This window comes from Muntiacus reevesi, chromosome X (assembly GCF_963930625.1).
Source record: "Muntiacus reevesi chromosome X, mMunRee1.1, whole genome shotgun sequence".
Taxonomy (NCBI): Eukaryota; Metazoa; Chordata; class Mammalia; order Artiodactyla; family Cervidae; genus Muntiacus; species Muntiacus reevesi.
In genome coordinates this window covers 63,644,940-63,715,875 of record NC_089271.1, presented here as the reverse complement: position 1 = coordinate 63,715,875, position 70,936 = coordinate 63,644,940, and the positions used below count along the sequence as shown (strand labels likewise).

Below are 70,936 nucleotides of genomic sequence, written 5' to 3'. Positions count from 1 at the left end.
CTTAGGGAGAAGTACGCCGACCACTCACCACTGAGTGCGGGATTCCTCTGCCCACTCTCCCATTGGTCATAAGACTTGTGGTGGAAGGGAGGCTGCAAATGCTTTCAGAACGTGCTAGGCGTCCAGCGCCTCCATCCTGACGTTTCATCCTCACCTCCCAGGAGACCAGCGCCCTCAGTACCCTCCTGCCTCCCGCTCCACCCATTTTGTACACAGTCGGGGCTCAGGGCTGTGACTCTAACCAGAAAGCAGAGGTGGGACAGGAGGAGGTGGGACGAGAGGCTTGACAGACGTATCCTCGCAGCTTCAACTTCACCCACCAACTCCAAACTGCCGGGATGGTCCTTGGGCTTGGCAGCAAGCCAGAGGAGGCTGTCGACCCCATTGGTTACACCTCGAGGGGACGGCCAAACAAGGCGCGTGCTGGTTGGCAGGAACCGGACCAATGAGGAGGCGGCAGCTCTGGCGCGCTGAAAGTCTCGCGTTATTTGCGGCCATCTCCTGCGTGTGGTGCTCCTGGTGTTTGATGGCGAGCTCCAGTCGACACCCGCCTCACCTGCCGTGACCAGCACCACCACCGCCACCGCGACCCGGTTGATAAATCGTCGCTGCCCCAGGTTCGGCGGCCACCCAGATCCCGACATGAGCTCCCCAGATGATGAGGTGTCTGTTTCGGGAGTGGGTTTCAGCTCAGAGTGTGGGGAGCAGACCAGCGGCCTTGAGGCCGGCTCCGCAGGCTCGCAGGGTCCCAGCCTTAGCCCCGAGGCTGGGGCACTGCGAAGCTGCGAGGGTGAGGGCGGGGATGGCTCCCCAGACCCTGAGGGCTTCGGGTCAGAGTGGGAGCTGCTGGAAGCGGGAGGGCCAGGGCTGTGGGGCTGCGAAGGCCGGCCTGGGTCCCCGGCCGCCGATCAGGGGGACGCCCTGCAGCTGGCTGACGAGTCAGTGGCGGCCATCCTGCAGCAGCTGGCCAACCTGAATTTGCTGGGCACCCGCGGTTACCTGTCCCAGGAGAGCTATGTGGTCGGCGAAGTGTCTGCCTTGTGGAATCTCGAGGCGCGTCCCCGCAGTCGAGGCAGTGCCACCCAGAGGTGTGGGGAAGCGGCACAGGCTGAGGCCGGCCCTCTCCACTTCGGTGGGAACCCTAAGAGAGGCACTAGAAGTAGGTTGAACGTGGCTGTGGATCGCCAGTGGCCCCCCTCAGAAAGCCAAGCTGAGCTGCTGTCCGAGCCCAAGTCCTCTGATGAGTTCAGTGAGATAGAGCGGATGAGGGTGAGCACTTATCCCAAAGACGGAGGCCAGGCCATGCTCAACAGCCCTGAGGATCCTGGGAACACACCCAGACGCTTGCATGTCCAAGGCAGGGAGAATCTCCTTAACGTGCCAGGCACTTGCCAGTCCTCGGCTCCACAAGGATTAATTTCGGTTGTGGAAAGGGAGGGCTGGCAGGGCGGTGCAGAGCAGGAGGACACCTCTCCCCCTAAGAAAATGCAGAGTGTGCTCTGGGGGAAGGGGGGCAGCCTGCCCAGCTACCCGGGAGTGGCAGTAGTATCAGTTACTGCAGCTACCGCTACAGGCAGCAGGCCGCGGCCCACTCCTAGGAGGAAGGGGGTCCAGGAGAAGAAATCCCTTGGGGGCATCTCCAAACCTGCTGTGGAGAGAACCTTCCCTTCCTGGGGGCAGGGAATCTCGGCCACTCCCCTGGAACTGGCCACCTTTCCCCCAATCTCTGGCATCCCACTACTCGGGAGGTCCAAGAAGTATGCCTTGGTCCCTTTGGGAGCTGAAGAGTCCAAGCACACCGGCGCTGAGAAGAAACCCGTGGCTAGGCGGGCCCGGGAGTCGGTGGCAGCAGTGGCAGTGTCAGGAGCAGACAACGACCCAAATAGAGACCCACTCCCAAAAGGCCAGGTGAGTAGACCAGACCCCTCCTCTCTCCCCACTCTTCCCCCTCCCACCCTCCCCAGGGCACAGGTCTTCACCCGGTGCTCCTTCTCTCCATCCCTCAGGGGTCGTCATTGGGTGACCCTCGGTCACTGGGTCATTAGGATGCCAGATTGGTGTCCTTTCACTAGGGACAAACGTTAAGGTAGCACTTTGGGTGTGCTGAGCTCGGTTCTCCACCTTTGTCCTATTTCCAGCCTCCTCCACGAGGCTGGGTCTGGAGTGGAAGGGAGAGCTGGTAGCTGAATTGATTTGAGGGGACCCCTTAAAAGCTTCACAGAGCTTCGGTGTTTAGTTGCATCACTTTCCTGAATCCTACTTCCTAACTCTTCCCCAAACCTTCTTTGCAGGGGCCTCAGGCTTTCTCAGTGCCACATGTTGTCCCCAGCTCAGTTCTGCCTACAGGCCTGGGGCTGACTGACAGAGAATGTGCTAAAGAGATCAGCCTTTCAATACTCTTTCCGATTCCCTGCCTCAGCTCTGTCTTGAATCACATGAGCTCTCACAAACACAGACATATAAATGCACTGGTACACACATGCACACGCACACAAATATCCTTACTCCAGATTCGTGAGAAATCTTGTTTGTAGCTTACCACTGACAGGCCATGGCCATCTTCTCCATCGCTGCATCATGGAGAACCTGGCAGGGCCAACGTCAACATCAGAGGCACACAGGATTCAAGAAACTCAGAGCCCGTGGCCATGAACAAGGGAGAAGTCAGGCCCAGAGGGCCTGGCCGATCACGTGAGTGTCCTGGGTTTTGATATGGGGGAGGAGGCCAGGGGTGAGGGCAGAAACCTCTGTATCTGACTCACTCTTTCTTCTGGGGGCTCAGCCTTGCTCTCAGGCCACTTCTCCCATGAGAAACAGGGTGTCACCAGGGCTGGATCTGGCCCCGTCACCTTCTGTGTAGAATTTGTTTGGCAGGGGTGATCAGTGGAAGTGCCCCAACAGCTACTCTGGGCGTAGATCTGCAGGCTAATAGCCTTTTCTGTGAAGTGCTTTTCACCCACATTGCTCTCCCAGGTGCTGGCTGTGGCTGCCGCTCTGGGAGGCTCGAATGCAGAGCCTCCATCATGGTGAAATGGCTGCCCTAAGGAATAGAGGGGCAGGCCCAGAGAGAAAGTTTGCGCTGCCTCCCAGGCAGAGCAGGGGAGACGTGATGCTAGCAGAGGGTGGTACTGCCTCACCTCACTTTAGAGCTGCTTGGCGGTTTCCACCTCACTGGGAACCTGGGAAGCTGGATTGTGTGTCCTTTCTCTCTCAGGTGACCAGGAACCAACTGACCATGGCCCAAGACCGAAAAGGCAGCAGCAGCCACGCAGAAGGCAGGGCTGTCCTCGGGTAATGTTTCTTCTGGCTCCTATGAATGCACACCTAAACACCATGTTGGGATCTGAGTCCAAGTGCAACTGACTTGTGTGCCCCCCCCCCCCGCCCCTATCCCGCACCCCAGGGAGGGAGCCCACCTCCATTCCACTGAGGAATGTCTTTCCCTTGCCAGTCTAGACACCTGGTTTGGGATGAGGACCTGGGGAAGAGGAGAGGAGGAGGAGAGGGGAGGCGGGTGTATACTAACCATTTCTGTTCCTCCTTTGTCTGCTGGCCTAGTGTCTGGTGCTACAGAGAGAAATAGACGACCTTAAGGAGCAACTTGGTATGAGGAACCAGGGACAGAGAGCAGCGGGTTCTTAGTGCAGAATTGGGGTGGGCCCTTGGGGTGAGGAGGGCTGCAGGTGCAGGGGGCCTTACAGGGATCAGCATTCCTGTGGGGAGGAGAACCTATCAAGCCTGTCCGTGGAGTGTGTGGTGCATGTCCAGCTGGGCGTGCGGACAAGTAGCAAAGTACTGTGTGGACTGCGTGCACACTCTGCCAGCCAGACGAGTCCTAGAGAGCTCCTGATAGGACTTGTAGAGATGCCTTGTTGATCTGGTGTAGCCCTTAAGGGTCTTGTTGGATTGTTTGTGAGACAATTTTTGAATTGTTTGGGCATGGCCCTGAGCTTGAGAGCTGCTGGCACATTATGTTTCCTTTTAGGAAATGGCTCCACATTAAATTCCGGTAGTGGGGAGTTATCAGGCCCAGAGCTCTTTGCATCGGGGCTGGGGGTAGCTGGGTTTCAGGTTGTAAGGCTAGGTGGTTCCCCACGGGGACAGTGGGACAGGCTTCTGTGTCTTTCTTTCTGGACCACCTGTTCATGCCTTTCCCTGTTGCAGCCTCCATGCGGTACCTGGCTGACAAGTTCCAGATCGTTTGACGTGAGTGTTACACACTGCATACCCCTTCCCACAACGTTGGCTGTTGAGCAGGGCTGTGGGCTGCCCTGGCTTGAGGCTCTTCCCTGACTCTGCTGTTTTACAGGTTGAGCCCAGTATCTTCCTGCAAGAGGAGCAGCTGTTACCTCCCGGGCCAGCGAGCTGCGGCTAAGCTTGTTGCCTCTCGTTCTGCCTCCACCAGGGCATCCTCTGCCCTTGTTTGCCCCCTCTCTGCCCCAGTTTCACAGCAGTTTTTGATTAAAGGACTTCTCATATTCTGTGCTCTACCCTCTCTCTGGGAGGTAGGGGTAGGCGGAGTGGGGCAAGGCCTGGTGGGGAGCCACTCATATCAGAGCCTGTTGCAGAGCAGTACTTCTGGCATCCTGCGGTGGGGATTCTGGGTCAGCCTCTGCTACCATCCAGGCCAGCAGGGCACCAGAGTGCCCCTGGTCTGGGTTCACTGAGGGCCTTGTATGGCCACACTGACCCATCCTCCCATTCCCTTAAAGGCTTCTTCTAGTTCTTTAAATTCGCTCCTCTGGGATTTGCCGGTTCCCATCCATCGTTGACATTCTGCCTCCCCATTGGAAGGAACTCATGACTCACAGAGCTCCATCCCATCGTGCTTGCCGCACTGGATTCATGTCCCAATTACCCTGACCACTCTATTTTCCACTGGAGTACCCTCGATCCCTTCCCTCAATTGACATTGGTGACCTTGCGTGCACCTGTATTTCAGCAGGTGAAAACAGGCACAGGTGCCCTCATCTCTCCCTTCCCAGGCTCTGCCCTCTCATTGGAGTCCCTACTGCCCGTACCATCCCCACCCCCACCCCACTCCCACCTTGCATGCTGGAACCTGCACACAGTCTTCGTCTCCGCTTTAGTCCTCACCCCTGAGACTCAGGCACCAATAGTTTCGCTTCTCCTTTGGATTCAATGAAGGACTTTGGCATGAAGCCTGGACCCAGTGACCTGGGGAGCAGGAGGGAAGGTACAGGAAACACAGGAGACAGGCTAGTCTCTGGACTGGAGGTCAGGAGACGCATCTGTTTGGTGCCAACCTGGGTCAGACTGCACCCTGGCAGCTAGAGATGGATGGTGGTCTTTTGTGTTTTCACATCCTTCCTGCCCTAGCCAGCTGACCACCCTCATCTCCAGCCTGAGCCTCTCTATACCCTTGAGTGGAAATGGGCCCATCATGCTCTATGACAAGTGTGGTTAGTAAGTCTCTGTTCTTGCCGGGTCCCTGTCAAATAATGCTCCTCCAGACCCATGACACAAATCTTTCAACAAATGATATTTCCCAGAGTATCCCAGCTCAGTACCCCGGACTAGTACTTTAGGGAACATGAAAATGAGTCTGAACACTGTGTTCAATTTCCCCCTCACTGGAATTTGGGGAGCACTTTGTTTCCCTCAACCAGCACTCCAGGACTGTGCCAGCCTGAGACTCAGAGAGACAGATCTGTGTTTGAGTGAACTGAGGGTAGGTTCTGCCTGACACCATTCCTGAAAGACCAGGGTTTTATTACACAAAAGGGAGTATGATGGAAGGTAGCACATTCAGAGTTGGTGCCTGGATATCTCTCTGTGTGAATAAATGTCAGCAAGGATAATGCCCTTGAGGCATAAGGATATGATTTGGGGAGAAAAGAAAGTAGAGACTGGTCCAGATTCTGTAAGGCATTGAGTGAGGAGAAGCCAGGGTCGGACCCGCAATATTCAAGGGGTGTTGAAATGTTCCCAAAATGTAGGACAGGGATGATGCAGGAGTCAGCACACCTCAGGACAGGGTGTTGGGACTCTCACAGAGTTGGAGTCGCTGGAGGAGGCCCTGGATCCTACCTTGCCATTCTATGATATCTGCCAACTGCCGAGGGTGTGGATGAATGAAAATGGGAAGGGTGGCTCTGGAGAGCACCAGGGATACTGCTGCTCATCTTAGAAATAGGAGACCGCCCAATATGATTTAACCGAGGCAGGCACAAGAAGGGTGCCATGAGGAAGCGAATTTAGGAGTGACTGCACCTGTACAATGGGGAACACTGCACCCATATTCTCACGTTGATTCCCTTCCAGGCCTCTTGGAATGAGGTGAGGTGGACAGTCTACATGCGGGTTGGAATAGTAGACACCTCAGGGTGAGAAAAGAACATGGGTAGGACTTACTCCTTCCACTCTCAGACTCCTCCCTGGAGCAGGTGGGTCTACCGCTTTCTCTGGACTATTGAGGGACACTGGCACAAACAAAGAATTTACAGTAGGTGAGCCCTGAAGAGAGCGCTAGCTGCAGTGGGCACAGTAATCATGCCCCAAAATGTCCAAGTCCTAATCCCTGCAGTTGGCTTATATGTTCCTTTGCATGATAGCAGTTGGTTAAGCTTGCAGATGCAATAAAGGCTGCTACTCAGCTGACTTAAGGTGGGGACACTCTCACCTCCAATGGGCAGGTCCGGCCAGGTACTCTGGGCCTGCCAGGGTTGCCAGGTGGACTGTCCCTGTGTGACCCAGGGAGCAGCGTTTGAGTCACTACAGTGTGCTTGTTGTACCTGTGCTTGTGCAATCAATGTTGACATCCTGGTAAGTACAGCTCAGATGCAGATGGAGGACTTTTACAAAGAAGATTCACTTTCTTTCAAAAGATTTACCATTTCTAATTCATAAAACAACCCTTCCAAACATAGAAATTGCATTGAATTAAATATGAGTTAAACAGACAACACATATACACATTATAGACAGGTTAAGCCTTCAGTCTGACGAATAGGTAGGTAACAATCAACCCATTTCACTATACTCAGGTGACATGTACATTGCACATCCAGGAGTCACCTGTATATCCTTTTCCCTCACAGAATCCTCGTGGGTAAGTCGACCTACTGCCTATTCCATTTACTCGACATTCTTGAGGGGGTCAAACTATATATAGAGAAGACAGATGGGGTGTTGCCTGCCTCTGGGGATTGACATAAGGGCTTAACTGACAAAAACCCAGAAGCAATTTTGCAGGTGATGAAAACGGTTTTGTTTCGATTGTGGTGGTGGTACCATAAGAGGATGTGCTTATAGTGGCCAGAGACCTTGTAAGTAATTCCATATTACTGAGATACTAATACCCTTTCTCAACAGCACAAGAGACAGCTTTATGCATGGTCATCACCTCATGGTCAATGCTAACATGAAATTGATTACAGTCTTTGTAGCTGAAGATGGAGAATCTGTATATAGTCAGAAAAAACAAGACCTGGAGTTAACTGTGGCTCAGATCATCAGATTCACATAGCAAAATTTAGGCTTAACCTAGAAATGTGGTGAAAACTTCTAGACCAGTCAGGTACGACCTAAGGCAAATCCACTATGATGATGCAGCAGAAGCGACAAATGGATTCAAGGGATTAGAACTTGTAAACAGTGTGTCTGAAGAAGATGAACTGAGGTCTGTAATACTGTACAGGAGGCTGTGAACAAAACCATCCAAATGAAAAAGAAAAGCAAGAAACCAAAGTGGTAGGAGGCCTTACAAATAGCTAAAGAAAGAAGAGAAGCAAAGATCAAGGGAGAAAGGGACAGGTATCAAACTAAATGCAGATTTCCAAAGAAAAGCATGGAGAGACAAGAAGGCCTTCTTCAATGAACAGTGTATAAAACTAGAAGAAAAAACAGAAGAGGAACTACTAGAGATCTCTTCAGGAAAATTGGAGATATTAAGGGAATATTTTCCCCAAAGATGTGCACAATAAAGGACAGAAGCAGAAGAGACCTAGTAGATGCTGAAAAGATCAAGAAGATACGGAAAGAATATACAGAAGAACTGTACAAGAAAGATCTTAATGTACTGGATTACTGTGATGGTGTGGTCACCACCCAGAGCAACCTATTCTGGAGAGTGAAGTCAAGTGGGCCTTAAAGGGCACTGCTCTTAACAAAGTTAGTGGATGCGACAGAATTCCAGTAGAACTTCTCAAAACCCTAAAGGATGATGCCATCAAAGTGTTGCATTCAATATGCCAGCAAACGTGGAAGACCTAGCAGTGGCCACAGGACTGGAAAAAGTCAATCCACATCCCAATTCCCAAAAAGAGTAGTACCAAAGAATGTGCTAACCATCAGACAATTGCACTCGTCTGCCATGCTAGTAAGGAAATGCTTAATATCTTGCATGCTAGGCTTCAGCATTATGCAAACCAAGAATATCTAGATGTCCAAGTTGGGTTTAGAAAAGGAAGAGAAACCAGAGATCAAGTTGCCAACATTCGCTGGATCATAGAGAAACCAAGGGAATTCCAGGAAAACATCTACCTCTGTTTCGTCAACTTGACCAAAGTCTTTGTCTGTGTGGATCATGATAAGCTGTGGAAAGCTCTTAGAGAGATGGGAATACCAGACCATCTTACCTGTCTCCTGAGAAACCTGTATGTGGGTCCAGAAGAAACACACACTGTATGGAACAACTGATTGGTTCAGAATTGAGAAATGAGTATGACAGGGCTGTCTGCTGTCACCCTGTTTGTTTAATCTATATGATGAGCACATCATGAGAAGTGCCGGGCTGGAAGATTTACAAGCTGGAATCAAGATAGGCAGGAGAAACCTCAACAACCTCAGATATGGGGATGATACCACTCTAATGGCAGAAAAGGAAGAGGAACTAAAGAGCCTCTTGATGAGGGTGAAGAAGGAGAGTGGAAAAAGCCAGCTTAAAACTAAATATTGAAAAGAAAAAGATCATGGCATCCCACCCTATTACATCATGACAATTAGAGGTGGGGGGGGAAGGTGGAAATGGTGACAGCTTTCCTCTTCTTGGGCTCTAAAATCACTGCGGATGGTGACTGCAGCCATGAAATCAGAAGATGTTTGCTTCTTGGCAGGAAAGCTATGACAAACCTAGACAGTGTGTTGACAATCAGACACATTACTCTGCTGACAAAGATCCATATAGTCAAGGCTATGGTCTTCCCAGTGGGCACATATGGTTGTGAGTGTTGGAGTGTAAAGAAGGTGGAGCACCAAAGAATCGATGCCTTCAAAGTGTGGTGCTGGAGAAGACTCCTGCAAGTCTCTTTGACAGCAAGGAATTCAAACCAGTCAATCTTAAGCGGAATCAACAATCCTCATCGGGAAGGAATGATGCTGAGCCGAAACTCCATTATTTTGGTCATTTGATATGTACAGCTGACTCATTGGAAAAGTCCCTGATGGTGGGAAGGACTGAGGGCAGAAGGAGAAGAGGGCATCAGAGCATGGGATGACTGGATGGCATCACCGATGCAATGGACATGAACTTAGGCAAACTTCGGGAGATGGTGAGGGACACGGAGGCCTGGCAAGCTGCAGCCCATGGGGTCGCCAAGAGTCAGACACGACTGTGCGGCTGAACATCAACAACAAACCCATATTCTTGAACAGTGATAAAAAGTAGAAATCATCTGCAGCAAAAAACAAAACTGTAGAAAAAAGCAAACATGTGGAGGCGAAGTCAGTGAAGAAATCAAAGAGTAAATCATAATATACCTATAGGGAAATGAAAGGGAAAACACAAACCCTATGGAAGGCAGCAAAAGCAGTTCTAAGAGGGAATTTTGTAGCAATACAATCTTACCTCAGGAAACAAGAAAAACCTCAAATAAACAACCTAACCTTACACCTAAAGCAATGAGAGAAAAAGGAACAAAGAAAATGGAAAGTTAGCAGAAGGGTAGAAATCAAAGATCAGAGCAGAGATATAAGCAATAGAGATTAAGAAAGCAACAGATGAGATCAATGAAACTACTTTGACCACCTGATGTGAAGAACTGACTCACTGCAAAAGAACATGATGCTGGGAAAGATTGCAGGTGAGAGGAGAAGGGGACAACAGAGGATGAGATGATTGGAGAACATCCCTGACTCGATGGACAGGAGCTTGAGTAAGCTCCAGGAGTTGGTGACGGACAGGGAAGCCTGGCGTGCTGCAGTCCATGGGGTTGCAAATAGTCAGACACAACTGAGTGACTGAACTGAAGTGAATAAAACTAAAAGCTGGTTCTTTGAAAGGATAAGCAAAATTGATAGACCTTTTGCCAGATCCATCAAGAATAAAAGGGAGGGGGGATGGGGGGCAAGTGGAGGGGACGGCCCAGACGCACGTCATCCACGGCCCCTCCGGACTGGAGGGACTCGTGAGAGCCGAAGCCCAGAAATCCGGGGGTGGATAAGACACCGCATCCCCTCCAATTCCCGTAAGCACCCCTTGCTCCATCCTGAGCCCAAATACCTCAGCTAGCCCGTGTACCCCTACTCTTCACACTCCAAACTCAGCCGGGACAGACCTCTGCCGCCGCCGCTTCCCACCCGGCTGGAAAAGCTCAGAGGTCCTGTCCCCCTTTCCTCTGAGAGACACTATTTGCTGACCACAAGAGGATTCAGTCACTCAGGAGAAAGCTTCCAGAGCTTTGGCCACAACTAGATTCCTAGACTACAAATGCTTAGGGAAAAGGCTGAAACCCACATTCCATGTGTAGCCAGGGAGTGGGGACAGATGGGGTACCTCAAGATGGAGGGAGCCCTTCCTCTGACTGGTGCCCTGCTCCTGCAAAGTCCCAGTCTCTCTCTTGAGAAGCTGTTGATTTTCCTTGCTGTCCTGGGATGGTCTGGGGAGAGTCACCTTGACAAAGTCAGAGGGGTACCCAGTGTCAACCCACTCTCACCACCAGAGGGCAGCAGCCAGCCAGACGTTTGCTCCTGCCCCTGTCTAGTCTGGCTCGCAGTAGTGGTCCAGATGTGTCCCAGCTGCATCTAGTTTCTCATTTAAACCCAGGGTGGAGGGGAGCAACTGGGAGTTGTAGGTTTGAAGCAGCATTGGTGAAGGCCCCAGGAAGCCAAATCCTGTCCCCAAAGTCACATAGCAAAATCTGGCAGAAATATCAACCTGACTCTTGGCGGACTGCCAGTCTCTAGAAGCACCACTGAGTGAGACAGTCCTAGATCACCTGTGGTACCCAGGGGTCCTAGCCCTTCAGCTGCAGTGGATGCCCAGCCCTGGGCATCTGCCTCTTCCCTTTTGAGGACAGAGGGCAGGCAAGGCTGTGACCAAGTGTTCATGAACCAGGCTTTGCCCAATAGAAACATGGTAGCCTTGGGCAAGTTATTTAATCTCTCGAGTCCTTTTCATCTGCTGGATCCATGGAATTGTGTTGAGCAAGGACAGAATATGAGTGAAGCTGATTTGTAAGCCATGATGTACCATACACAAGAAAGGGGCAATGAACATATAGAGAAAAAAAACACTGGTCTCAGACTCTGAGATCTGGTTTTGAGGTCTGTCTCTGCCATATATAGTGGGTGATGTTTGCACAAGTTGGTTACCCTTTCTAGGTCTTCAATAATATCTGTAACCTTTCCAGCATCATGAGGGATTGTTAAGAGGATGCCTAGCAAGGGCCTTGTGGTCCTTAGCTTATTTGATGGGCTGTTTTTACTGAGTGGTTCCTGGGGCTCAGGAGAGGGGATAGGATCAGGTGGATGTTAGTGGTGGAAACAAAGCCACCTGGCTGGGCACCCTCACATGGACCTTGTATGGTGGTCAGGAGCTCTGGACCGACAGCTGGAGGCCAACAATCTCTACAGGTGGTGCTCAGGATGATGTACTGACAGTGAGCGGGTGTTTTCCAGTTGCTGGCCTCCGATGCCTGCCTAGGGACAGCGGGATGGCTGCGCAGAGCTCGCCGCGCTTCCTCCTGACCTTCGACTTTGATGAGACTATCGTGGACGAAAACAGCTCCCAGAGAGCCTGCGTGCCACCTACCGCGAAGGCTTCTACAACGAGTACATGCAGCGCGTCTTCCAGTACCTGGGTGACCAGGGCGTGCGGCCGCGAGACCTGCGCGTGCTCTACGAGTCCATCCCGCTGTCGCCCGGCATGGGCAAAATGCTGCAGTTTGTGGCCAAGCAGGGTTCCTGCTTTGAGGTTATTCTCATCTCAGATGCCAACACCTTTGGCATGGAGAGCGCGCTGCGCGCCGCCGGCCACCAAGGCCTGTTCCGCCGCATCTTCAGCAACCCTTCAGGGCCCGACGCTCGGGGGCTGCTGGCGCTGCAGCCCTTCCACTCACACAGCTGCGCGCGCTGCCCGGCCAACACGTGCAAGCACAAGGTGCTCAGCGACTACCTGCGCAAGCGGGCCCACGACCGCGTGCACTTCGAGCACCTTTCCTACGTGGGCGACGGCGCCAACGACTTCTGTCCCATGGGGCTGCTGGCCGGTGGTGATGTGGCCTTCCCGCGCCGCGGCTACCCCATGCACCGCCTTATCCAGGAGGCACAGAAGGCTGAGCCCAGCTCCTTCCACGCCAGCGTGGTACCCTGGGAAAATGCCACCGAAGTGCGCCTCCATCTGCAACAGGTGCTGAAGACGTGCTGAGGACGCGGCCTGCAGGGGGCGCCCAGCGGGAATGGGGCCAGGGGGCTTGGGACAGGGAAAGACAAACCTAGTTTTATTAGTCCCTTTCCCTTTCGTTTTGGTGGGTCCCTCCAGGAATTTCGGGCATCCGGAGCTCGTCCATTTGGGGGCTGGAGGAGAGAGTTCGGAGCTGTCCCCGTCTATGCAGTTAACCCAGCTTGGCTGTCTCCCCCAGTTCCACTGCAAGCGAATTCTAGAGTTTGGCCCCACCAGGGTGGTGCGCAGACCCAAGCAGGCAGCAGTGTTTTCCAAAAATCTTGCCCCTTCCCAACTGGGGGGAAGAGGTTGCCTGGCAGGGTAGAGAAGGAACATCTCCCACTGTGTTGCATTAACTGTTGCCTTGGGCCGCATGATTTCCTTCCCCTAGACTTCTGTCAGGGGGACCCAGGTCCTGAAATTCCTCCCCCCGCCCCTTCAGTCCCAGACTCCCCGCGGAGAGGTGGTGCTCTACACCGACGCCAGTCTCAGGCCTAGGTCTTGCTTTACCTTCTGTGACCCTACACTACCCTCCTCCCTCCCCCCCACGCACGCTGTCAGCGTCCCCACAGGAAGAAATCCCAGAGGGAACAATCGCCTCCTGGTGGTGGAATGAGGTAGCACACTGTCCAGGGCTCGGGTCCCGCCAGCCAGGGACCTCAGAAAACGCGACCACGTCTCCTCCTCGCACCCCAGCCTCTTCTATGCAGCAAGAAACCAGGGACTGAACCAAAGTCGTCCCGCCGACTGGACCCTCTGAACCCCTCCCCTCCCGAATGGAACAGAAAGCCATGATGATTTAAAAGCAGAGCCAGTGAAACCCAAAAGAAAAAAAAAAAAAAAAAGAATAAAGGGAGAGGGTTAAATTCAATAAAATTAGACATGGAGAAGTAACTTGCAAGTGATATCACAGAAATACACAGGATTGTAAGAGAATACAGGAAGCAAATATTTGACAATGAAATGGACAACTTAGAAGTAATGGACCAATTATTCATTTCAGTTCAGTTCAGTCGCAGAGTCGTGTCTGACTCTTTGCAACCCCATGAATCACAGCACGCCAGGCCTCCCTGTCCATCACCAACTCCCAGAGTTGACTCAAACTCATGTCCATCGAGTCGGTGATGCCATCTCATTTTCTGTCGTCCCCTTCTCCTCCTGCCCCCAATCCCTCCCAGCATCAGGGTCTTTTCCAGTAAGTCAACTCTTCGCATGAGGTGACCAAAGTACTGGAGCCTCAGCTTCAGCATCAGTCCTTCCATGAACACCCAGGACTGATCTCCTTTAGGATGGCCTGGTTGGATCTCCTTGCAGTCGAAGGGACTCTCAAGAGTCTCCTCCAACACTACAGTTCAGAAGCATCAATTTTTCGGCGCTCAGCTTTCTTCACAGTCCAACTCTCACATCCATACATGACCACTGGAAAAACCATAGCCTTGACTAGATGGACCTTTCTTGGCAAAGTGATGTCTCTGCTTTTCAATATGCTATCGAGGTTGGTCATAACTTTCCTTCCAAGGAGTACGTGTCTTTAAATTTCATGGCTGCAGTCACCATCTGAAGTGATATTGGAGCCCCCCAAAATAGTCTGTCACTGTTTACACTGTTTCCCCATCTATCTCCCAAGAAGTGATGGGACCAGATGGCATGATCTTAGTTTTCTGAATGTTGAGCTTTAAGCCAACTTTCTCACTCTCCACTTTCACGTTCATCAAGAGGCTTTTTAGTTGCTCTTCACTTTCTGCAATAAGGGTGGTGTCATCTGCATATCTGAGGTTATTGATATTTCTCCCAGAAATCTTGATTCCAGCTTGTGCTTCTTCCAGCCCAGCATTTCACATGATGTATTCTGCCTATAAGTTAAATAAGCAGGGTGACAATATACAGCCTCGACGTACTCCTTTTTCTATTTAGAACCAGTCTGTTATTCCATGTCCAGTTCTAACTGTTGCTTCTTGATCTGCATATAGAGTGGTACAATTTTCCAAGTATGAACCAGAGAGAAATAGAAACTACAAAGAAACACATCATATGTACTGAAATTGAAACTCTGATTTAAAATTTTCCATAAAACAGAAGGCCAGGACCAGATGACTTCAGAGGCAAATTCCGTCAGGCATTTGGTGAAGAGTCAATACCTATCCTTCAGAAACTATTCCAAAAACTTGCAGAGGAGAGAACACTCCTCAAACTCATCCTATGAGGCCACCATCACCCTGATACCACAAGCAGACAAATATACCACCAAAAAAGAAAGTTACAGGGCAATATTAATGATGAACATAGGCACAAAATTCTCAACCAAACAGTAGCAAACCAAATCCAGCAAGACATTAAAAGGACCACATAGCATGATCAAGTGGGATTCATCCAAGTGATGCAAGAATTTTTCAATATCCACAAATCCATAGATCTCAATAGATGCAGAGAAAGCTTTAGAAAAAAGTCCAACATCCATTTGTGATAACTCTCCAGAAAGTGGGCATAGAGGGGCCCTATCTGAACATTAAAAAGGCCATATTTCACAAACCTACCGATAACATCATACTCAATAGTAAAAAGAAGAAAGCATTTCTTCTAAGATCAGGAAGAAGAGAAGGATGGCCACTCTCACCACTTTTATTCAATATAGTACGGAAGATCTAACCACAGCAATCAGAGAGAAAGAAATAAAAGAATCCAAGTTGGAAAGGAAATAAAGCTGTCACTGCTTGCAGTTTGCATGATACTGTGCATAGAAAATCTTAAAGATGCTGCCAGAAAACTATTAGAGCTCATCGATGAATTCAGTAAAGCTGCAGGATACAAAATGAATGCACAGAAATCTCTTGCATTTTTACATGCTAACAATGAAATTTCAGAAAGAGAAATTAAATAAACAATCCCCCTTACCATCCCATCAAAAAGAATAAAATGCCAAGGAATAAACCTAAGGAGACCAAAGAGCTGTACTCACAAATCTATAAGATGCATGCACCCCAATGTTGATTGCAGCACTATTTACAACTGCCAAGACACGGTAGCTACCTAAATATCCATCGACAGAGGAATGGATAAAGAATATGTGGTACACATATACAGCAGAATATTACTTAACCATAAAAAGAATGAAATAATGCCACTTGGGGCAACATGGATGGACGTAGTGATTGCCATACTGAGTGCAGAAAGTCAGAAAGAGAAAGACAAATGTCCCTTACATGTGGAACCTAAAAAATTGTACAAATGAACTTATTAACAAAATGGAAACAGACTTTGAAAACATGATTACCAAAAGGGAAAGGCAGAGGTAGGAAAGGGATAAAGATCCTAATCTATAACATCCTAATGAGAGATGTTCAAGATGATGTAAACAGACGGAAAGAAATATTATATGCTTGTGAGGGCAAGCATTTACAACTAGCCTCTGCTTTACACTTCCTAAGGAAGGAGGCAAGTGGGCTTGAGTCCAGGTATTTACAGTCAGTCTCCAGCTTGCACTCTGAAATAGAACGAATAAGAGTAACTGGGTAAATAGTCAGGCTTTGTCTCCTGAGGACAATTTAGGACAACAGCTCTGGCAGAGACAGAGGGGCTACTCTCTGTTTGAGTAAAACATCAAGAGGTCACATATGTCCCGTTCTCAGGGCAGGAGAGACACTGCACATGGGAAGAAAGGCTCCTTGGGGGTCAAAAACAAAGGGGCCCCAACCCATAATGTGTGATGCCACGTCTCCCCCATAGGTCTCCGGGCTGGCATGCATCTGGGAATAGAGATGCTCATGCATGTTGGGGAGGGTCCTAGGACAGGTCAGGTGTGAGAAAAGAAACAAGATAACTGGCCAAACCTAAACAAAGACCCAAAAGGACTGTCCTATAAAAATGACTTAACTGCCTCTTACTGCACTTCTCCTCAGTAGGACAGATACCCACACATTTTTCTCTTCAAGTGTGTATCATTGCCTTCTCTGTCTTAACTAAACAAACTGTTTCTCTATGTGCTCTCCTACTTGTTGTGCTGTGTCTCTAACAATAAACTCTGTACCTCTTTTTTTTTTTTTTAACAGATTTTGCCTCCTTGAGAAATGCATTTTTCAAAGGGGCAAACTTAAAGCCACAGCTCACTGCTGCCTCTCTGACATCACTTGGATTGGAAGAATCAATATTGGAAGATTGACTATACAACCCAATGCAACCTACTGATGCTATTGAATCCCTATCAAATTACCAATGGTATTTTTCACAGAACTAGATCAAAAATTCCCAAAGATTGTATGCAGACACAAAAGACCATGAATCGCCAGAGCAATCCTGAGCGAGAAAAATGGAGCTGGAGGAATCAGGCTCCTGGACTTCAGACAATACTACAAAGGTACAGTCATCAAAACAGTATGCTACTGGCACAAAAACAGAAATGCTGATCAAAGGGACAGGATAGAAAGCCCAGAAATAAACCCATGCACCTATGGTCAATTAATCTCTGACAAAGGAGGCAAGAACATACCAATGAGAAAAGACAGTCACTGCAGTAAGTGGTGCTGGGAAAACAGCTGCACAGAAAAGAATGAAATTAGAACATTCTCTAACATCATACACAAAAATAAATTAAAAATGGATTAAAACCTAAATCTAACACAAGACACTATGAAACTCTTAGAGGAAAACACATGCAGAACACACTTTGACATAAATTACAGCAATATGATTTTGCATCTACCTCCTAGAGTAATGAAAATAAAAACCAAAATAAACAAGTGGGGCCTAATTAAACTTAAAAGCTTTTGTACAGCAAAGGCGGTGGGGCGAGGGGCTGGGGGAGACTATAGACAAGATGAAAAGACAACCCTTAGGATGGGAGAACTCTTAGGACTTGCCCTGTTAACATCTTTCATAGATAACATACACCAGTGTCAACTGTAGTTATCATGTTGTACGTTACAGCCCTCGTACTTATTTGTCTAATAACTGGACGTGTGTCTGTTTGGCCCAATTTTGTCCAATTCCCCTCCCCCACACCTACCCTCTGGTAAGTGCAAAGCTTATCTCTTTTCCTCCGCATCCTTGTTTGTTTGCTTGCTTGTCTGTTTTGAAGCGTAATTGACCTACAACACTATGTTAGCTCCTGGTATACAACATCGTGATTTATTATTTCTATCCATTTCAAAATGTTCAACACTGTAATTCCGGTTATGATATGCCACCAAACAAGGATAGGGCATAGTTATTGACTCTGTTCCCTACACTATGCCTGTCTCTTTTTCTATCTGATTGCTTTAATCTGCTGACCTCTTAAGGTTAAATGCATATTAACCATCCCCCATTTTTACTCCTCTCCTTGAGTTTACTGTATCTGACATCATATTGTTCATCTTTTTCTTCTGTGTATCCCTTAACTAAGGGGCTTCCCTGGTGGCTCAGTGGCCAAGAATTCACCTGCCAATGCAGTAGACATGGGTTCAACCCCTGGGTCGGGGAGGTCCCCTGGAGAAAGAAATGGCAACCAAATCCAATATACTTGCCTGGAGAATCCCATGGACAGAGGAGCCTGGCGGGCTAGGTCCATGGGGTTTTCAAAGACTCGGACATGACTTAGCAACTAAACAATAGCAATGCTCCCTTAACTACTCACTGCGGATACAGATGATTTTACTACTTTTGTCTTTTAACCTTCCCATTAGCTTTGTAAGTGAGTGATGTGCTACCTTTACTGCATATTTGCCTTTATCAGTGAGCTTTCTCCTCTCATCATTTTCATGTTTCTAGTTGCGTCTTTTCTTTTTTGCTTGGAGAAGTCCTCTTGACATTTCCTGTAAAGCTGGTTTGGTGATGCTGGACTCTTGTAGCTTTCTCCTGTCTGTCAAACTCTGGCCTCTCCTTCAAATCTGAGTGACAGTCTTCCCAGTAGTGTCTTCTTGGTTGTAGGCTTTTCTCTTTACCGTTTCACATATATCATGCCACTCCCTTCTGGCCTGCAGTGTTTCTGCTGAAAAATCCCTTGTTTGTAACGTGTTGCTTTTCCCTTGCTGCTTTTAATACCCCTCTGTAGCTTTACTTTTTGCCATTGTGATTTCAATGTGTTTTGGTGTGGTTTTCTTTCTGTGTAGGGCTCTCTGTGTTCCAGTACCTGGATACCCACGTCTTTTGCCAGGTTAGCAAAGTGTTCGGCTAGTGTGTCTCCACATATGCTCGCTGCCCCTTTCTCTCTTTCTCCTCCTGCTGGGACCCCTAGAATTCAAATGTTTCTATGCTTGACCTGGTCCCAGAGGTCTCTGAAACTGTCCTCATCTCTGTTTATTCTTCCTTTTTATCTGTTCCGCTTCAGTGATTTCCACTATTCTGTCTTCCAGCTTCATGATCCGTTCCTCTGTGTCTTCTCACCTACCATTGAAGTATATTTTTATTTCACTTATTGTACTCTTCATCTCCGTTCGGTTCTCCTTTAGATTCTCTGTTCTTGGTTCTTTTCAAACTTTTTTTAATTGTAGGATAATTGCTTTAAAATATTATGTTGGCTTCTGACATACATCAACATGAATCAGGCATAGGTATACATATATCCCCTCCCCGTTGAACCTCCTTCCCAGCTCCCACTCCACCCCACCCCATCCATCTAGGTGGTCACAGAGCACCAGGTTTGAGTTCCCTGCATCATACAGCAAATTCCCAATGGCTACTGGTTTTTCATATGGTAATGTATGTGTTTCGATGCTACTCTCTCCATTTGTCCCACCCACTCCTTCCCCCACTGCATTCACAAGTCTGTTCTCTATGTCTGTGTCTCCACTGCAGCCCTGCCAATAGGTTCGTCAGTACCACCTTTCTAGATTCCATACATGTGTGTTAATATACGATAATTGTTTCTCTCTTTCTGAGTTACTTCACTCTGCATAATAGGCTCTAGGTTCATCCAACTCAATAGAACTGACCCAAATGTGTTTCTTTTTATGGCTGAGTGTAGTTCCACTGTATATATGTACCACAACTTCTTTATCTGTTCATCTGTAGATGGTCATCTGAGTTGCTTGCATTTCCTCGCTGTTATGAATAGTGCTGCAGTGAACACTGGCATACATGTGTCCTTTTCCATTATGGAATCATCAGGGTACGTGCCCACTAGTGGGATTGTCGGCCCTTAGGGTTGTTTATTCCTAGTTTTTTCAAGGACTCTCCATACTGTTCTCCAGTGGCTGTATCATTTACATACCCACCAACAGTGCAAGAGGGTTCGATTTTCTCCACATCATTTCTAGCGTGTATTGTTTGTAGATATCCTGATGACGGCCACTCTGACCGGTGTGAGGTGATACCTCGTCATAGTTTTGATTTACATTTTCTAATAATGAGTGCGGGGAGAAACAGCAATAACCTCAGGTACCCAGACGACACCACCCTTATGGCACACAGTGAAGAGGAACTAAAGAGCCTCTTGATGAAGGTGAAAGAGAAGAGTGAAATAACTGGTTTAAAACTCAACATTCGAGAAATGAAGATCATGGCATCTGGTCCCATCACTTCATGGCAAATAGATGAGGAAACAACGGAAACAGTGACAGACTTTATTTTCTTGGGCTCCAAACTCACTGTGAACGGTGACTGCAGCCAAAAAAGATACTTGCTCCTTGGAAGAAAAGCAAAAACAAACCTAGACAGCAGAGCATATTAAAAAGCAGAGACATTACTTTGCCTACAAAAGTCCTTGTAATCAAAGCTATGGTTTCTCCAGCAGTCATGTAGGGACGTGAGAGCTGGACAAGAAAAAAGGCTGAGTGCCGAAGAATTGATGCCTTTGAAGTATGGTGCTGGAGAAGACTCTTGAGAGTCCCTTAGACAGCAAGGAGATCAATCCAGTCAAGCCAAAGGGAAATCAACACTGCACATTCACTGGAAGGACTGATGCTGAAGCTGAAGCTCCAATACTCTGGCCAGCTGATGGGAACAGCCGACTCATTGGAAAAGACCCTGATGCTGGGAAAGATTGAAGGCAGGAGGAGAAGGGGATGACAGAGGATCAGGTGTTTGGATGGCATCACTGACTCAATGGACATGAGTCTGAGCACACTCTGGGAGACGGTGAAGGACAGGGAAGCCTGGCGTGCTGATGTCCATGGGTGGCAAAGAGTGGGACACGACTGAGCTACTAAACAACAATAAATTCTATTGCATATAATCCTGCAAGCCTAAAACATTCTTGTCTCCCCACTATGAATCAAAATCAAATGAATAACCATAGCCTCCTGCTGACGTAGCTAGCGCTCGCTCCTACATTGCTGGCTAGGGGGTCCTAGGTGTCCCAAAGTTCGCCTTGTCCTGCTGGTGAGTGTGGCTGTTTCTGGGGGCAGCTGGCTGACATGCCAGGTTGACTTGAGGCTGGTTTGTCCTGCCGTTGACTGGGTTTGGGGCCCAGGGTGTCCTGGGGCTAGTGCCAGCTCACTGGTGGGTGGAGCTCTGTTTCTGTTCCTGGCTCTCTAGCTGCAGGGCCCTGGGGGCCCCAGGGCTGGTCTCAGTTCACTGTTGGGTGGGGCCAGTTCCCCACATGGCTGCCTGTGGGATCCTAGATGTCCCAAAGGGGGCTTCCACACACTGCAGTGTGGGCCAGACTGCAGAGCTGCTGGCTGAGAGCTCCAAAGTGTCCCAGACCTGGTGTCGACTTGCTGGTACACTGTGCTGGGACTCAGTGGCTCTCGGGGCTGGGGTGGGCCTGCTGGTGGGTGACCTATTTCCTGTAGTGCAGGCTGCAGGGCTGGAGTTACTCCACTTGCTGTTGTCTGCCTGCTGGTGTGTGGAGCTGGTTCTTGGGTTCTCTGGCTTCAGGGCTCTGGAGGGGTCCAGGAGTTGGTGTTTTGGGCCATTGGTGGCTGGGGCTGGGTCCAGGGCATCCTAGGGCTGTTGCCTACCCACTGATGGGTATAACTGGTCCTGGGGCTAGTGATGACCTGCTGTGGGCAGGAACTAGGTCCCAGGGTCTCTGACTGCAGGACCCTGGAGTCCTGGCTTAATGCCTTCTTCCTGGTGTATAGGGCCAGTGTGGTATGTCAGGGCCTCTGATTGACAGGTCCAGCTCCAGGGACTCTTAAGACAGCAGGCTTGCTTGTGGGTGGGGCTGCACCTCTGCCTGGCTAGTAGCTTGTCCTGCCCCAGTATTATTGCCTACAGGCTGATGGGTAGGTCTGGGCACTGGTGCTAGTAAGTAGAGGGAGAATTCCAAAACGGCAGTGGCTAGTGCCAGTGTCCACGTGGTGGAAGGAGCTCCACAGAATGGCTGCTTCCAGGGTCGATGCCCCCAGGGTGAGTCCAGCTGCCTCTTGCCTCTCTGGGAGGCTCTCCAAGATCAGCAGCTGCCTCTGACCCAGGCTCCCTTCAAATTATTGCTTCAGCCCTGGGTCCTGGAGCATGTGAGATTTTGTATGCCCCCTTTAAGAGTGGAGTCTATTACCCACGGCTCTCTGGCTCTCCCAAAATTAAGCCCTGCTGGCTTCAAATCCAAAAGCTCTGGGAGATCCTCTTCATGTGAAAAAATACAATTTCATTAGGAAAAATATACAAAGTACTACTACACAGAATAATCATGAATCTCACAAATTTAACATAGATTGAAAACCCAAGAAGGAACATAGATATATTTAACACTTCCATTCATATAACTGTAAGTAGCTGTCAGCACTAACTCACAACATTATATATGTGTGTGTGTGTGTGTGTGTGTATAAATATATTTGTATGTATATATTGTAAAATCTTTGAGGAAAAGGGAAGAAAGGATGACACAAAAGGAAGAGTGTACCTATTCTCCTTGAAGAAGGAATGGGGCTAAGATAAGACAGGGCAACTCTAGGAGTGTTGGGGGTAGCCGACACTATCCCTTTCTGTGACTTGGGGATATACACTTCATAATCAATTATTAAACTCAACGCATATATTGTGACTTTTTCTCTATCTATCTTACGTTTCACTATAATTGGAGAAAAATATAATGCCTAAGGAAATAACATCCCAGTGTAAGATATTGTAACTATGTTCTAAGCAGAAGTACAACCAAAGTTACTTTCTTTGTTTATAACATCTCTAACTGAGCTTAGTAATCTTATGTCATCTACATTAATAGCTATAATTTTGAGAACTCATACCTTTTTAATAATAAAGTGATGCTTACATAATGATAATATCAATCTCACTTTTTAATAAATAGTCCATATTTGGGTAGTACATTATCATTCAGAATTTAATTGTGAACTTGTGCTGAAACTCACAGAAGTGATGTACTTGGATACAATTTCTCAGAGACTTCTCCCTTCCCCATCCACTTCCTCTCAGAGGGGGAGCACCAAGAACCTGAGAAAAAGAAATGAAGGCAAAAAACCCAGAGCGCTGTGTCTGCATTGTAATACACCGATTTGACCAGCCGAGGGCAGTATGGTTTAAGGCTGTTTGTGGGAAGGGCCAGATGCCATGCCTTTGGAGTCCCTCCTGTTCTTTGTGATTAGTCTATGAAGCCCTGAGACTGAAGAGCTTATTTGAGCCAACATGGTGGTGATGGTGCTGGTGCTGGTGGTTGGATGGGCGGCATCTCCCTTGCCCGTTTGGCACTTCTATCTTAACACCAGCCTTCACCCCTGCTCCCCGCAGCAGCAGCTCTTTTCTCCCCCTTTCTCCTCAGACAGAAACTGAGACCTTTGATGTGCTAGACTGGGTGAGCTCCCACCTTCCACTGGCACAGAAGCAGTAGGTGGGTGTGCACAACCCTTCAAGCCCTTCCTTAGTACTTTGTAGGGGGCAAAGCTGAAAGAATTTTCCTTAAGTGTTAGCCGCCACCCCGCAGTGAGTGCCCCTGCTTTTGTTTCCAGTCTTGTGACCCAGGTGAAGGCTCCACACTGGTTTGTGGCATTGATAGGGTCAACAGGAAGAATGTCATGTTCTTTTAAAATCTCATTGATTGATGAAGTGAAACAAGAGTCATTTTCTGGGGCCACCCCTCTGCCTAAAGATAACATAACTTTTCCCATTATAAATCCATCTTCTAACCTGGTTGTTCGGAATTCCAGCTATTATAATTCGCCTCCCTTTATAAGGATGGACCTGAAACAGAAATTGAGGGAACATTTCTCTTGGGACTTTACCGTAAATGACTGAGTATGTAAAGGGTCTTCTCGTGCTTATCAGGGATTTTTCATCTCTTTAAACTACATGTGCTTTATTGCTAATTCTTTGACGCCATCACAAGACTTTTTTAAAAAAAATTTTTTGTTTTGCCCATGATTCGAGGACCCAGATGCCTCAACTGATTTTTCCCGCATGGTTCCTGCCCCAGAATCACAGATGTACAGAATATTAGAGCTAGATAATCTCATGTAGAAATCTAACAGGTCTACTCCTCAGGGGTGTACAAATGAGGAATCTGAGAGTAGAGGGACAGCCCCATGTCAAGCCCAGCAGACAGTTCAACTATACCTCTTCAGTCCCCACTTTGCTGTTTGGTAGGACAGAAGCACCTCCATCGCCTCACACTCAGAACTCTTGTGTGTGTATGTTGAACTTGGTGCAGCTTCTCCCCAACCTCCTGACTGATTTGAAACAATGAAATCTGCCCCATTTGCTGTCAGTTGTAGCTAGAGCCTTGTTCACTCACTTGAGCACCCCAGGTGAAGCACTCCCCTTCACTGCATCCACAGAATCCCTAGTGTTTTGGGGTCACTGTGGATTGCTGACTTAACAGGCCTAACACAAGGCAGAGTAAGGTAGGGCAAGCACTTGATGAGGAATCAGGAGACCTACCTCTCTCCTAATCTGCTGAAAAGCCCTTCCCCTTTCTGAACCTCTTGTTTTCCCATCTGGGAAAAGAGGAAGGTGACCTAGAACAGTGCCTCTCAACCTGGGTTCCAAGAAGTTCCTGAAATTGTGTGCAAAGTTGTGGGAGGCATGTATACAGTTTTCTTAGGAGGGTGTGTAGAGCTTCCAATAGAATCTCAAAGGAGTCCTATTATGGGCTGAATTGTGTTGCCCCCAATTTCCTTTCTTAAAGCCCTAACCCTCAATGTGACTGAATTTGGAGATGGAGCCTTTAGAGAGGTAATTAGGGTTAATTGAGGGAGCTGGTAAAGAATCTGCCCGCAATACAGGTTTTAATTCCTGTGTTGGGAAGTACCCCTGGAGAAGGGATATGCTACAATTGTGGAAAACTGGTCAATCACTTGTAAAGGAATGAAACTAGAACACTTCCTAACATGACACACAAAAATAAATTCAAAATGGATTAAAGATCTAAATTTAAGACCAGAAACTATAAAACTCCTAGAGGAGAACATAGGCAAAACACACTCCAACATAAATCACAGCAAGATCCTCTATGACCCACCTCCCAGAATATTGGAAATAAAAGCAAAAATAAACAAATGGGACCTAGTTAAACTTAAAAGCTTTTGCACAACAAAGGAAACTATAAGCAAGGTGAAAAGAAAGTCTTCAGAATGGGAGAAAATAATAGCAAATGAAGAAACAGACAAAGGATTAATCTCAAAAATATACAAGCAACACCTGGATCTCAATTCCAGAAAAATCAATGACCCAATCAAAAAATGGACCAAAGATTTAAACAGACATTTCTCCAAAGAAGACATACAGATGGCTAAAAACACATGAAAAGATGCTCAACAGCACTCATTGTCAGAGAAATGCCAATCAAAACCACAGTGAGGTACCATTACACGCCAGTCAGGATGGCTGCTATCCCAAAGTGTACAAGCAATAAATGCTGGAGAGGGTGTGGAGAAGAGGGGACCTTCTTACACTGTTGGTGGAAATGCAAACTAGTACAGCCGCTATGGAGAACAGTGTGGAGATTTCTTTAAAAACTGGAAACAGAACTGCCATATGACCCAGCAATCCCACTTCTGGGCATAAACACTGAGGAAACCAGACCTGAAAGAGATACATGCACCCCAATGTTCACCGCAGCACTGTTTATAATAGCCAGGACATGGAAGCAACCTAGGTGCCCATCAGCAGACAAATGGATAAGGAAGCTGTGGTACATATACACTATGGAATATAACTCAGACATTAAAAAGAATTCATCTTAATCAGTTCTAATGAGATGGATGAAACTGGAGCCCATTATACAGAGTGAAGTAAGCCAGAAAGATAAAGACCAATACAGTTTACTAACGCATATATATGGAATTTAGAAAGATGGTAACGATAACCCTATATGCAAAACAGAAAAAGAGACACAGATGTACAGAACAGACTTTTAGACTCTGTGGGAGAAAGAGAGGGTGGGACGTTCTGAGAGAACAGCACTGAAACAAGTATACTATCAAGGGTGAAACAGATCACCAGTGCAGCTTGGATGCATGAGACAAGTGCTCAGGGCTGGTGAACTGGGAAGACCCAGAGGGATGGGATGGAGGGAGGCGGGAGGGGGGATCGGGAAGGGGAACACATGAACACATGTGAATCCATGGCTGATGCATGTCAATGTATGGCAAAATCCACTACAATATTGTAACGTAATTAGCCTCCAACTAATAAAAATAAATGGGAAAAAAAAGAATACTATGAACAATTGTGGCAAGAAATTGGACAACCTGGAAGAAATGAATAAGTTCCTAGAAACACACACCCATCTACCAGAACTGAATCAAGGAGAAACAGAAAACCCAACAGACCAGTAATGAGATTGAATCGGTAATGAGAAACCTCCCCTCTGCGCCGCCCCCCGCCAAAATCAGGAACTGATAGCTTCACTGGAGAATTCCACCAAACATTCAAGGAATTCATACCAACCTTCCTCAAACGCTGCCAAAAAACTGAAGAAGAGGGAACACTTCCAAACTCATTTTATGAGGCCAGCACTATCTTGATATCAAAGGCAAAGAACACTACAGGCCGCTTTGCCGGATGAATGCAGATGCAAAACTCCTCAACAAAATACTAGCAAAACAATTCAACGGCATATTAGACGGACTATGTGCCATGGTCAAAAGGGATTTATCCCTTGGGTGCAAGGATAGTTTAACATACAAAAATCAATCAATGTAAGAAAACACATTAACAGAATGAAGGACAAAAATCACATGATCATCTCCATAGATGCATAAAAAATTCAACACTGCTTCACGAGAAAAAAACAGTCAAAGAACTAGGAGTGGAAAGAAATGACCTCGACATAAAAAAGGCCACAACTAACATCATATTCAGTGGTGAAAAACTGAAATCTCTTCTTCTAAGTTAAGGAACAAGGCAAGGACGCCTGCTCTCACTATTATGTTAGTACTCAACAACTGAAAGTAATACCCAGAGCTGTTAGGAAAGCAAAAGGAATAAAAGGCATCCACATCAGAAAGAAGTAAAGTTATCTCTGTTGAAGATAGCATCACGTTTTACATGCAAAACTCAAAAGATTACACACCTCCATACACACACACACACACGCACACACAAAACTGGTAGAACTGATAAACAAATTCAACAAAGTTGTAGGACAGAAAATCCAAAAACAATTCAGTTGTGTTACTATACACTAACAAAGAACAATTTGAAAAGGACATTAAGAATACAATTCAAGGGAGGCGGTCCTAAGAAGGCGGAGGAATAGGACGGGGAGACCACTTTCTCCCCCACAAATTCATCCAAAGAACATTTGAACGCCGAGCAAATTCCACAGAACAACTTCTGATTGCTGGCAGAGGACATCTGGCACCCAGAAAGGCAGCCCATTGTCTTCGAAAGGAGGAAGGACAAAATAGAAAAGATAAAAAGAGAGACAAAAGAGGTAGGGACGGAGATCCGTCCTGGGAAGGGAGTCTTAAAAAAGAGAGAAGTTTCCAAACACCAGGAAACACGCTCTCAGGCGGGTCTGTGGTGAGCCTTGGAATCTCAGAGGACAAAATAAGGGGGAGGAAAAATAAATAAATAAATAATTAAAACCCACAGATTACGTGCCTAACAGCCACTTCCAGTGGAGCAGCCGCCCGGACACTCGCATCCCCCACTAGCAAGCAGGGGAGGGACAGGGAGTAGCCGGCTGCATTGCTTAGGGTAAGATCCAGGCCTGAATGCCCTGAGGGCAATCTGAGGGGATTAGCTTGAGATAGCAACCCAGACTGTGGGGTAGCTATCCTGTGATCACGCGAAAAGCCCTAACCTAAGACATCGCCAGGCACGCTCACAGAACAAAGCACTGAGCAGAGCTAGCCGGCTGCAGACCGGCCCATCCCCCGCCGGAGACAGGCAGGCGAGGGCAGCCAGAGTCGGAAGCGGGCATTCGACCCCAGAGAGGCACCCTATACCAAATGCAAGCAGATTTCTCTGCTAACCAAGACTTCTTGGGACTCTGGACGATCGACTAGCTAGGAGGGTCGCAGCCAGAGACCAGCTCCCCAGAATAGACACACGGCACACCTAAGAAGGCGCACTTGTTGCACACCCAGAAAACCAAGCGGCTGGAACGGGAGAGGGGGTAAGCCGCAGCCTCCAACTGGGGGTGGATACGCGCGCCAAGCCCCTGGTCACCTGAGCTGCTCGGGCCTGGGTCGGGCGCAAAACCAGGTCCAACCAAGTCTGCGCCTTTGTGCAGTACCTGAGAACCTGAACCTGAGCAGCTTAGGCCTCAGAAGTGCATGTAAACCAGAGTCTGCATCAGACAGTTCCCGGCAGAGCAACCTAGAGTCTGGGCAGTGTAGACTGGGGAAGCACACACGGCGTGAGCGGGGGCAAACCCTGTGTGGCTGAATCACTGTGAGCACACGCCAGTGATATTTGTTCACAGTGTTCCTCCCTCCCCAAAGCACGACTAAACAAGCGAGCCTAAAAAAAAAAAAAAAAAAAAAAGGAAATAAAAGGGAACACCACTGCGCCCCTTGTAGCGGGGCAGAAATTAGACACTGAAGAGACCAGCAAACAGAAGCTAAAATAAACAGAGGGAACCGCTTTGGAAGTGACAGGTGCAATAGATTAAAACCCTGGAGTTAGCACCGGCTACATAGGAAGGGGCCTATAGACCTTGGGAAATACAAGCCGGACCAAGGAACTCTCTGAAGATGAACTGACCCCACACTGTCCGCAACAGCTCCAGAGAAAGTCTCAGATATATTTTTACTATTATCATTTTTTAAATTTAAAAAAAAATTAAAATAAAAAATTGTATTTTTTAATTTGTTGTCTTTTTTATTTTATTTTATCTTTTTATTTTTAAGTTCCCATTATTCCTTTAATTTTCATTTTTATAACCTAACATTACCTTGCCAAAAAAAGACCCTGTTTTTAAAACAAACTTCACATATACATATTTTATAATTTCTCTTACTTTGTCTTTTGTTTGTTTGTTCACTGGTTTGATTTTTTGCTTTTTTTCCCCTTTTTTTTGCATTTTTCCTTTTTCTTTTTAAAAAAAATTACTGTATTTTTGGTAATTTAACCTCTACTCAGGATTTTTAATCTTTGCTTTTTGGTATTGGTTATCAACTTTGTACCTTTAAGAACCCAATCTTCAGTACCCATTTTTACCTGGGAGCAGGATCACTGGCCTGATTGGTCTCTCCCCGTTTCTACTCTCCTTTTACTCCACCAGGTCGCCTCTATCTCCCCCACCCCCTTTTCTTATCTACCCAACTTGGTGAATCTCTTTGTATGTTCCAGGCTGTGGAGAACACTTAGGGACCTGACTACTGGCTGGATCTGTCTCTCTCCTTTTGATTCCCCCTTTGATCCTCCTGGCTGCCTCTGTCTCCTTCCTCCCTCTTCTCCTCTCTGTGTAACTCAGTGAAACTCTCCGAGGGGTCCAGACTGTGGAGAGCACATAGGGAAGCGATAACTGGCTAGCTTGCTCTCTCCCCTTTTGACACCCCTTCTGCTCCTCCGGGTCAGCCTTTTAACTCCCTCTTCTCTCTTCTCTTCTCCACGTAACTCTGTGTACCTCTCCGGGTGTCCCTCACTGTGGAGAAACTTTCCATCATTAACCTAGATGTTTTATCATTGGTGCTGTATAGATGAAGAAGTCTTGAGGCTACTGTACGAATAAGACTGAAAACCAGTGGCAGGAGACTTAAGTCCAAATCCTGAGACTACCGGAGAACTCCTAAATCCAGGGAACATTAAACGATAGGAGCTCATCAAACGCCTGCATACCTACACTGAAACCTAGCACCACCCAAGGGCCAACAAGCTCCAGAGCAAGACGTACCATGCAAATTCTCCAGCAACACAGGAACAAATCCCGAGCCTCAATATACAGGTTGACCAAAGCTACGCCAAACCCAATGACATCTCCAAACTTATTACCGGACACTTCATTGCACTCCAGAGAGAAGAAATCCAGCTCCACCCACCAGAACACTGACACAAGCTTCCCTAGCCAGGAAACCTTGACAAGCCACCTGTCCAACGCCACCCACAGCAAGGAACCTCCACAATAAAGAGGAAACACCAATTGCCAGAATACAGAAAGGCCACCCCAAACACAGCAATATACACAAGATGAAAAGGCAGAGAAATACGCAGCAGGTAAAGGAACGGGATAAATGCCCACCAAACCAAACAACAGAGGAAGAGATAGGGAATCTACCCGATAAAGAATTCCGAATAATGATAGTGAAAATGATGCAAAATCTTGAAAGCAAATTGGAGTTAGAGATAAACAGCCTGGAGACAAGGATCGAGAAGATGCAAGAAAGGTTTAACAAAGACCTAGAAGAAATAAAAAAGAGTCAATATATACTGAATAATGCAGTAAATGAGATCAAAAACACTCTGCAGGGAACCAGCAGTAGAAAAACGGAGACAGAAGATAGGATAAGTGAGGTAGAAGATAGAATGGTAGAAATAAATGTAACAGAGAAGAGAAAAGAGAAGAATTAAAAGAAATGAGGAGAATCTCAGAGACCTCTGGGACAACGTGAAACGCCCCAACATTCGAATCATAGGAGTCCCAGAAGAAGAGGACAAAAAGGAAGACCATGAGAAAATACTTGAGGAGATAATAGTTGAAAACTTCCCTAAAGTGGGGAAGGAAATAATCACCCAAGTCCAAGAAACCCAGAGAGTCCCAAACAGGATAAACCCAAGACGAAACACCCCAAGACACATATTAAACAAATTAAAAAAGATCAAACACAAAGAACAAATATTAAAAGCAGCAAGGGAAAAACAACAAATAACTCACAAGAGGATTCCCATAAGGATAACAGCTGATCTTTCAACAGAAACTCTTCAGGCCAGAAGGGAATGGCAGGACATACTTAAAGTGATGAAAGAACATAACCTACAGCCCAGATTACTGTGCCCAGCAAGGATCTCCTTCAAATATGAAGGAGAAATCAAAAGCTTTACAGACAAGCAAAAGCTGAGAGAACTCAGCACTACCAAACCAGCTCCCCAACAAATGCTAAAGGATCTTCTCGAGACAGGAAACACAGAAAAGATGTATAAACTCTAACCCAAAACAATAAACGGGATCATACTTATCAATAATTACCTGAAATGTAAATGGGTTGAATGTCCCAACCAAGAGAGAAAGACTGACTGAATGGATACAAAAGCAAGACCCCTATATATGTTGTCTACAAGCGACTCACCTCAAAACAAGGGACACATACAGACTGAAAGTGAAGGGCTAGAAAGATATTCCATACAAATAGAGACCAAAAGAAAGCAGGAGTCGCAATACTCGTATCAGATAAAATAGACTTTAAAACAAAGGCTGTGCAAAGAAACAAAAATGGACGCTACATAATGATCAAAGGATCAATCCAAGAAGAAGATACAACAATCATAAATATATAGACACCCAACACAGGAGCACCACAATATGTAAGACAAATGTTAACAAGTATGAGAGTGGAAATTAACAATAACACAATAATAGTGGGAGACTTGTTGTGGAGTAATTAGCCTCCAACTAATAAAAATAAAAAAAAAATAATAGTGGGAGACTTTAATATCCCACTCATGCCTATGGATAGATCAACTAAATAGAAAATTAACAAGGAAACAGAAACTTTAAATGATACAATAGACCAGTTAGACTTAATTGATAGTTATAGGACATTTCACTCCAAAACAATGAATTTCACCTTTTTCTCAAGCGCACACAGAAACTTCTCAAGGATAGATCACATCCTGGGCCATAAATCTGGCCTTGGTAAATTAATCAAAACAAATCATTCGAAGCATCTTTTCTGACCACAATGCAGTAAGATTAGATATCAATTACAGGAGAAAAACTATTCAAAATTCCAACACATGGAGGCTGAACAACACGCTGCTGAACAACTAACAAATCACAGAAAAAATCAAAACAGAAATCAAAAGATGCATAGAAACAAATGAAAATGGAAACACATCAACCCAAAACCTATGGGACACTGTAAAACAGTGCTAAGGGGAAGATTCATGGCAATACAGGCATACCTCAAGAAGCAAGAATGAAGCCAAATAAATAACCTAACTCTACACCTAAAGCAGTTTGAAAAGGAAGAAATTATGAACCCCAGGGCTAGTAGAAGGAAAGAAATCTTAAAAATTGGGGCAGAAATGAATGCACAAGAAGCAAAAGAGACCATAGCAAAAATCAACAAAATCAAAAGCTGGTTCTTTGAGTAGGTATATAAAATTGACAAACCATTTGCCAGACTCATCAAGAAACAAAGGGAGAAAAATCAAATCAACAAAATTAGAAATGAAAATGGAGAGATCACAACAGACAGCACAAAAATTCAAAGAATCATAAGACACTATTATCAGGATCTATATGCCAATAAAATGGACAACTTGGAAGAAATGAACAAATTCTTAGAAAAGTATAACTTTCAAAAATTGAACCAGGAAGAAATACAAACTCTCAAGAGACACATCACAAGCACGGAAAATGAAACTATAATCAGAAATCTTCCAACAAACAAAAGCCCAGGACCAGACGGCTTCACAGCTGAATTCTACCAAAAATTTAGAGAAGAGCTAATACCTATCCTACTCAAACTCTTCCAGAAAATTGCAGAGGAAGGTAAACTTCCAAACTCATTCTATGAGGCCACTATCACCTTAATAGCAGCACCTGACAAAGATGCCACAAAAAAGGAAAACTATAGGCCAATGACACTGATGAACATAGATGCAAAAATCTTTAACAAAATTCTAGCAAACAGAATCCAACAACATATTAAAAAGATCATACCTCATGACCAAGTGGGCTCTATCCCAGGGATGCAAGTGTTCTTCAATATGTGCAAATCAATCAATGTAATACACCACATTAACAAACTGAAAAATAAAAACCATATGATTATCTCAATAGATCCAGAGAAGGCCTTTGACAAAATTCAACGTCCATTTATGATTTAAAAAAAAAAAACCTTTCAGAAACCAGGCAGAAAAGGAACATACCTCAACATAATTAAAGTTATATATGACAAACCCTCAGCAAACATTATCCTCAATGACAAATTGCAAGCATTTCCCTTATAGTCAGGAACAAGACAAGGGTGCCCACTCTCACCCCTACTATTCAATGGAGTTTCAGAAATTTTGGGTACAGCAATCAGAGCAGAAAAAGAAATAAAAGGAATCCAGATTGGAAAAGAAGAAGTAAAACTCTCACTGTTTGCAGATGACATGGTCCTCTACATAGAAAACCCTAAAGACTCCACCAGAAAATTACTAGAGCTAATCAGTGAATATAGTAAAGTCGTAGGATATAAAATTAACACATAGAAATCCCTTGCATTCCTACACGTTAACAATGAGAAATCAGAAAGAGAAATTAAGGAAACAATTCCATTCACCATTGCAACAAAAAGAATAAAATACTTAGGAATAAATCTACCTAAAGAAGCAAAATACCTATATATAGAAAATTATAAAACACTGATGAAGGAAATCAAAGAGGACACAAACAGATTGAGAAATATACCATGCTCCTGGATCGGAAGAATCAATATAGTGATAATGAGTATGCTACCCAAAGCAATCTACAGATTTAATGCAATCCCTATCAAGCCACCAATGGTATTTTTCAGAGAACTAGAACAAATAATTTCATAATTTGTATGGAAATACAAAAAGCCACGAATAGCCAAAGCAATCTTGCAAAAGAAGAATGGAACTGGAGGAATCAACCTGCCTGACGTCAGTCTCTACTACAAAGCCACAGTCATCGAGACAGTGTGGTACTGGCACAAAGACAGAAATATGGATCAATGGAACAAAATAGAAAGCCCAGAGATAAATCCACACACCGATGGACAACGTATTTTTGACAAAGGAGGCAAGAATATACAATGGAGAAAAGACAATCTCTTTAACAAGTGGTGCTGGGAAACTGCTCAATCACTTGTAAAAGAATGAACCTAGAACACTATCTAACACCATACACAAAAATAAACTCAAAATGGATTAAAGATCTAAATGTAAGACCAGAAACTATAAAACTCCTAGAGGAGAACATAGGCAAAACACTCTCCGACATAAACCACAGCAGGATCCTCTATGACCCACCTCCCAGAATATTGGAAATAAAAACAAGAAGAAACAATTGCGACCTAGTTAAAGTTAAAAGCTTCTGCACAACAAAGGAAACTATAAGCAAAGTGAAGAGACAACCTTCAGAATGGGAGAAAATAATAGCAAATGAAGCAACGGACAAAGAATTAATCTCAAAAATATACAAGCAACTCCTGCAGCTCAATTCCAGAAAAATAAAAGATCCACTCAAAAATTGGGCGAAAGAACTAAACAGACATTTCTCCAAAGAAGACATACAGATGGCTAACAAACACATGAAAAGATGCTCAACAGCACTCATTATAAGAGAAATGCAAATCAAAAGCACATTGAGGTACCCTTACACGCCACTCAGAATGGCAGCTATCCAAATGTGTACAAGCAATAAATGCTGGAGAGGGTGTGGAGAAAAGGGGACCCTCTTACACTGCTGGTGGGAATGCAAACTAGTACAGCCGCTATGGAGAACGGTGTGGAGATTCCTTTAAAAAACTGGAAACACAACTGCCATATGACCCAGCAATCCCACTTCTGGGCATACACACTGAGGAAACCAGACCTGAAAGAGACACGTGCACCCCAATGTTCACCGCAGCACTGTTTATAATAGCCAGGACATGGAAGCAACCTAGATGCCCATCAGCAGACGAATGGATTAGAAAGCTGTGATACATATACACAATGAAATACTACTCAGCCATTAAAAAGAATACATTTGAATCAGCTCTAATGAGGTGGATGAAACTGGAGCCTATTATACAGAGTGAAGTAAGCCAGAAAGTAAAACAACAATACAGTATACTAACGCATATAAATGGAATTTAGAAAGATGGTAACGATAACTCTGTATGCGAGACAGCAAGAGAGACAAAGATGTATGGAACAGTCTTTTGGACTCTGTGGGAGAGGGTGAGGGCGAGTTGCGGGATGAAATGGGAGAATGACGTTAAAACATGTAAATTATCATACGGGAAACGAATCGCCAGTCCAGGTTCAATGCATGATACAGGATGCTAGGGGCTAGTGCACTGCAATACACCAGAGGGATGAGCTGGGGAGGGAGTTGTGGGGGGGAGTTCAGAATGGGGAACACATGTACACCCATGGCGGATTCATGTCAATGTATAGCAAAACCAATACAATGTTGTAAAGTAAAATAAATAAATAATTTTAAAAAAAGAAAACAATTCCATTGACATCAGCAGCAAAATAGGATAAAATACTGAGGAATAAACTCAAGGAAGCAGTCAAAAACTTGTACACTGCAAACTACAAAACATTGCTGAAAGAAACTAAAAAGACACAAATAGATGGAAAGGCATCTGTCTGCACAGATCAGAATACTAAATATTGTTAAGAAGTCCATGCTATCTGAGGTGGTAAATTTTATGTGTCAGCTTGACTGGTACACAGAGTGCCTAGATATTTAGTCAACCGTTATTCTGGTTGTTTCTGTAGAGTGCTTTTCCATGAGATTAACATTTAAATCAGTCAACTGGATAAAACAGATTTCCCCCTAATAATGTGGGTGGGCTTTACCTAATCAGTTGATAGTCTGATTCAACAAAAAAGCAACCTTTCCTCATGCAAGAGAAGTCCTCCTGCGTGAAAGCCTTTGGACCTGGGACATCAGCTTCTTTTCCTGCCTTTAGACCCAAACTGAAATGTCACCTCTATTGGTTTGGTTCTTAGGCCTTCTAACCTGGACTAGAGCTAAACCACTGGCTCTTCTGAGTCTCCAGCTAGCCAACTCACCCTCTAGATCCTGGGACTTACCAGTTGCTCTAATTGAATGAGTCAATTCTTTTACACACACACACAGACACACACACTCCACTGAATCTGTTCTTCTAACACACTACCCAAAGTGATCTACAGATCCAATGCAAACCCTATCAAAATCCCAATAGCATGCTTTACAGAAATAGAAAAACTCAGCCTAAACTTTAAGTAGAATCTAAAGAGATCCTTAATAGGGAAAACAACTTGGACAAAGAAAAAGTAGAGAACTCCAACTTCCTGATTTCAAAACATTACAAAGCTACACTAATGAAAACTGTGTGTTACTGCCACATTAACAAATAGACCAGTGGAGTAAAATAGAGATCTTAGAAATAAACCCTCACATTTAGAAGATGTGCCAGGCAGTGGACTTCCTGATAGAGGGGAAAACATAGCTTTTTTAGATCTTTGGATCAAAGCAAGGACTCTGGAGTCTGATTGCGTGGCTTCAATTCTACCACTGATCCCCATGGGCCAAACGACCGTGGGCCAGTGGCTGAACTTCTCAGTACCTGTTTCCTCACCTGCAAGAGACTGGTAATCACTAGTACCATAGTCCTAGGAGTGTCACAAGTAACCACTACTATTTACGTACAGTACTTAGAAGAGTGCCGGGCACGGGGTCTCTGCTGTATAAGTTGCTTTTCACAGATTCTGCCAAATTACCTCCCAAATGGGATTCTTGCACCACCGCCACAGGGGTTTGCCCCTAAACTCTCCCACTCTCGGAATGGTTACGCACTCGGAATGGAGGAAGTGGGACGAGAGGCTTGACAGAGGTGTACTGGAAGGATCACCTTCACCCGCCAACTCGCGTACTGCCGGGAGGGCCCTTGGGCTTGGCACCAAACCAGAGGAGGCTCTCGACCCCATTGGTTACACCTCGAGGGGACGGCCAAACAAGGCGTGTGCTGGTTGGCAAGAACTGGACCAATGAGGAGGCGGCAGCTCTGGCGCGCTGAAAACCTCGCGTCGTTTGCGGCCATCTCCTGCGTGTGGTGCCGCTGGTGCTTTTCGGTGAACTCCAGACGCTGCACAGCTCACCTGCCCTGACCGCCACCACCGCGGCCACCACGACCTGGTTGATAAATCGTCACCGCCCCAGGTCCAGCGGCCATCCAGATCGCAATATGAGCTCCGCAGATGATGAGGTGTCTGTTTCGGGAGCGGGTTTCGGCTCAGAGTGCAGAGAGCACATAAGGGGCCTTGAGGCGGCTCCACAGCCCCTCGGGGACCGGGCCCCAGCCCCGAGCCAGGGACAACGCGAAGCGGCGAGGATGAGGGCGGGAATGGCTTCCCAGACCCTGAGGGCTTCGAGTCCGAGCGGGAACTGCTGGAAGCGAGAGGGCGGGTGCTGCGGGGCCGTGAAGGCCGGCCTGGCTCTCCTGCCAACGACCAGGGGGATACCCTGCAGCTGGCTGATGAGTCAGTGGCAGCCATCCTGCAGCAGCTGGCCGACCTAAGCATGCTGGGCACCCGCAGATGCCTGTTCCAGGAGAGCTACGCAGTCAGTGAAGTGTCTGCCTTGTGGGACCTCGAGGTGCATCCCACCAGTCGAGACGGTGCTACACAGAGGTGTGGGGAAACTGCACAGGCTGAGGCCGTCCCTCTCGCGGTCGGCGGGCTCAAGGCGGGCCGGGCCTGGGGGAACCCTATGAGAGGCACTAAGAGTAGCTTGAACGTGGCTGTGGATCACCAGTGGCCTCCCTTAGAAAGCACAGCCGGGCTGCTGTCCAACTCCGAGTCCTCTGAGGAGTTTAGTGAGATAGAGCTGATGAGGGTGGGCATTTACCCCAAAGATGGAGGCCAGGCCAAGCTCAACGGCCCCGAGGATCCTGGGAACACAACCAGATGCTCGAATGTCCAAGGCAGAGAGAATCTCCTTAATGTGCCAGGCACTTGCCTTTCCTCGGCTCCACAAGGATTAATTTCGGTTGTGGAAAGGCAGGGCAGGCAGGGCGATGCAGAGCAGGAGGACACCTCTCCCCCTAAGAAAATGCAGAGCGTGCTCTGGGGGAAGGGGGGCAGCCTGCCCAGCTACCCGGGAGTGACAGTAGTATCAGCTCCTGCAGCTGCCCCTACAGGCAGCAGGCTGCAGCCCACTCCTAGGAGGAAGGGGGTCCAGGAGAAGAAATCCCTTGGGGGTGTCTCCAAACCTGCCGTGGGGAGAACCTTCCATTCCTGGGGGCAGGGAATCTCGGCCACTCCCCTGGAACCGGCCACCTTTCCTCCAATCTCTGACATCCAGCTGCTTGGTAGGTCCAAGAAGTATGCCTTGGTCCCTTGGGTAGCCCAAGAGTCCAAGCACACCGGTGCTGGGAAGGAATCCGTGGCTAGGCGGGCCCGGGAGTCGGTGGCAGCAATGGCGAAGAAATCCGTGACTAGGCGGGCCCGGGAATCGGTGGCAGCAATGGCGGTGTCGGGAGAAGAAAACGACCCAAATAGAGACCCATTCCCAAAGGGCCAAGTGAGTAGGCCAGGCCCCTCCTCTCTCCCCACTCTTCCGCCTCCCACCCTCCCCTCGGCACAGGTCTTCACCCCTTGCTCCTTCTCTCCATCCCTCAGGGGTCGTCATTGGGTGGCCCTTGGTTACTGGGTCATTAGGATGCCAGATTGGGGTCCTTTTACTAGGGACAAACGTTAAGGTAGCACTTTGGGTGTGCTGGGCTCGGCTCTCCACCCTTGGCCTGTTTCCAGCCTCCTCCACGAAGCTGGGGCTGGAGTGGAAGGGAGAGCTGGTAGCTGAATGGATTTGAGGGGACCCCTTGAAAGCTTCACAGAGCTTCGGTGTTTAGACGCATCACTTTCCTGAATCCTACTTCCTAGTTGCTCCCCAAACCTTCCAGGGATGGGACCCAGGCTTTCTAAGTGCCACACTATAGTCCCCAGCTCAGCTCTGCCTGCTGGCCTAGGGCTGACTGACAGAGAATGTGCTAAAGAGATCGGCCTTTCAATTCTTTTTCCAATTCCCTGCCTCAGTTCCATCTTGAATCACATGAGCTCTCACACACACAGGCATAGACATATAAATGCACTGGTACACACACATGTGCACGCACACACATCCTTACTCCAGATCAGTGAGAAATCTTTGTTTTTAGCTGACCACTGACAGGCCATGGCCATCTTCTCCATGGGTGCATCATGGAGAACCCAGGGGCGCCAACATCAACTTCAGAGGTGCAGAAGATTCAGGAAACTCAGAGCCCATGGCCATGAACAAGGGAGAAGTCATGAACAGAGGCCTGGCCCCTCAGGTGAGTGTCCTGGGTTTTGATATGGGGGGAGGAGGCCAGGGGTGAGGGCAGAAACCTCTGTCTCTGACTCTCTCTCTCTCTCTCTCTCTCACTCATCTGGGGGCTCAGCCTTGCTCTCAGGGCGCTTCTCCCCTGAGAAAGAGGGTGTCAACAGGGCTAGCCCTGGCCCCATCACCTTCTGTGTGGAATTTGTTTGGTAGGGGTGATGGGTGGCAGTGCCCCAACAGCTAGTCTGGGCGTAGACCTGCAGGCTAATAGTCTTTTCTGTGAAGTGCTGTTTGCTCACATTGCTCTCCCAGGTGCTGGCTGTGGCTGCTGCTCTGGGAAGCTCGAACCCAGAGCCATAGTCTTTGGCCACCATTGTGGTGAAATGGCCGCCCCTACGGAATAGGAGGGGCAGACCCAGAGAGACAGTTTGGGCTGCCTGCCGGGCAGAGCAGGGGAGACTTGATGCTAGCAGAGGGCGATACTGCCTCAGCTCACCTTAGACCCGGCTTGGCCCTTTGCATCTCACTAGGAACCTGGGAAGCTGGATTGTGTGTCCTTTCCCTGTCAGGTGACCGGGAACCAACTGACCATCCCCCAAGACGGAAAAGGCAGTAGCAGCCACCTGGAAGGCAGGGCTGTCCTCGGGTAATGCTTCTTCTGGTTCCTGGAAATACACACCCAAACCCCATGGTGGGATCTGGGTCCACGTGCACCTGACATGTGTGGTCCCCCACCCCCATCCCATCCCACACCGCAGGGAGGGAGCCCACCTCCTTTCCACTGAGGAAAGTTTTTCCCTTGCCAGTCTAGACACCTGGCTTTGGGATGGAGGGCCCGGGGGAGAGGAGAGGAGGAGGAGAGGGGAGGCGGGTGTATACTAACCATTTCTCTTCCTCCTGTGTCTGCTGGCCTAGTGTCTGGTGCTACAGAGAGAAATAGATGACCTTAAGGAGCAACTTGGTATGAGGAACCAGGAACAGAGAGCAGCGGGTTCTTAGTGCAGAATTGGAGTGGGCCCTTGGGGTGAGGTGGACTGCAGGTGCAGGGGGTCTCGTAGGGATCAGCATTCCTGTGGGGAGGAGAACCTATCAAGCCTGTCCCTGGAGCGTGTGGTGCATGTCCAGCTGGGCGTGCAGACAAGTAGCAAAGTACTGTGTGGACTGCATGCACACTCTGCCAGCCACACGAGTCCTAGACAGCTCCTTCTGATAGGACTTGTAGAGATGCCTTGTTGATCTTTTGTGGTCTCTAAGGGTCTTGTTGGATTGTTTGCGAGACAATTTTTGAAACGTTCGGACGTGGCCCGAGCTTGAGAGCTGCTGGCACATTATGTTTCCTTTTAGGAAATGGCTCCACATTTAATTCCGGTAGTGGGGAGTGATCAGGCCCAGAGCTCTTTGCATTGGGGCTGGGGGTATGTGGGTTTCAGGTTGCAGGGCTAGGTGGTTCCCCACCGGGACAGGGGCACAGGCTTCTATGTCCGTCTGTCTGGAGCACCTGTTTATTCCTCTCCAATTTGCAGCCTCCATGCAGTACCTGGCTGACAAGTTCCAGATCGTTTGAAGTGAGTGTTACACACAACATACCCCTTCCCACAACGTTGGCTGTTGAGCAGGGCTGTGGGCTGGCCGTGGCTTGAGGCTCTTCCCTGACTCGGCTGTTTTACAGGTTGAGCGCAGTATCTTCCTGGAAGATGAGCAGCTGTTACTTCCAGGGCTGGCGAGCTGTGGCCAAGTTTGTTGCCTCTCATTTTGCCTCCATCAGAGCATCCTCTGCCCCTTGTTTTGCCCCCTCTCTGCCCCAGTCTCACAGCAGTTTTTGAGTAAAGCAATTCTCATATTCTGTGTTCTGCCCTCTCTCTGGGTGGTAGGGGTTGGGGGAGTGGGGCAAGACCTGGTGGGGAGTCACTCCATATTAGAGCCTGTTGCAGAACAGTACCTCTGGAATCCTATGGTGGGGACTCTGGGTCAGTCTCTGCTACTATCCATGCTAGCAGGGCAACAGAGTGCCCCCGGTCTGGGTTCACTGAGGGTTCTGTCTGGCCACATTGACACATCCTCCCATTCCCCTGAAATCTCTCTTCTAGTTCTTAAACACCCTCCTGGGATTTGCAGGTTCCCATCCATTGCTGACATTCTGCCTCCCCATTGGAAGGAAATCATGACCCCGATACAGAGCTCCAACCCATCCTCCTTGCCGCACTGGACGCATTGTCCTATTTACCCTGACCACTCTCTTTTCCTGTTGGAGCACCCTTGATCCCTCCCTTGACTTGCCATTGGTCAGCTTGCCTGCATGTGTAGTTCAGCAGGTGGAAACAGGCAGAGGTGCCCTCATCTCTCCCTTCCCAGGCTCTGCCCTCTCGTTGGAGTCCCTATTGCCGGTACCATCCCCACTCCCGCCCAGGTCCCACCTTGCACGCTGGAACCTGCACACAGTCCTCCTCTCCTCTTTAGCCCTCACCCCTTAGACAGGCACCAATAGTTTTGCTTCTCCTTCTTTGTACTGAGTAGAGGATTTGGGCATGAAGCCTGGATCCAGTGAGCTGGGGAGCAGGAGGGAAGGTACAGGGAAGACAGGAGGCAGGCTAGTCTCTGGGCTGGATGTCAGGAGACACATCTGTTTGGTGTCAACCTGGGTCAGACTGCACCCTGGCAGCTAGAGATGGATGGTGGAGTCCTCATTGTTTTCACATCCTCCCTGCCCTAGCCAGCTGACCGCCCTTGACTCCAGCCTGAGCCTCTCTATACCCTTGAGTGGAAATGGGCCCATCATGCTCTATGGCAAGTGTGGTTAGTAAGTCTCTGTTCTTGCAGGGTCCCTGTCAAATACTGTTCTACCAGACCAATGACACAGATCTTCCAACAAATGATATTTCCCAGAGTATCCCAGCTCAGTGTCCCAGACTACTTCTTTAGGGCACATGACAATGAGTCTGAACTCTGTGTTCAATTTCCCCTCGCTGGAATTTGGGGGGCACTTCCTTTCCCTCTGCCAGCATTCCAGGACTGTGCCAGTCTGAGACTCAGAGAGACAGATCTGTGTTTAAGTGAACTGAAGGTAGGGTCGGCCTGACACCATTCCTGACAGACCAGGGTTTTATTACACAAATGGGGGTATGATGGAAGGTAGCAATTCAGAGTTGGTGCCTGGACATCTCTCTGTGTGGATAAATGTCAGCAAGGATAATGCCCTTGAGGCAGAAGGATGTGATTCGGGGAGTAGAGATAGTAGAGACTGGTCCAGATTCTGTAAGGCACTGAGTGAGCTGAAGCAAGCATCGGATCTCCAATATTCAAGGGGGTGTTGTCACATTCCCAAAAGGTAGGAGGGGGATGATGCAGGGGTCACCAAACCTCAGGACAGGGTGTTGGGACTCTGACAGATTTGGAGTCGCTGGAGGAGGCTCTGGATCCTACCTTGCCATTCTATGATATCTGCCAACTGCTGAGGGTGTGGATGACTGAAAATGGGAAGGGTGGCTCTGGAGAGTACTAGGGATACTGCTGCTCATCTTAGAAACAGGAGACCGCCCAACATGAGTTACCCGAGACAGGGGCAAGAAGGGTGCCATGAGGAAGCGAATTTAGGAGTGACTGCACCTGGACAATGGGGAGCACTTCACCCATATTCTCACGTTGATTCCCTTCCAGGCCTCTTGGCATGAGGCCAGGTGGACAGACTACATGTGCACTGGAACTGTCAGAGACCTCATGGTAAGGAAAGAACATGCGTGGGACTTACTCCTTCCATTCAGACCTCTCACAGGAGCAGGTGGGCTTGATCACTTAGTTTAGAGCTGATCCAGTGGTTATTGCCTGGTAGTGTAGCCCATCTCGCTGTTGTCTGAGTGAGTAAATTTGGCAGAGACCGTCCAGCTGAGGTCTCTGGCCACCGAGACATGTAGGTAAGTTGTTCTCAGGGAGAAGTCCAGCACCAGCATCAACACCACCCTTTGGCAGAGAGGGACCCGGGACTTTGGTCACCAGGGTGAGGAAGTGGAGAAGCTCATGGAAGTGGAGGTGCAAGGGCGTGAACACAACCCCTCGTTCACTTTTTACCAGGCTCCCTTCCTTCCTCTGAGCACACAGCTCAGACCAACTAACTCATTATAATGTTGCTGGAAACATAGACATCACAGGCCTTGGCTCAGCCCCAAACCTTCCACTTCCAGTGGGAAATGCGTGGCAGGGCCTGAGGCATAGGTTAAAGAAATACATCTAGGCCCCAAGGGGTAGGATGAATGCAGAAGCCCGGCCTCATGCCATGCACCCTTCTTGCTTTTCCCCTTCATGCCCCTTCTCCAGCCTGGAAGACAATGACAGCTGCTTTGGAGAGCCCTAGGCCCCATCCTGCCTGGTTCTGCTTCCTGTCCATCACCCTGGAAAATGCTCCCTCCCCATCACACCCCCACCCCACCAGCCCCAGTCCCAGGTCTGCCTCTTTCTCTGGACTCTTGAGGGAGATTGGCACAAACAAAGAAGGTAGAGTAGGTGAGTCCTGAAGAGGGGCCTGGGGTGGTGAGCACTGTAATCTTTCCCAAAGATGTCCAAGTCCTAATCCCCACAGGTGGCTTGTATTTTCCTTTGCGTGGTAACAGTTGGTTATGCTTGCAGATTCAATAAAGGCTGCTACTCAGCTGACTTAATGTGGGGTAACTCTCACCTGCATTGCCCAGATCCAGCCGGGCACATTGGGGCTGCCAGATTTTCCACCTTGACTATCCCTGGGTAGCTATCCCAGTCCCTGGGCCCTCCGAGTGTTTCAATGACTGTGTTGTTCTTGGTGCCCTTGTGCTTGTGCAATATTGAAGGTCTGGTAAGTACTGCTCAGATGCAGATGAAGAACAGACCTGTAGTTTTGAACCGCTCTTTTGTTCCAAGCCAATCACTTCTTCCTCCCTAGTCCTCTTGAGGTAACTGCCAGCCTGACTTTTACAATGATGATTCACTTTTTAAAAAGGATTTACTATTGCTTTTTCATAAAATAGCCCTTCCAAACATGAAAGGTTAATTACATTGAATTAAATATGAATTAAACAGACTATACATATACACGTTGTGGAGAGTGTAAGCCCTCAGTATCACAAATAATTATGAACCAATCAACCCATGTAACTATACTCAGGTGACATAAATGTACATTGCACATCCAGAAGTCACCTATATGTTCTTTTCTCTGAGGAATCCAAATGTATAAATCTCCATACTGCCCGATTCCATTTACTTCACAGTCTTGAGCAGGCCAAACTATAGACATAAGAAAACAGACTGCGGATGGCCAGGGTCTCGGGCTTGAGATGAGGGGTTAAACTACCAAAGAGCATGAAACAATTTTGTAGCTGATGAAAATATTTTTTATGTTGATTGTAGTGGTGGTTCCATAATAGAATGTTTGCAGGCACTTAGATTTTGTGTGTAAATTAATTTCAATAAACCCATATTATTTAATAAATTGTAGAAAGTACTTTATGAGATGGCAATCAGAGAAGAAAAAGAAACAAAGGGAATCCAAAATGGAAAAGGAAAATTAAAACTGTCACTGTTTGCAGATGACATGTTACTATACACTGGAAATCCTAAGGATGCCACCTGAAATCTACCAGAATTCATAAGTCAATTCAGTAAAGTTGCAGTGTACAAAAGCATTATATAGAAATCTGTTACATTTCTATCCTGCTCATGGGGTCCAATCCCAAAGAAGGGTAATGCCAAAGAACGTTCAAATTACAATACAATTGTGCTCATTTCACATGCTAGTAAGTGAAAGTGAAAGTATTAGTTGCTCAGTCGTGTGTGACTCCTGGCAAACCCATGGACTGTAACCCACCAGGCTCCTCTGTTTATGGGTTTCTCCAGGCAAGAATACTGAAGCGAGAAGCCATTCCCCTTCTCCAGGGGATCTTCCTGACCCAGGGACCAGAACTCATGTTTCCTGCATTGCAGTCAGATTCTCTATCATCTGAGATGGGAGTACCAGACCAATTTGCCTGTCTCCTGAGAAACCTGTATGCGGGTCAAGAAGCAACAGTTAGAACCAAACATGGAACAATGGACTGGTTGAAAATTGGGAAAGGAGTACATCAAGGCTGTATTTTGTCACCCTGATTAAATAATCAGAATACATCATGTCAAAGGCTGGGCTGGATGAATCACAGGCCGAAATCAAGATTGCCAGGAGAAATAGCAATAACCTCAGATAGGCAGGGGATACCACTCTAGTGGCAGAAATAGGAGAGAAACTAAAGAGCCTCTTGATGAAGGTGAAAGAGGAGAGTGGAAAAGCTGGCTTAAAACTCAACATTCAAAAAACGAAGATCATGGCATCTGGTCCCATCACTTCCTGGCAAATAGATGGGGAAACATTGGAAACACTGATAGACTTTATTTTGGGGGGCCCCCAAATCACTGCAGATGGTGACTGCAGCCATGAAATGAAAAGACGTTTGCTCCTTGGAAGAAAAGCTATGACCAACCTAGACAGCATATTAAAAAGCAGAGACATTACTTTGCCGACAAATGTCTGTCTAGTCAAAGGTATGGTTTTTCCAGTAGTCATGCATGGATGAGAGTCTTGGACAATAAAGAATGCTGAGTGTCGAAGAATTGACACTTTTGAACTCTCGTGTTGGAGAAGACTCTTTCGAGTCCCTTTAACTGCAAGGAGATCCAACCAGTCCATCCGAAAGGAAATCAGTCCTGAATATTCATTGGAAGGACTGATGCTGAAGCTGAAACCCCAATACTTTGGCCACCTGATGCGAAGAACTGACTCATTGGAAAAGACCCTGATACTGGGAACGATTGAAGGTGGGAGAAAAAGGGGACGACAGAGGATGAGGTGTTTGGATGGCATCACCGGCTGGATGGACATGAGTTTGAGTAAGTTCCGGGAGTTGGTGATGGACAGGGAAGCCTGGCGTTCTGCAGTCCATGGGATCATAAAGAGTCAGACACGACTTCACGACTAAACTGAACTGAACTGAACTTGGATTGGAAGAATCAATACTGCAAAATGTCTACGGTACCCACGGCAATCTACAGATTTCAGTGCAATCCCTATTAAGTTACCAATGGCATTTTTCACACAACTGGAACAAATAATTTTCAAAATGGCATGGAAACACAAACAGCCCTGAATTGTGGAAACAATCTTGAGAATGAAGAATGTAGTTGTAGAAATTATGCTCCCTGACCTTAGACTGTGCTACAAAGATACAGTAATCAAAACAGCATGGTACCAGCACAAAGACAGACACAAAGATCAATGTTACAGGGTAGAAAGCCCAGAAATAAACCCATGCACTTATGGTCAAGTACTCTGTGACAAAGGAGGCAAGAATATACAATGGAGAAAATAGAGTCTCTTCAGAAGGTGGTGTGGGAAAACTACTTCAAAATAGCCAAGACATGGAAGTAACCTAAATGTCCATCAACAGAGGAATGAATAAAGAAGATGTGATATAAATATACATATACATACACACACATAAATATGTCTATATAGCTATGTCTATACACACATACATACACACATGGAATAGAATGGGTAAAGAAGATGTGTGTGTATATATATATATATATGCATACAATGGAATATTAGCCATAAAAAAGAAAGAAAGAATGCCATCTGCATCAACATGGATGGACCTAGAGATGATCGTTCTTTATAGAGTTTTGTTTTCTGTCAAACATCAACATGAATCAGCCATAGGTATACATATGCCCCGCCCTCTTGAAACTCCCTCCCATCTCTCTCTCTACCCTGCCCCTCTAGGTTGATACAGAGCCCCTGTTTGAGTTCCCTGAGACATACAGCAAATTCCCATTGGCCATCTATTTTACATATGGTAATGTAAGTTTCCATGTTACACTCTCCATACATCTCAAACTCTCCTCCCCTCTCCCCATGTCCATAACTCTGTTCTCTATATCTGTTTCTCCATTGCTGCCCTGCAAATAAATTCATTGGTATCATCTTTCTAGATTCCATATATATGCATCAGTGTATACAATATTTATTTTTCTCTTTCTGACTTATTTCTCTCTGTATAATAGGCTCTAGGTTCTTCCACCACATTACAACTGATTCAAATGGGTTCCTTTTTGTGGCTGAGTATTATTTCATTGTGTATATGTACTACAGCTTCGTTACCCATGCATCAGTCGATGGACATCTAGGTTGCTTCCGTGTCCTAGCTATTGTGAACAGTGCTGCAATGGACATTGGGGTACATGTGTCTTTTTCAATTTTGGTGTCCTCAGGGTATATGCCTAGGAGTGGGATTGCTGGGTCACATGGTGGTTTTACTCCTACTTCTTTAAGGAATCTCCATAACATCTTCCCTGGTGGCTGTGTCAATTTACATTCCTACCAACAGTGCAAGAGGTGTCCCTTTTCTCCACACCCTCTCCAGCATTTATTGTTTGTAGACTTTTTGATGATGGCCATTCTGACCGGTGTGAGGTGATATCTCATTGTAGTTTTGATTTGCATTTCTCTAATAATGAGTGATGCTGAGCATCTTTTCATGTGTTTGTTAGCCATCTGTATGTCTTCTTTGGAGAAATGCCCATTTAGGTCTTTGTCCCACTTTTTGATTGGGTTGTTTGTTTCTCTGGTATTGACTTGTATGAGCTGGTTGTATATTTTGGAAATTAATCCTTTGTCAGTTGTTTCATTTGCTAATATGTTTTCCCATTCTGAGCATTGTCATTTCACCTTGTTTATAGTTTCCTTTGCTGTGCAAAAGCTTTTAAGTTTAATTAGGTCCCACTTGTTTATTTTTGTTTTTATTTCCATTAGTCTAGGAGGTGGTCATGGAGGATCTTGCTTTGATTTATGTCATTGAGTGTTCTGCCTATGTTTTCCTCTAAGAGTTTTATAGTTTCTGGCTTTACATTTAGGTCTTTAATCCATCTTGAATATATCTTTGTGTATGGTGTTTAGGAAGTGTTCTACTTTCATTCTTTTACATGTTGATTGCTACAACATCTTAAGCAGTTTTCAAACTTAGAAAATTTAACTTTGAAGCAATACAATTATCTACTGAAGTCACTCATTCAAAATCCACGTGTCCCCAAACTGTCCTTTGTCCCTATAATTTTAATTCTGCTTCCAATCAAAGAACATGCATTGCATTTAGTTTTCGTGTCTCTTTAGTGTCCTTTAAACTAGAACAATTTCCCAGACATTTTTTGGTCATGTGTGACATCACCTTTCACTGTTTAGTATGATACTGATGCTGAGCTTGTCATATTTGGCCTTTATTATGTTGAAGTATATTCCTTCTATACCCAACTTGTTCAGCATTTTTATCCTGAAGTGATGTATTTTGCCAAATGCTTTTTCTTCATATATCAAAGAGATCATATGATTCTAAGTTTTCACTTTTTAATGTAGTATATCACACTTACTGATTTAAATAGGTTGAACCACCCTCGCCTCTCAGGGATAATTCTCACTTGGTCATGGTATATACTTCTTTTCATGTGCTGTTGAGTTTGGTCTGCTATTTTGTTAAGAATTTCAGTGACATCAGTGACATTAGTCTATAGTTTTCTTGTAGTGTCTTTCTCTGACCTTGGTATCAGATAACACTGGCCTTGTGAAATGAGTTCAGAAGTATTCCACCCTTTTTAGTTTTCTGGAAGAGTTTGAGAAAGACTGGCATTAATTCTTCCTTAAATGATCGGTAGAATTCACAATTGAAACCACCTGGTCTTGGCCTTTTCTTTGCTGAGAGGTGTTTTTCTTGCCTTCACTGATTTGATCTCCTTACTCATAATTGGTCTGTTCGTATTTTCTATTTCTACATGATTCAGTCTTGGTAAAGTGCATGTTTCTAGAAATTTATCCATTCCTAGATTTCTAGTTTGATGGTGTATGACTGTTCATAATTGTCTCTCACAATCTTTGTATTTCTGTGGTGTCATTGTAATGTCTCCTATTTCATCTCTGATTTTGTTTGAACTCTTTCTTCTGAGTTAATCTAGTAACAAGTTTGTCAATTTTGTTTATCATTTCAAAAAGCCAGCTCTTATTTACATTGATCTTTTCTATTCATTCTCTGGTCTCCATTTCAATTTTTTTTCTTCTCTGATCTTTGTTGTTTCCTTCTATCTCGAACTTTGCACTTAGCTTTTTCTTTTTTTCCCTTATTCCACAAGGTTGTTTATTTGGTAGCTTTCTTGTTTCTTTTTTTAAAAAAATATAATTTCATTCCCATGTATTTATTTTTGGCCAAGCTTGGTCTCCGTTGATGTGCAGGCTTTTCTCCAGTAGCAGCAAATGGGGGCTCCTCTCTAGTTGTGGTGTGCAGGCCCCCGGTTGCAGTGGCTTCTCTTGTTGTGGAGCACAGGCTCATAGTTGTAGTGCACAGGCTTGGTTGCTCTGCGGCTTGTGGGATTCTCCCAGATCAGGGCATGAACCTGTGTATCCTGAATTGGCAAGCAGATTCTTTTCCACTGAGCCAACGGAGAATCCCTCTTTCTTGTTTCTTAATGTATTCATTTATCATTATAAACTTCTTTCTTAGACCTGCTTTTGTAGTACATTGTGGTTCCGTTTTCATTTGTTTCGAGATATTCTTAAATATACCATTTTACTTCTTCTTTGACCCGTTAGTTGCTCAGGAGTGTGCTATTTAATATCCAGATATTTGTGAATTTTCCAGCTTTGTTCCTGTTACTGATTTCTAGTTTCATGCCATTGTACTCACAAAAGATACTTGGTGTGGTTTCAATCTTCTTAAATTTAATTAGAGATATTTCAGGAGCTATCATATGATCCATCCTGGAAGAGGTTCCATTTGCCCTTGAGAAGAATTTGTTCTGCTGCTGTGAGATGGAATGTTGTATAATTCTGTTAAGTCCATCTGGGCTACAGTATGGTTCAAGCCCATTTCCTCTTTCCTTTTGTTGATCTCGTGTGGATAATCTATCCATTGTGGAAGTGGAATATTCAAATCCCCTATTATTGTCGTGTTGTTACCTATTTAGCTGTTCAGATCTGTCAGTATTTGCTCAATATACACAGGTGTTCCAATGGTGGGTGGGTATATATTAATATTCACAATCCTTGTATCATCTCGATGAACTGACACCCTTTGTCATTATATAATGACTTTTTTTTTGTCTCAAATTACCATTTTGGGCTTAAAGCCTATTTTGTCTGATATCGGTATGGCTACTCCTGCTCTCTTTTGTTTACCACTTTCATGGAATACCTTTCACCATGCCTTCGTTTTGAGCATATGTATGACCTTAAACCTGAAGTGAGTCTCTTGTAGGTAACAGTGCAGTTGAGCACTGTTTTTCGGTGTTTTTTCTAAATCCATCCATCCACTCTATTCCTTTTGCTGGAGAACTAAATCCAGTTACATTTAGAGTAATTATCGAAACATAACGTTTTAATACTTAATGCCCCTGTCCCTGTGGGGACCTAATTAAAATTAAAAGCTTCTGCACAACTCAGAAAACTATAAACAAGGTGAAAAGACAGCCTTCAGAATGAGAAAAAATAACAGCACATGAAGCAACGGACAAAGAATGAATCTCAAAAATATACAAGCAACTCCTGCAGCTCGATTCCAGAAAAATAAACGACCCAATCAAAAAGTGGGCCAAAGATTTAAACAGCCATTTCTCCAAAGAAGACATACAGATGGCTAACAAACACATGCAAAGATGCTCAACAGCACTCATTATCAGAGAAATGCAAATCAAAACCACAAGGAGGTACCATTTCACACCAATCAGAACGGCAGCTATCTAAAGTGTACAAGCTATAAATGCTGGAGAGGGTGTGGAGAAAGGGGAACCCTCTTACACTGTTGGTGGGAATGCAAACTAGTGCAACCACTATGGAGAACAGTGTGGAGATTCCTTAAAAAACAGGAAATAGAACTGCCATATGACACAGCAATCCCACTGCTGGGCATACACACTGAGGAAACCAGACCTGAAAGAGACACATGCACCCCAATGTTCATCACAGCACTGTTTATAGTGGCCAGGACATGGAAACAACCTAGATGTCCATCAGCAGACGAATGGATAAGAAAGCTGTGGTACATATACACCATGGAATAGTACTCAACTATTAGAAAGAAAACATTTGAATCGGTTCTAATGAGGTGGATGAAACTGGAGCCGATTATACAGAGTGAAGAAAGCCAGAAAGAAAAACACCAATACAGTACACTAATGTATATATAGGGAATTTAGAAAGAAGAAACAGTAACCCTGTATGCGAGACAGCAAATGACACACAGATGCATTGAACAGTCTTTTGGACTCTATGGGAGAGGGCGAGGGTGGGATGCTATGGGAGAATGGCACTGAAACATGTAAATTATCAATGTGAAACGAATCGCCAGTCCAGGTTTGATGCATGATACAGGATGCTCGGGGCTGGTGTACTGGGATGGGGAGGGAGGTGGGAGGGGGGATCATGATGGGGAACATATGTACACCCGTGGCAGATTCAGTCAATGTATGGCAAACCAATACAATGTGGTAAAGGAAAATTGACTAATCAATTAATTTAAACAAAGGTGAATCATCATTGTAAAAGTCAAGCTGGCAGATAACTCAAGAGGACTAGGGAGGAAGAAGTGATTGGATTGGAACAAAAGGGGGGTTCAAAACTACAGGTCTGTTCTTCATCTGCATCTGAGCAGTACTTACCAGGCCTTCACTATTGCACAAGCACAAGGGCACCAAGAACAACACAGTCATTCAAACACTGGGACAGGCCAGGGACTGGGATAGTTACCCAGGGATAGTCAAGGTGGAAAATCTGGCAGCCCCAGTGTGCCCGGGCAAATCTGGCCAATGCAGGTGAGACTCACCTCACATTAAGTCAGCTGAGTAGCAGCCTTTACTGCATCTGCAAGCATAACCCACTGTTACCGCACAAAGGAAAATAAAAGCCAACTGCAAGGATTAGGACTTGGACATTTTGTGGCAAAATTACTGTGCTCACCACCCGAGATTCCCTCTTCAGGACTAACCTACTCTACCTTCTTTGTTTGTGCCAATCTCCTTCAAGAGTCCAGAGAAAGAGGTAGACCTGGGGCTGGTGCTGGTGGGGTGTGGATGTGATGGGGAGGGAGCACCTTCCCAGGTGTTGGACAGGTAGCAGAATCAGGCAGGATGGGGCCTAGGGCTCTCCAAAGCAGCTGTCACTGTCGCCCAGGATGGAGAAGGGGCATAAGGGGGAAAGGCAACAAGGTGCACTGAATGAGGCCGGGATTCTGCATTCCTCCTACCCCCTGGCGCCCAGATGGATTTCTTTAACCTATGCCTCAGGCCCTGCCACGGATTTCCCACTGGAAGTGGAAGGCTTGGGGCTGAGCCAAGGTCTGTGATATCTAGGTTTCCAGCAACATTATAGTGAGGTAGTTGGTCTGAGCTGTGTGCTCAGAGGAGGGAAGGGAGCCTGGTAAAAAGTGAACGAGGGATTGTGTTCACACCCTCGCACCTCCACTTCCATGAGCTTCTCCACTTCCTCACCCTGGTGACCAAAGTCCCAGGCCCCTCTCTGCCCAAGTGTGTTGCTGATGCTGGTGCTGGTCTTCTCCCTGGGCACAACTTACCTACATGTCTCGGTCGGCAGAGACCTCAGCTGGATGGTCTCTGCCAAATTTACTCACTCAGACAACAGCGAGATGGGCTACACTACCAGGCAATAACCACTGGATCAGCTCTAAACTAAGTGATCAAGACCAACTTCCAGGGAGGGGTCTGAGTGGAAGGAGTAAGTCCCACGCATGTTCTTTTCTTATCATGAGGTCTCTGACTGTTCCACCCACACGTAGTCTGTCCACCTGGCCTCATGCCAAGAGGCCTGGAAGGGAATCAACGTGAGAATATGGGCGAAGTGCTCCCCATTGTCCAGGTGCAGTCACTCCTAAATTCGCTTCCTCGTGGCACCCTTCTTGCCCCTGCCTCGAGTAACTCATGTTGGGCGGTCTCCTGTTTCTAAGATGAGCAGCGATATCCCTGGTACTCTCCAGAGCCACCCTTCCCATTTTCAGTCATCCACACCCTCAGCAGTTGGCAGATATCATAGAATGGCAAGGTAGGATCCAGAGCCTCCTCCAGCCACTCCAACTCTGTCAGAGTCCCAACACCCTGTCCTGAGGTTTGGTGACCCCTGCATCATCCCCCTCCTACATTTTGGGAATGTAACAATACCCCTTGAATATCGGGGATCCAACACTTGCTTCAGCTCACTCAGTGCCTTACAGAATCTGGACAAGTCTCTACATTTTCTGCCTCAAGGGCCTTATCCTAGCTGACTTTTATTCACATAGAGAGATGTCTAGGCACCAACTCTGAATGTGCTACCTACCATCATACCCACTTTTGTGTAATAAAACCCTGGTCTTTCAGGAATGGTGTCAGGCCGACCCTACCCTCAGTTCACTTAAACACAGATCTGTCTCTCTGAGTCTCAGGCTGGCACAGTCCTGGAGTGCTGGCTGAGGGAAACAAAGTGCTCCCCAAATTCCAGCGAGGGGGGAATTGAACACAGAGTTCAGACTCATTGTCATGTGCCCTAAAGATGTAGTCCAGGATACTGAGCTGGGATACTCTGGGAAATATCATTTGTTGGAAGATCTGTGTCATGGGTCTGGTGAAACGGTATTTGATAGGGACCCTGCAAGAACAGAGACTTACTAACCACACTTGCCATAGAGCATGATGGGCCCATTTCCACTCAAGGGTATAGAGAGGCTCAGGCTGGCGGTGAGGGTGGTCAGCTGGCTAGGGCAGGGAGGATGTGAAAACACTGAGGACTCCACCATCCATCTCTAGCTACCAGGGTGCAGTCTGACCCAGGTTGGCACCAAACAGATGCATCTCCTGACCTCTAGTCCAGAGCCTAGCCTGTCTCCTGTGTTCCCTGTACCTTCTCTCCTGCTCCCCAGGTCACTGGGTCCAGGCTTTATGCCCAAGCCCCTTACTGAATCCAAAGAAGGAGAAGTGAAACTATTGGCGCTTGCGTCTCAGGGGTGAGGGCTAAAGAGGAGAGGAGGACTGTGTGCAGGTTCCAGCGTGCAAGGTGGGAATGGGGCAGGGGTGGGGATGGTACGCACAGTAGGGACTCCAATGAGAGGGCAGAGACTGGGAAGGGAGAGATGAGGGCACCTCTGCCTGTTTCCACCTGCTGAACTACACGTGCAGGCAAAGTCACCAATGGCAAGTCAGGGAAGGGATCGAGGGTGCTCCAACAGGAAAAGAGAGTGGTCAGGGTAAGTAGGACCATGAGTCCAGTGAGGCAGGAGGATGGGTTGGAGCTCTCTAAGGGGATCATGAGTTCCTTCCAACGGGGAGGCAGAATGTCAGCAATGGATGGGAACTGGCAAATTGCAGAGGAGGGTGGTTTGCGAACTAGAAGAGGGCCTTTAGGGGAATGGGAGGATGTGCCAATGTGGCCAGTCAAGGCCCTCAGTAAACCCAGACTGGGGGCACTCCGTTGCCCTGATGGCCTGGATGGTAGAAGAGGCTGACCGAGAGACCCCACCACAGGATGCCAGAGGTACTGCTCTGCAACAGGCTATGATACGGAGTTGCTCCTCACCAGGCCTTGCCCCACCACTCCCCCAACCCCTACCCCCCAGAGAAAGGGCAGTACAAAGAACATGAGAAGTCCTTTAATCAAAAACTGCTGTGACACTGGGCTGAGAGGGGACAAAACAAGGGGCAGAGGATGCCCTGGTGGAGGCAGAACGAGAGGCAGCAAGCTTGGCCACAGCTCGCCAGCCCCGGAGGTAACAGCTGCTCCTCTTGCAGGAAGATACTGGACTCAACCTGTAAGACAGCAGAGTCAGGGAAGAGCCTCAAGCCGGGGCAGCCCACAGCCCTGCTCAACAGCCAGCATTGTGGGAAGGGGTATGCAGTGTGTAACACTCACTTCAAACGATCTGGAACTTGTCAGCCAGGTACCGCATGGAGGCTGCAACAGGGAGAGGCATAAACAGGTGCTCCAGACAGACGGACATAGAAGCCTGTGCGCCTGTCCCGGTGGGGAAACACCTAGCCCTGCAACCTGAAACGCACATACCTCCAGCCCCAATGCAAGGAGCTCTGGGCCTGATCACTCCCTGCCAACGGAATTTAATGTGGAGCCATTTCCTAAAAGGAAACAAAATGTGCCAGCAGCTCTCAAGCTTGGGGCCACGCACAAACCATTCAAAAACTGTCTCGTAAACAATCCAGCAAGACTCTTAGAGGCCACACCAGATCAACAAGGCATCTCTAAAGTCCTATCAGAAGGAGGTCTCTAGGACTTCCTGGCTGGCAGAGTGTGCACACAGTCCACGCAGTACTTTGCTACTTGTCCACATCCGCAGCTGAATATGCACCGCACGCTCCAGCGACAGGCTTGATAGGTTCTCCTCCCCACAGGAACGCTGATCCCTACGAGGCCCTCGGCACCTGCAGCCCACCCCACCCCAAGGGACCACCCCGATTCTGCACTAAGAACCCGCTGCTCTCTGTCCCTGGTTCCTCATACCAAGTTGATCCTTAAGGTCGTCTATTTCTCTCTGTAGCACCAGACACTAGGCCAGCAGACACAGGAGGAAGAGAAATGGTTAGTATACACCCGCCTCCCCTCTCCTCCTCCTCTCCTCTCCCCCGGGCCCTCCATCCCAAACCAGGTGTCTAGACTGGCAAGGGAAAGACTTTCCTCAGGGGAAAGGAGGTGGGCTCCCTCCCTGGGGTGTAGGACGGGGATGGGATGGGGGTGGGGGGCCCACAAATATCAGTTGCACTTGGACTCAGATCCCACCATGGGGTTTGGGTGTGCATTTCCAGGAGCCAGAAGAAGCATTACCCGAGGACAGCCCTGCCTTCCGGGTGGCTGCTGCTGCCTTTTCCGTCTTGGGGGATGGTCAGTTGGTTCCCGGTCACCTGAGAGGGAAAGGACACACAATCCAGCTTCCCAGGTTCCCAGTGAGGTGCAAAGTGCCAAGCCAGGTCTAACGTGAGGTGAGGCAGTACCACCCTCTGCTAGCAGCAAGCGTCCCCTGCTCCGCCCGGCAGGCAGCACAAACCTTCTCTCTGGACCTGCCCCTCCTACACCTCAGGGACAGCCATTTCACCTCAATGGTTGCCAAAGGCTGTTGTTCTGGGTTCGAACCTCCCAGAGTGGCAGCCACAGCCAGCACCTGGGAGAGCAATGTGGGCGAACAGCACTTCACAGAAAAGGCTAATAGCCTACAGCCTACGCCCAGAGTTGACACCCTTTTTCCCATGGGTGAAGCGTCCTGAGAGCAAGGCTGAGCCCCCAGAAGAGAGAGAGAGAGAGAGAGTCAGAGACAGAGGTTTCTGCCCTCACCCCTGGCCACCTCCCCCCATATCAAAACCCAGGACACTCACCTGAGGGGCCAGGCCCTCTGGGCATGACTTCTCCCTTGTTCATGGCCACGGGCTCTGAGTTTCCTGAATACTGTGTGCCTCTGATGATGAGATTGGTGCTACTGGGTTCTCCATGATGCACCCATGGACAAGATGACCATGGCCTGTCAGTGGTCAGCTAGAAAGACAGATTTCTCACTAATCTGAAGTGTGTGTGTGCACGTGCACGCGTGTGTGTACCAGTGCATTTATATGTCTATGCCTGTGTGTGGGAGAGCTCATGTGATTCAAGACGGAGCTGAGGCAGGGAATTGGAAAGAGAATTGAAAGGCTGATCTCTTTAGCACATTCTCTGTCCGTCAGCCCCAGGTCAGCAGGTAGAGCTGAGCTGGGGACAGCACTGTCTCACTGAGAAACCTGGGGTCCCTGCAAGGAAGGTTTGGGGAAGACCTAGCAAGTAGGATTCAGGAAAGTGATGCGACTAAACACTGAAGCTCTGTGAAGCTTTTAAGGGGTCCCCGCAAATCAATTCAGCTACCAGCTCTCCCGTCCACTCCAGCCCCAGCCTCGTGGAGGAGGCTGGAAACAGGCCAAGGGTGGAAAACCGAGCCCAGCACACCCAAAGTGCTACCTTAACGTTTGTCCCTAGTAAAAGGACCCCAATCTGGCATCCTGATGACCCAGTGACTGAGGGTCACCCAATGACAACCCCTGAGGGATGGAGAGAAGGAGCAAGGGGTGAAGACCTGTGTTGTGGGGAGGGTGGGAGGGGGAAGAGTGAGGAGAGAGGAGGGGCCTGGCCTACTCACTTGGCCCTTTGGGAATGGGTCTCTATTTGGATCGTTGTCTTCTCCCGACACCGCCATTGCTGCCACCGACTCCCGGGCCCGCCTAGCCACGGGTTTCTTCCCAGCACGGGTGTGCTTGGACTCTTCAGCTCCCCAAGGGACCAAGGCCTCCTTCTTGGACCTCCGGAGCAGCGGGATGCCAGAAATTGGGGAGAAGGTGGCCGGTTGCAGGGGAGTGGCCGAGATTCTTTGCCCCCAGGAAGGGAAGATTCTCCCCACGGCAGGTTTGGAGACGCCCCCAAGGGACTTCTTCTCCTGGACCCCCTTCCTTCTAGGAGTGGGCCGCGGCAGGCTGCCTGTAGTGGCAGCTGCAGGAGCTGATGCTACTGCCACTCCCGGGTAGCTGGACAGGCTGCCCCCCTTCCCCCAGAGCACGCTCTGCATTTTTCTAGGGGGAGAGGTGTCCTCCTGCCCTGCATCGCCCTGCCTGCCCTGCCTTTCCACAACCGAAATTAATCCTCGCGGAATCGAGGATAGGCAAGAGTCTGGCACATTAAGGAGATTCTCCCTGCCTTGGACATGCAAGCGTCTGGGTGTGTTCCCAGGATCTTCGGGGCTGTTGAGCTTGGCCTGGCCTCCGTCTTTGGGATAAATGCTCACCCTCATCCGCTCTATCTTACTGAATTCATCGGAGGACTCGGGGTCGGACAGCAGCCCGGCTGTGCTTTCTGATGGAGGCCACTGGCAATTCACAGCCACGTTCAACCTACTCTTAGTGCCTTTCTTAGGGTTCCCCCAGGCCCGGCCTGCCTTGGGCCCGCCGACCCGGAGAGGGCCAGCCTCAGCCTGTGCGGCCTCCCCACACCTCTGGGCGGCACCGCCTCGACTGCGGGGTCGCGCCTCGAGGTCCCGCAAGGCAGACACTTCGCCGACCGCGTAGCTCTCCTGGGACAGGTATCTGCGGGTGCCCAGCACGTCGTTCAGGTCGGCCAGCTGCTGCAGGATGGCCGCCACTGACTCGTCAGCCAGCTGCAGGGCGTCCCCCTGGTCGTCGGCCAGGGAGCCAGGCCGGCGTTCGCGGCCCTGCAGCACCGGCGCTCCCGCTTCCAGCACCTCCCGCTCTGACTCGAAGCCCTCAGGGTCTGGGAAGCCATTCCCGCCCTCACCTTCGCCGCTTCGTGGTGCCCCAGGCTCTGGGCTGGGGCCGGGTCCCCGCGGGGCTATGGAGCCGGCCTCAAGGCCGCTGGTCTGCTCCCCGCACTCTGAGCCGAAACCCGCTCCCGAAACAGACACCTCATCATCTGGGGAGCTCATGTCGCGATCTGGGTGGCCGCCGGATCAGGGGCGGCGACCATTTATCAACCGGGTCGCGGTGGCGGCGGTCAGGGCAGGTGTGGCGGGCGGCGTCTGGAGCTCGCCGTCAAGCATGCTGGAGATGGCCGCAAATGACGCGAGGTTTTCAGCGCGCCAGCCCTGCCGCCTCCTCATTGGTCCGGTTCCTGCCAACCAGCACGCGCCTTGTTTGGCCGTCCCCTCGAGGTGTAACCAATGGGGTCGAGGGCCTCCTCTGGCTTGCTGCCAAGTCCAAGGGCCGTCCGGGCAGTTGGCGAGTTGGCGGGTGAATGTGACGCTGCGAGTATACCTCTGTCAAGCCTCTCGTCCCACCTCCTCCAAGTGCTTAACGATTCCGAGAGTGGGAGAGTTTAGCGGCAAACCTCTGTGGCGGTGGTGCAAGAAATCCATTTGGGAGGTAATTTCGCAGAATCTGTGAAAAGCAACTTATACAGCAGAGACCCCGTGCCCGGCACTCTTCTAAGTGCTGTATGTAAGTAGTAGTGGTTCTTTGTGACGCTCCCAGGACTCTAGTACTAATGATTAGTAGCCTAAGGTTCAGCCACTGACCCACGGTCATTTGGCCCATGGGGATCAGTGGTAGAATTGAAGCCAAGCAATCTGACTCCAGAGTCCCTGCTTTGATTCAAAGATCTAAAAAAGCTATGTTTTCCCCTCTATCAGGAAGTCCACTGCCTGGCATATCTTCTAAAAGTGAGGGTTTACTGCTAAGATCTCTATTTTACTCCATTGATCTATTTGTTAATATGGCAGTAACACACAGTTTTCATTAGTGTAGCTTTGTAATGTTTTGAAATCAGGAAGTTGGAGTTCTCTACTTTTTCTTTGTCCAAGTTGTTTTCCCTATTAAGGATCTCTTTAGATTCTACTTAAATTTTAGGATGAGTTTTTCTATTTCTGTAAAGCATGCTATTGGGATTATGACAGAGTTTGCATTGGATCTGTAGATCACTCTGGGTAGTGTGTTAGAAGAACAGATTCAGTGGAGTGTGTGTGTCTGTGTGTGTGTGTGTGTAAAAGAATTGACTCATTCAATTATAGCAGCTGGTAAGTCCCAAAATCTAGGGGGTGAGGTGGCTAGCTGGAGACTCAGAAGAGCCAGTGGTTTAGCTCTAGTCCAGGTTAGAAGGCCTAAGAACCAAACCAATAGAGTTGATATTTCAGTTTGGGTCTAAAGGCAGGAAAAGAAGCTGATGTCCCAGGTCCAAAGGCTTTCACGCAGGAGGACTTCTCTTGCATGAGGAAAGTTTGCTTTTTTGTTTAATCAGACTATCAACTGATTAGGTAAAACCCACCCACTTTATCAGGGGGAAATCTGTCTTATCCATTTGACTGATTTAAATGTTAATATGGAAAAGCACACTACGGAAACAGCCAGAATAATATTTGACTAAATATCTAGGCACTCTGTGTACCAGTCAAGCTGACACATAAAATTAACCACCTCAGATACCCTGGACTTTCTCCATCTAGTTGTGTCCTCTTCGATTTCTTTCATCAGTGTTTTATAATTTTCTATGTATAGGCCTTTTGTTTCTTTAAGTAGATATACTCCTAAGTATTTTATTCTTTGTGTTGCAATGGTGAATGGCATTGCTTCCTTAATATCTCCTCCTGGTTTCTGTTTGTTAGTGCATAGGAATGCAAGGGATTTCTGTGTGTTAATTTTACATCCTCTACCTTTACTCTATTCATTGATTAGCTCTAGTAATTTTCTGGTAGCGTCTTTAGGGTTTTCTATGTAGAGGATCATGTCATCTGCAAACAGTGAGAGTTTCACTTCTTTTCCTATCTGGATTCCTTTTATTTCTTTTTCTGCTCTGATTGCTGTGGCCAACACTTCCAAAACTATGTTGAATAGTAGTGGTGAGAGTGGGCACCCCTGTCTTGTTCCTGATTTTAGGGGAAATGCTTTCAATTATTCACCATTGAGGATACTGTTTGCTGAGGGTTTGTCATATATAGCTTTTATTATGTTGAGGTATGTTCCTTCTATGCCTGCTTTCTGGAGAGTTTTTATCATAAATGGATGTTGAATTTTGTCAAAGGATTTTTCTGCATCTATTGAGATGATCATATGGTTTTTATTTTTCAATTTGTTAATGTGGTGGATTACATTGATTGATTTGCAGATATTAAAGAATCCTTGCATTCCTGGGGTAAAGCCCACTTGGTCATGATGTATGATCTTCTTAATATGTTGTTGGATTCTGTTTGCTAGAATTTTGTTAAGGATTTTCGCATCTATGTTCATCAGTGATATTGGCCTGTAGTTTTCTTTTTTTTCTGGCGTCTTTCTCTGGTTTTGGAATTAGGGTGATGGTGGCCTCATAGAATGAGTTTGGAAGTTTACCTTCCTCTGCAATTTTCTGGAAGAGTTTGAGTAGGATAGGTATTAGCTCTTCTCTAAATTTTTGGTAGAATTCAGCTGTGAAGCCGTCTGGTCCTGGGCTTTTGTTTGTTGGAAGATTTCTGATTATAGTTTCATTTTCCGTGCTTGTGATGTGTCTCTTGAGAGTTTGTATTTCTTCCTGGTTCGATTTTGGAAAGTTATACTTTTCTAAGAATTTGTCCATTTCTTCCAAGTTGTCCATTTTATTGGCATATAGATCCTGATAATAGTGTCTTATGATTCTTTGAATTTTTGTGCTGTCTGTTGTGATCTCTCCATTTTCATTTCTAATTTTGTTGATTTGATTTTTCTCCCTTTGTTTCTTGATGAGTCTGGCTAATGGTTTGTCAATTTTATATACCTTCTCAAAGAACTAGCTTTTGGTTTTGTTGATTTTTGCTATGGTCTCTTTTGCTTCTTGTGCATTCATTTCTGCCCTAATTTTTAAGATTTCTTTCCTTCTACTAACCCTGGGGTTCATAATTTCTTCCTTTTCAAGTTGCTTTAGGTGTAGAGTTAGGTTATTTATTTGGCTTCTTTCTTGCTTCTTGAGGTATGCCTGTATTGCTGTGAACCTTCCCCTTAGCACTGCTTTTACAGTGTCCCATAGGTTTTGGGTTGTTGTGTTTTCATTTTCATTTGTTTCTATGCATCTTTTGATTTCTGTTTTGATTTCTTCCGTGATTTGTTGGTTGTTCAGCAACGTGTTGTTCAGCCTCCATGTGTTGGAATTTTGAATAGTTTTTCTCCTGTAATGGACATCTAATCTTACCGCATTGAGGTCAGAAAAGATGCTTGGAATGATTTCATTTTCTTTTGAATTTACCAAGGCCAGATTTATGGCCCAGGATGTGATCTATCCTGGAGAAGTTTCCGTGTGCGCTTGAGAAAAAGGTGAAATTCATTGTTTTGGGGTGAAATGTCCTATAACTATCAATTAAGTCTAACTGGTCTATTGTATCATTTAAAGTTTCTGTTTCCTTGTTAATTTTCTGTTTAGTTGATCTATCCATAGGCGTGAGTGGGGTGTTAAAGTCTCCCACTATATTTTTTTTATTTTTATTAGTTGGAGGCTAATTACTCCACAACAAGTCTCCCACTATTATTGTGTTATTGTTAATTTCCACTCTCATACTTGTTAACATTTGTCTTACATATTGTGGTGCTCCTGTGTTGGGCGCCTATATATTTATGATTGTTCTATCTTCTTCTTGGATTGATCCTTTGATCATCATGTAGTGTCCATCTCTATCTCTTTGTACAGCCTTTGTTTTAAAGTCTATTTTATCTGATATGAGTATTGCGACTCCTGCTTTCTTTTGGTCTCTATTTGTATGGAATATCTTTTTCTAGCCCTTCACTTTCAGTCTGTATGTGTCCCTTGTTTTGAGGTGGGTCGCTTGTAGACAACATATATAGGGGTCTTGCTTTTGTATCCATTCAGTCAGTCTTTCTCTCTTGGTTGGGGCATTCAACCCATTTACATTTCAGGTAATCATTGATAAGTATGATCCCGTTTATTGTTTTGGGTTCGAGTTTATACATCTTTTCTGTGTTTCCTGTCTCGAGAAGATCCTTTAGCATTTGTTGGAGAGCTGGTATGGTGGTGCTGAACTCTCTGAGCTTTTGCTTGTCTGTAAAGCTTTTGATTTCTCCTTCATATTTGAATGAGATCCTTGCTGGGCACAGTAATCTGGGCTGTAGGTTATTTTCTTTCATCACTTTAAGTATGTCCTGCCATTCCCTTCTGGGCTGAAGAGTTTCTGTTGAAAGATCAGCTGTTATCCTTATGGGAATCCTCTTGTGAGTTATTTGTTGTTTTTCCTTTGCTGCTTTTAATATTTGTTCTTTGTGTTTGATCTTTTTTAATTTGTTTAATATGTGTCTTGGGGTGTTTCGTCTTGGGTTTATCCTGTTTGGGACTCTCTGGGTTTCTTGGACTTGGGTGATTATTTCCTTCCCCACTTTAGGGAAGTTTTCAACTATTATCTCCTCAAGTATTTTCTCATGGTCTTCCTTCTTGTCCTCTTCTTCTGGGACTCCTATGATTCGAATGTTGGGGCGTTTCACGTTGTCCCAGAGGTCTCTGAGATTCTCCTCATTTCTTTTAATTCTTCTCTTTTCTCCTCTCTGTTTCATTTATTTCTACCATTCAGTCCTCTACCTCACTTATCCTATCTTCTGTCTCCGTTCTTCTACTGCTGATTCCCTGCAGAGTGTTTTTGATCTCATTTACTGCATTATTCAGTATATATTGACTCTTTTTTTATTTCTTCTAGGTCTTTGTTAAACCTTTCTTGCATCTTCTCGATCCTTGTCTCCAGGCTATTTATCTCTAACTCCAATTTGCTTTCAAGATTTTGGATCATTTTCACTATCATTATTTGGAATTCTTTATCGGGTAGATTCCCTATCTCTTCCTCTGTTGTTTGGTTTGGTGGGCATTTATCCCGTTCCTTTACCTGCTGCGTATTTCTCTGCCTTTTCGTCTTGTGTATATTGCTGTGTTTGGGGTGGCCTTTCTGTATTCTGGCAATTGGTGTTTCCTCTTTATTGTGGAGGTTCCTTGCTGTGGGTGGTGTTGGACAGGTGGCTTGTCAAGGTTTTCTGGCTAGGGAAGCTTGTGTCAGTGTTCTGGTGGGTGGAGCTGGATTTCTTCTCTCTGGAGTGCAATGAAGTGTCCGGTAATAAGTTTGGAGATGTCATTGGGTTTGGCGTAGCTTTGGTCAACCTGTATATTGAGGCTCGGGATTATGTTCCTGTGTTGCTGGAGAATTTGCATGGTACGTCTTGCTCTGGAGCTTGTTGGCCCTTGGGTGGTGCTAGGTTTCAGTGTAGGTATGGAGGCGTTTGATGAGCTCCTACCGTTTAATGTTCCCTGGATTTAGGAGTTCTCCGGTAGTCTCAGGATTTGGACTTAAGTCTCCTGCCACTGGTTTTCAGTCTTATTCGTACAGTAGCCTCAAGACTTCTTCATCTATACAGCGCCAATGATAAAACATCTAGGTTAATGATGGAAAGTTTCTCCACAGTGAGGGACACCCGGAGAGGTACACAGAGTTACGTGGAGAAGAGAAGAGAGAAGAGGGAGTTAAAAAGCTGACCAGGAGGAGCAGAAGGGGTATCAAAAGGGGAAAGAGCAAGCTAGCCAGTTATCGCTTCCCTATGTGCTCTCCACAGTCTGGACCCCTCGGAGAGTTTCACTGAGTTACACAGAGAGGAGAAGAGGGAGGAAGGAGACAGAGGCAGCCAGGAGGATCAAAGGGGGAATCAAAAGGAGAGAGACTGATCCAGCCAGTAATCAGGTCCCTAAGTGTTCTTCACAGCCTGGAACTTACAAAGAGATTCACCAAGTTGGGTAGACAAGAAAAGGGGGTGGGGGAGATAGAGGCGACCTGGTGGAGTAAAAGGAGAGTAGAAACGGGGAGAGAGCAATCAGGCCAGTGATCCTGCTCCCAGGTAAAAATGGGTACTGAAGATTGGGTTCTTAAAGGTACAAAGTTGATAACCAATACCAAAAAAGCAAAGATTAAAAATCCAGAGTAGAGGTTAAATTACCAAAAATACAGTAATTTTTTTTAAAAAGAAAAAGGAAAAAAGCAAAAAAAGAGGAAAAAAAGCAAAAAATCAAACCAGTGAACAAACAAACAAAAGACAAAGTAAGAGAAATTATAAAATATGTATATGTGAAGTTTGTTTTAAAAACAGGGTCTTTTTTTGGCAAGGTAATGTTAGGTTATAAAAATGAAAATTAAAGGAATAATGGGAACTTAAAAATAAAAAGATAAAATAAAATAAAAAAGACAACAAAGTAAAAAATAAAATTTTTTTATTTTAATTTTTTTTCTAATTTAAAAAATGATAATAGTAAAAATATATCTGAGACTTTCTCTGGAGCTGTTGCGGACAGTGTGGAGTCAGTTCATCTTCAGAGAGCTCCTTGGTCTGGCTTGTATTTCCCAAGGTCTATAGGCCCCTTCCTATGTAGCCGGTGCTAACTCCAGGGTTTTAATCTATTGCACCTGTGACTTCCAAAGCGGTTCCCTCTGTTTATTTTAGCTTCTGTTTGCTGGTCTCTTCAGTGTCTAATTTCTGCCCTGCTCCAAGGGGCGCGGTGGTGTTCCCTTTTATTTCCTTTTTTTTTTTTTTTTTTTTTTTAGGCTCGCTTGTTTAGTCGTGCTTTGGGGAGGGAGGAACACTGTGAACAAATATCACTGGCGTGTGCTCACAGTGATTCAGCCACACAGGGTTTGCCCCCGCTCACGCCGTGTGTGCTTCCCCAGTCTACACTGCCCAGACTCTAGGTTGCTCTGCCGGGAACTGTCTGATGCAGACTCTGGTTTACATGCACTTCTGAGGCCTAAGCTGCTCAGGTTCAGGTTCTCAGGTACTGCACAAAGGCGCAGACTTGGTTGGACCTGGTTTTGCGTCCGACCCAGGCCCGAGCAGCTCAGGTGACCAGGGGCTTGGCGCGCGTATCCACCCCCAGTTGGAGGCTGCGGCTTACCCCCTCTCCCGTTCCAGCCGCTTGGTTTTCTGGGTGTGCAACAAGTGCGCCTTCTTAGGTGTGCCGTGTGTCTATTCTGGGGAGCTGGTCTCTGGCTGCGACCCTCCTAGCAGATGTCGATCGTCCAGAGTCCCAAGACGTCTTGGTTAGCAGAGAAATCTGCTTGCATTTGGTATAGGGTGCCTCTCTGGGGTCGAATGCCCGCTTCCGACTCTGGCTGCCCTCGCCTGCCTGTCTCCGGCGGGGGATGGGCCGGTCTGCAGCCGGCTAGCTCTGCTCAGTGCTTTGTTCTGTGAGCGTGTCTGGCGATGTCTTAGGTTAGGGCTTTTCGCGTGATCACAGGATAGCTACCCCACAGTCTGGGTTGCTATCTCAAGCTAATCCCCTCAGATTGCCCTCAGGGCACTCAGGCCTGGATCTTACCCTAAGCAATGCAGCCCGCTCCTCCCTGTCCCTCCCCTGCTTGCTAGTGGGGGATGCGAGTGTCCGGGCGGCTGCTCCACTGGAAGTGGCTGTTAGGCACGTAATCTGTGGGTTTTAATTATTTATTTATTTTTCCTCCCCCTTATTTTGTCCTCTGAGATTCCAAGGCTCACCACAGACCCGCCTGAGAGCGTGTTTCCTGGTGTTTGGAAACTTCTCTCTTTTTTAAGACTCCCTTCCCAGGACGGATCTCCGTCCCTACCTCTTTTGTCTCTCTTTTTATCTTTTCTATTTTGTCCTTCCTCCTTTCGAAGACAATGGGCTGCCTTTCTGGGTGCCAGATGTCCTCTGCCAGCAATCAAAAGTTGTTCTGTGGAATTTGCTCGGCGTTCAAATGTTCTTTGGATGAATTTGTGGGGGAGAAAGTGGTCTCCCCGTCCTATTCCTCCGCCTTCTTAGGACCGCCTCCCTTGAATTGTATTCTTAATGTCCTTTTCAAATTGTTCTTTGTTAGTGTATAGTAACACAACTGAATTGTTTTTGGATTTTCTGTCCTACAACTTTGTTGAATTTGTTTATCAGTTCTACCAGTTTTGTGTGTGTGTGTGTGTGTGTGTGTATGGAGGTGTGTAATCTTTTGAGTTTTGCATGTAAAACGTGATGCTATCTTCAACAGAGATAACTTTACTTCTTTCTGATGTGGATGCCTTTTATTCCTTTTGCTTTCCTAACAGCTCTGGGTATTACTTTCAGTTGTTGAGTACTAACATAATAGTGAGAGCAGGCGTCCTTGCCTTGTTCCTTACCTTAGAAGAAGAGATTTCAGTTTTTCACCACTGAATATGATGTTAGTTGTGGCCTTTTTTATGTCGAGGTCATTTCTTTCCACTCCTAGTTCTTTGACTGTTTTTTTCTCGTGAAGCAGTGTTGAATTTTTTATGCATCTATGGAGATGATCATGTGATTTTTGTCCTTCATTCTGTTAATGTGTTTTCTTACATTGATTGATTTTTGTATGTTAAACTATCCTTGCACCCAAGGGATAAATCCCTTTTGACCATGGCACATAGTCCGTCTAATATGCCGTTGAATTGTTTTGCTAGTATTTTGTTGAGGAGTTTTGCATCTGCATTCATCCGACAAAGCGGCCTGTAGTGTTCTTTTCTTTTGGTGCCTTTGATATCAGGATAGTGCTGGCCTCATAAAATGAGTTTGGAAGTGTTCGCTCTTCTTCAGTTTTTTGGCAGCATTTGAGGAAGGTTGGTATGAATTCCTTGAATGTTTGGTGGAATTCTCCAGTGAAGCTATCAGTTCCTGATTTTGGCGGGGGGCGGCGCAGAGGGGAGGTTTCTCATTACCGATTCAATCTCATTACTGGTCTGTTGGGTTTTCTGTTTCTCCTTGATTCAGTTCTGGTAGATTGTGTGTTTCTAGGAACTTATTCATTTCTTCCAGGTTGTCCAATTTCTTGCCACAATTGTTCATAGTATTCTTTTTTTTCCCATTTATTTTTATTAGTTGGAGGCTAATTACGTTACAATATTGTAGTGGATTTTGCCATACATTGACATGCTTCAGCCATGGATTCACATGTGTTCATGTGTTCCCCTTCCCGATCCCCCCTCCCGCCTCCCTCTCCATCCCATCCCTCTGGGTCTTCCCAGTTCACCAGCCCTGAGCACTTGTCTCATGCATCCAAGCTGCACTGGTGATCTGTTTCACCCTTGATAGTAGACTTGTTTCAGTGCTGTTCTCTCAGAACGTCCCACCCTCTTTCTCCCACAGAGTCTAAAAGTCTGTTCTGTACATCTGTGTCTCTTTTTCTGTTTTGCATATAGGGTTATCGTTACCATCTTTCTAAATTCCATATATATGCGTTAGTAAACTGTATTGGTCTTTATCTTTCTGGCTTACTTCACTCTGTATAATGGGCTCCAGTTTCATCCATCTCATTAGAACTGATTAAGATGAATTCTTTTTAATGTCTGAGTTATATTCCATAGTGTATATGTACCACAGCTTCCTTATCCATTTGTCTGCTGATGGGCATCTAGGTTGCTTCCATGTCCTGGCTATTATAAACAGTGCTGCGGTGAACATTGGGGTGCATGTATCTCTATCAGGTCTGGTTTCCTCAGTGTGTATGCCCAGAAGTGGGATTGCTGGGTCATATGGCAGTTCTGTTTCCAGTTTTTAAAGAAATCTCCACACTGTTCTCCATAGCGGCTGTACTAGTTTGCATTTCCACCAACAGTGTAAGAAGGTCCCCTCTTCTCCACACCCTCTCCAGCATTTATTGCTTGTACACTTTTGGATAGCAGCCATCCTGACTGGCGTGTAATGGTACCTCACTGTGGTTTTGATTGGCATTTCTCTGACAATGAGTGCTGTTGAGCATCTTTTCATGTGTTTTTAGCCATCTGTATGTCTTCTTTGGAGAAATGTCTGTTTAAATCTTTGGTCCATTTTTTGATTGGGTCATTGATTTTTCTGGAATTGAGCTGCAGGAGTTGCTTGTATATTTTTGAGATTAATCCTTTGTCTGTTTCTTCATTTGCTATTATTTTCTCCCATTCTGAAGACTTTCTTTTCACCTTGCTTATAGTTTCCTTTGTTGTGCAAAAGCTTTTAAGTTTAACTAGGTCCCATTTGTTTATTTTTGCTTTTATTTCCAATATTCTGGGAGGTGGGTCATAGAGGATCTTGCTGTGATTTATGTTGGAGTGTGTTTTGCCTATGTTCTCCTCTAGGAGTTTTATAGTTTCTGGTCTTAAATTTAGATCTTTAATCCATTTTGAATTTATTTTTGTGTGTCATGTTAGGAAGTGTTCTAGTTTCATTCTTTTACAAGTGATTGACCAGTTTTCCACAATTGTTCATAATATTCTTGTATGATCCTGTTTGTTATTGTCACATTGGTTGTAATATCCCCTCTTTTTTTAATGATTTTAGTTACTTTACTCTTTTTCTCTTAGTTAATCTAGGTAAGTATTTTTAAAATAAAATTCTCTGTGTATAACGAAGTTCACTCACAACAGTGCTGTTTATAAGGGCAAAAAGCCCTGACTGCTACTTATATTTTCATCGCAAAAGCTACTAATATCTGTTGAAACTTTACTATGTGCTAGGCCCTCATACATGCATTATGTCATTTAATTCTCACAACAGCCATGTGAGGTAGACACGAATCTAACCCCTAATTTATATACGAGGCACAAACATGTGATAACTTGTCCAAAGTCAAACATCTAGTAGGTGGTGGAATCAGGATTTAAACTCTGGTCTTTGTGTTTATATAGATACAAATCCGTGTTATGCAACTATTAGCAAAGGAAGTATGTTGCAATAAAAGATATACTGCACTCTTCCAAGGAAGAACTCAAGAAATCTGCAAGTACCTAAAAACGTTGTATTGAAACATGTATGTCCAGGATGGGTTTCTGGCAACCAGTGGGTCCAATGGCTCTGAACCTTTTTTTGGTTGTGGGACCTGTGTTAGTCTATTCCAGTTACGAAACCAAATACCACAGGCTGGGTGGCTTAAACAAAAGGCGTTTAGTTTCTCATAGTTTGGGATACTAGAAGTCCAAGATCAAGGTGCCAGCAAGTTCAGTTCCTGGTGTAGGCACTCCTGCTATATTGCAGTTGGGAACCTTCTCTCTGTTTCCTCACATGACATTTCCTCTGTGTGTGTATGGAGACAGAGAGAGAGAGAGCGAGAGATCTGGTAAGTCCTCCTTTTATACGGATGCCAGGTCCTTTGGGATTAGGGCCCCACTCTTACAACCTCTGTGTGTGTTGTGCTTGATCACTCAGTTGTGTCCGACTCTTGGTGAACCCATGAACTGAGGCACACCAGGGTCCTCTGTCCTTGGGAATTCTCCAGGCAAGGACACTGGAGTGGGTTGCCATGCCCTCCTCCAGGGGAGCTTCCCAACACAGGGATGGAACCCAGGTGTGCCACACTGCAGGTAGGTTCGTTACCGTCTAGCCACCAGGGAAGCCCAAGAATATTAGAGTGGGTAGCATATCCCTTCTCCAGGGGTACTTCCCAACACAGGAATTAAAACCTGTATTGCGGGCAGATTCTTTACCAGCTCCCTCAATTAACCCTAATTACCTCTCTAAAGGCTCCATCTCCAAATTCAGTCACATTGAGGGTTAGGGCTTTAAGAAAGGAAATTGGGGGCAACACAATTCAGCCCATAATAGGACTCCTTTGAGAATCTATTGGAAGCTCTACACACCCTCCTAAGAAAACTGTATACATGCCTCCCACAACTTTGCACACAATTTCAGGAACTTCTTGGAACCCAGGTTGAGAGCCACTGTTCTAGGTCACCTTCCTCTTTTCCCAGATGGGAAAACAAGAGGTTCAGAAAGGGGAAGGGCTTTTCAGCAGATTAGGAGAGAGGTAGGTCTCCTGATTCCTCATCAAGTGCTTGCCCTACCTTACTCTGCCTTGTGTTAGGCCTGTTAAGTCAGCAATCCACAGTGACCCCAAAACACTAGGGATTCTGTGGATGCAGTGAAGGGGAGTGCTTCACCTGGGGTGCTCAAGTGAGTGAACAAGGCTCTAGCTACAACTGACAGCAAATGGGGCAGATTTCATTGTTTCAAATCAGTCAGGAGGTTGGGGAGAAGCTGCACCAAGTTCAACATACACACACAAGAGTTCTGAGTGTGAGGCGATGGAGGTGCTTCTGTCCTACCAAACAGCAAAGTGGGGACTGAAGAGGTATAGTTGAACTGTCTGCTGGGCTTGACATGGGGCTGTCCCTCTACTCTCAGATTCCTCATTTGTACACCCCTGAGGAGTAGACCTGTTAGATTTCTACATGAGATTATCTAGCTCTAATATTCTGTACATCTGTGATTCTGGGGCAGGAACCATGCGGGAAAAATCAGTTGAGGCATCTGGGTCCTCGAATCATGGGCAAAACAAAAAATTTTTTTTAAAAAAGTCTTGTGATGGCGTCAAAGA

General features: G+C 46.5%; 3 protein-coding genes and 1 pseudogene across 3 annotated transcripts; 3 read left to right on the top strand and 1 right to left on the bottom strand.

Annotated features, from left to right (window-relative positions):
• Window positions 1-642: 642 nt before the first annotated feature.
• Window positions 643-4,375, top strand: LOC136154502 (uncharacterized protein CXorf49 homolog). The gene is made up of 4 exons (XM_065916763.1): window positions 643-1,908; window positions 3,215-3,291; window positions 4,165-4,174; window positions 4,310-4,375. Exons 1-4 carry the CDS (start codon window positions 643-645, stop codon window positions 4,373-4,375), a joined length of 1,419 nt encoding a protein of 472 aa, XP_065772835.1.
• A 7,519-nt stretch (window positions 4,376-11,894) lies between these two features.
• On the top strand, window positions 11,895-12,607 carry LOC136154315 (phosphoethanolamine/phosphocholine phosphatase-like; annotated as a pseudogene).
• A 24,198-nt stretch (window positions 12,608-36,805) lies between these two features.
• LOC136154501 (uncharacterized protein CXorf49 homolog) lies at window positions 36,806-38,628 on the top strand. The gene is made up of 3 exons (XM_065916762.1): window positions 36,806-36,879; window positions 37,118-38,343; window positions 38,570-38,628. The coding sequence occupies exons 1-3, from the start codon at window positions 36,806-36,808 to the stop codon at window positions 38,626-38,628; spliced, it is 1,359 nt and encodes a 452-aa protein (XP_065772834.1).
• Window positions 38,629-55,042: 16,414 nt separating this feature from the next.
• Window positions 55,043-58,591, bottom strand: LOC136153913 (uncharacterized protein CXorf49 homolog). Its single transcript, XM_065916054.1, has 5 exons — window positions 57,299-58,591; window positions 56,511-56,667; window positions 55,966-56,042; window positions 55,645-55,690; window positions 55,043-55,083 (listed from the first exon to the last, which is right to left on the bottom strand). Exons 1-5 carry the CDS (start codon window positions 58,589-58,591, stop codon window positions 55,043-55,045), a joined length of 1,614 nt encoding a protein of 537 aa, XP_065772126.1.
• Between the last annotated feature and the right edge of the window lie 12,345 nt (window positions 58,592-70,936).

Bases quoted from the DNA above. Each gene is read 5' to 3' on its own strand.
- LOC136154502 (XM_065916763.1), top strand. From the start codon at position 643: ATGAGCTCCCCAGATGATGAGGTGTCTGTTTCGGGAGTGGGTTTCAGC. The intron at 1,909-3,214 runs GTGAGTAGACCA...TTTCTCTCTCAG, and splicing joins ACCCACTCCCAAAAGGCCAG to GTGACCAGGAACCAACTGAC.
- LOC136154501 (XM_065916762.1), top strand. From the start codon at position 36,806: ATGAGGAGGCGGCAGCTCTGGCGCGCTGAAAACCTCGCGTCGTTTGCG. The intron at 36,880-37,117 runs GTGCTTTTCGGT...ACCGGGCCCCAG, and splicing joins TCCTGCGTGTGGTGCCGCTG to CCCCGAGCCAGGGACAACGC. The intron at 38,344-38,569 runs GTAGGCCAGGCC...GCCTGTTTCCAG, and splicing joins ATTCCCAAAGGGCCAAGTGA to CCTCCTCCACGAAGCTGGGG.
- LOC136153913 (XM_065916054.1), bottom strand. From the start codon at position 58,591: ATGAGCTCCCCAGATGATGAGGTGTCTGTTTCGGGAGCGGGTTTCGGC. The intron at 56,043-56,510 runs GTGAGTGTCCTG...TTTCCCTCTCAG, and splicing joins CAGAGGGCCTGGCCCCTCAG to GTGACCGGGAACCAACTGAC. The intron at 55,691-55,965 runs GTAATGCTTCTT...CTGCTGGCCTAG, and splicing joins GAAGGCAGGGCTGTCCTCGG to TGTCTGGTGCTACAGAGAGA.